At 41.8% G+C, this 72,089-nt stretch overlaps 1 protein-coding gene and 1 long non-coding RNA gene across 2 annotated transcripts; one reads left to right on the forward strand and one right to left on the reverse strand.

The window, feature by feature from the left end:
- The first annotated feature begins 302 nt into the window (after positions 1 to 302).
- Positions 303 to 48,067, forward strand: LOC115294303 (protocadherin alpha-C2). Its single transcript, XM_029942086.1, has 4 exons — positions 303 to 2,902; positions 12,247 to 12,305; positions 15,009 to 15,097; positions 45,369 to 48,067. The coding sequence occupies exons 1-4, from the start codon at positions 353 to 355 to the stop codon at positions 45,677 to 45,679; spliced, it is 3,009 nt and encodes a 1,002-aa protein (XP_029797946.1). The 5' UTR covers positions 303 to 352; the 3' UTR covers positions 45,680 to 48,067.
- Positions 48,068 to 49,082: 1,015 nt separating this feature from the next.
- LOC115293189 lies at positions 49,083 to 60,002 on the reverse strand. Its single transcript, XR_003909410.1, has 5 exons — positions 59,796 to 60,002; positions 59,583 to 59,706; positions 55,687 to 55,834; positions 51,989 to 52,075; positions 49,083 to 49,143 (listed from the first exon to the last, which is right to left on the reverse strand). It is a non-coding gene; the product is annotated as an uncharacterized LOC115293189 (long non-coding RNA).
- Positions 60,003 to 72,089: the final 12,087 nt, after the last annotated feature.

The following is a 72,089-nucleotide window of genomic DNA, read 5'->3' on the forward strand; positions in this document are numbered from 1 at the left end:
TGCTGAGCACTCCTCCCCCTCCCCTTCTGCTTCCTTTTCCCTCCCCCTGGAGCGGCGGCGGCGGCAGGCAGGCAGGCAGGCAGGCAGGCAGGCAGGCAGCGAAGCCAGGCGGAGCGACTCCCAGGCGAGCGGAGGAGCCGGGAAATGGGGAGTCAGCGCGGTTGGCGGGGCCAGGAGCCCTCCGGGGGGCCTGCGAGGGGCGCGGCCCCCGGCGTTTGCTAGCGCGTGAGCCGTGGGGGAGCGGGCGCAGGGCTGCACGAGCGGAGGCGGAGGCGGGGCCCGGGTGTGGAGCGCGGCTGGGAAAGCTGCTGCCTCCGGCCCTGCCCGGCTACCTCCGCCGCGGCCGGCGGCTATGGAGCTGGGGGGCACCAGACTTGGGGCGACAGAGCATCTACGACTCCGGCCGCCCATGTCCTGGCTGCCTCTCTTGCTGCTCCTGCTGCTGCCGGGCCCAGCGGCCTCCCAGCTGCGATACTCGGTGCCGGAGGAACAGGCACCCGGCGCGCTCGTGGGCAACGTGGCTAACGCGCTGGGGCTCGAGCTGCGGCGTTTGGGGCCGGGCTGCCTGCGCATCAACCATCTGGGTGCGCCCAGTCCGCGCTACCTGGAGCTGGACCTGACAAGTGGAGCGCTCTTCGTCAACGAGCGCATTGACCGGGAGGCGCTGTGTGAGCAGCGGCCCCGCTGCCTGCTCAGCTTGGAAGTGCTGGCGCACAGCCCCGTGGCGGTGAGCGCCGTAGAGGTGGAGGTACTGGACATCAACGATAATTCGCCGCGCTTCCCGCGGCCCGACTACCAGCTTCAGGTAAGCGAATCGGTGGCTCCTGGAGCGCGCTTTCACATAGAGAGCGCGCAGGACCCCGACGTGGGCGCCAACTCGGTGCAGACTTACGAGCTCAGCCCCAGCGAGCACTTCGAGCTGGACCTTAAACCCCTGCAGGAGAACAGTAAGGTGCTGGAGCTGGTGCTGCGGAAGGGCCTAGACCGCGAACAGGCAGTCTTGCACCACCTGGTTCTCACAGCTGTGGACGGGGGCAGCCCAGCCCGCTCGGGCACGGCACAGATCTCTGTGCGTGTCCTGGACACTAACGACAATTCTCCCACCTTCGACCAGAACACTTACCGCGTTCAGCTTCGGGAGGACGCTCCTCCAGGCACATTGGTGGTGAAGCTGAATGCCTCAGACCCGGATGAGGGCTCCAATGGCGAGCTCAGGTACTCCTTGAGCAGCTACACGTCGGACCGGGAGAGGCAGCTCTTCAGCATCGACGCCAGCACTGGGGAAGTGCGAGTAAGTGGAGCACTGGATTACGAGGAGGCCTCTTCCTACCAGATCTATGTGCAGGCTACTGACCAGGGTCCCGTGCCCATGGTGGGTCACTGCAAGGTGCTGGTGGACATCGTGGATGTGAATGATAATGCACCAGAGGTGGTACTCACGGACCTGTACAGCCCAGTGTCTGAGGATGCTGCATCCAATACTGTTGTGGCCCTTCTTAGTGTCAATGACCAAGACTCGGGCCCCAACCGGAAAGTGAGCCTTGGCCTGGAGGCCTCACTGCCTTTCCGGCTGAATGGCTTTGGAAACTCCTACACGCTGGTGGTGAGTGGTCCGCTGGACAGGGAGCGGGTGGCTGCCTACAACATCACAGTGACAGCCACTGATGGGGGAGTACCGCAGCTCACATCCCAGCGGACACTGCAGATTGAGATCTCTGACATCAATGACAACCCACCAAGCTTCCTAAAGGACTCCTACAACATCTACATCCAGGAGAACAATTTGCCAGGGGTGTTGCTCTGCACTGTGCAAGCCACAGACCCTGATGAGAAGGAGAATGCAGAGGTGACCTACTCCCTCCTGGAGAGGGAGATTCAAGGGCTGCCAGTCACCTCCTATGTCTCTGTTAACAGTGCCAGTGGCAGCCTTTATGCCGTCAACTCCTTTGACTATGAGAAGTTTCGGGAGTTCTTTGTGACTGTGGAGGCCCAGGACAAGGGGAGTCCACCACTGAGCAGCACTGTGACCGCCAATGTGTATGTGGTGGACATGAATGACCATGCCCCTCACATCCTGTACCCTACCTCAACTAATTCGTCAGCAGCCATTGAGATGGTGCCTCGAACTGCCCCTGCCGGCTATCTGGTCACCAAAGTCATAGCCATGGACTCAGACTCTGGGCAAAATGCTTGGCTCTTTTACCACCTGGCCCAGACTTCTGACCTGGACCTCTTTAAAGTAGAGCTACACACAGGAGAAATTAGGACTACCAGGAAGATGGGAGATGAGAGTGGAACCACTTTCAACCTGACCGTGGTGGTCCGAGACAATGGAGAGCCATCCCTGTCAGCCTCTGTGGCCATTACAGTAGCTGTGGTGGATAGGGTCTCCAGAATCCTCCCTGATACTCAGAGACATGTGAAGGGTCCTCGGACATACTCTGAAATTACACTTTATCTAATAATAGCATTAAGCACAGTGTCTTTTATATTTCTTTTGACAATCATTGTTTTGAGCATCATCAAGTGCTACCGCTATACGGCGTATGGTACCGCGTGCTGTGGGGGCTTCTGTGGAGTGAGGGAGCGGTGCCCTGCTGAACTAAACAAACAGGCCAATAACAATATTGATGCCAGGTTACCGCATGGCCTCAAAGTGCAGCCTCACTTCATTGAAGTGCGAGGGAATGGCTCCCTCACCAAGACCTACTGCTACAAGGCCTGTCTGACAGCAGGCTCAGGGAGTGACACTTTCATGTTTTATAACACAGGGGCGCAGACAGGACTGGGGCCTGGGGGAACCCAGGCAGCAGCGAGTGACAGCAGGCACCTCACAGGCCAAAGTGGGCAGAGTGCTGGGAACCTGATTATTCTCAAAAATGATGCCGTTCCTCAAAACGAGGTGAGCGAGCAGTCACAAGGTTCTTCCACAGTCATGCGTTTTCACACACCCTCTCCCTCCACCAGTATCATGGGCTCTAGGGAGTTATTAACCCTGACAGGGGTTATCTGGTAAACTGAGGATACGTAGTACCTGTGATATGATTATAATCTGCTATGTTTCCGCTCTAGAAAAATAACATCAGAGAATTGTTTACTTTGTTTCCTTTTCGGATATAGGAAGCCCTGACCATAAGGTTGTTAGAGAAATGAGGATTAGTCTTAAATGTTTGATGTTAAAACACAGCTCTGCAGAGGAATGGAACGGGCTTGAGAATAAGATGATGCCATACTGGGTGATATTTTGAGGTTCAGGGACAAATGGCCGGTGCTGTATCATCTGTAGAGAAAGTTCTCTTTTGAAATTTTGAAATGCTATGGTAGTGTTGGTTTATAAAAAAGCTCTGAGACCCTAGGGGTTGTGATGGTCACCTCTGCATGCTGTCCATGTTTATGCCGTGAAAATTACCCAGTTAATACTTCCAGTAAGTACACTGAACTCATGTGGTCGGATCTTCTGGAAATTTGTGTCAGAGGTGATAAAGCCCTAGACTGTGGATCTCACCCTGAAGCCTACATTTGCTTCTTTGGCTGTTTAATGTGGTAATTCTTCTGTAGGTGCTGTTGGAGGAGATGAAGGATGGTAAGGCAAAGAGACCAAGGACCACTTTGGTTGGGCCAGGGAGATATTAGAACAAGTGGCTTAGGGATGTGGGAATGTGGTGAATACCAGGACAAGCTGGGGTTCGGGAGAAAGAGAAGGAGGAAAGGACTCTCCCATCAGTCACCTTTCTTGGCATAGCCGGAGTTCATGATAAGATGATTTCCCTGCGTTAGATTAAAAGTAGTCTATAATCTTCTGACTTCCTGTTGAGAGTCTGTAAAGTTTTAATGAGATGTGAAGTAGCTTCTGAAGCCCTTTCTGTCTTTAAGTTATATGACAATACTTCAAACAATACTCCATCGTGTTCCAAAGCCCATGTTCATTTTCTGGATCTAAAATTTAGTTTGCAATAACTAGAAAAGCCTTGAAAAGTGGCTATCTTGCTGTACATGAGGACAGGTGTTAGTAAATACACTGGTTTTAAGTTTTAAGTAAGTATAAGGCCAGGTTGCTCATTATGAAGACTGTATATAAATTATGGGATAGTGCATGAGTGTGCACGTGTTTGTGTAGTGTGTCACCAAATGCATACTTGAAAATGGTGGTTTGCCTTGTGACACTTTAAAGTTGTATTTCAGGGGCCCCTGGGTAGTTAGTTAAGTGTCCAACTCTTGATCTTAGCCCCGCATTGGACTCCATGCTAGGCGCAGAACCTACTTTTAAAAAAAAGTTGTATTTCAGAAGCCAAACTTTTGTTTCATCAATAGTGATGAACTGTTATCTTCCCAAATAACTACTTTGTAGCTAGGATTTTTAAAGGCATTAATAATTGTCCCTCCTATATTTTTGTGATGTATTTTCATTGACATTTCGCTGTCTTTTTATTAATGTCCCTATTTCACATTCTAAATTCATGCTAACCTTGAGGAAAGTAATGCGTAAATATAGAAAAAAAAAGATGGATTGAGAGAATTTCCCATGTACATTGTAAGTAGATGTATCAGAAAAGCCTGATACATTTTAGTGGATACTGAGTAGCCACAGGAGGCAGAATGCAGATTAAGAAATACAAGGGCCAAAACCAATTTGAAAATAAACTATTAAAAAAAAAAAAGAAATACAAGGGGACAAAATCAAGGCGTTTCCAGAATTCTTGAGATCATAGCTTTTGGAAGCATGTAAAAAGGCTTAGTTTTAAGTAAGGATGCTATAGACATTTGCTTAACAACTTCTTGCGTGGTCCTCTCAGCCTGGGGTGGGCTGCAGGGCGTGAAGAGGCTGAGAGCGCAGGCCAGGCCAGCTTGCCACCTTCACCCTCCTTCTCCTGGCTCAGTGCTTGGGGCAGTTTGACGCATGAACTATTTCTTACACTGACCTGTGTGTTAATGCATTTTTTGATACACAAACCTTTGACTGAGGGAGAAAATTGTGTCAGAAAAGTATTTGCTCTTGTGGGATTTTGCCAGGAGAATGCATGGTTTGAATAAAAGCAAATTTCTGCCAGCCACTTTCAGGAATCCAGCGGAGAGCCCAAAGATCTGTAGCTCCTGACATTATTACAGTTAACAGAGGAGAGACAGAGTCAGGCCATCATGGCAAAATGGGAACAAAAAAGTCAGTCAACTCTGAAAGTCATGACTGCTAGATGAACCTGTTAAATTCCCATGTTAGGCTTTCTCTTTTCCCTACCTTGTTACTGCAGCTGGATGGCGGAAGAGTCCTGGGGTGCACTTCATGCCATGTGCCTGTGCTAAGTTAGATGAAGATGATAAAGGATGTGTAAGAGAATTTGCACTCGTTGACCACTATGCTATATAGAAATGTTCTGCTTTGCAACATATGTGTGGTTTCATTCCCTGTAAATCATACACGAAAGAAACATTTACCAGCATCTAACATATGAGGAAATAAGCTCAGAGAGGTTAAGTAACACACAGACATTCTTCTAGTTTATTTTAAATCCTGTCAGTCTGATTCCAAAGACTGTGCTGTTTGACATAGAGCAAGTAAACAGAAATCCCAATGCGTATACTTCTTTTGATATGTGATAACTTGGGCATTTTGGCCAGCCCTGGTTTACTGGTTCACCTAGTCGTATCAATTAACTGCTTGTGGAAAAAGAGTAATTCCTTGCATAAAAGTAGGTCACAAATGGGAGGATCACTGAGGAAAAAGGTTTCTACCAAGCTGATATATTTTTATGTTTTTCTGTTTTACTTTGGCATGGCCTGTTAAGATCTTTTATCTCTGTTCTTTTTCTGATTTCTCTGTTGTTGCTTATTAAACAGCATTTAACATCAGACTCTCATCTTTTGATAGATTTCACCCCCCCAGTGAGGTTGTTTGATGAGTCACTTGTGCAGTGAGGCTTTTGAAGTGACTCTTTGGCAGTGGGGCAGGGTTTCTCTTAAGGGGTTTCTGAAAACCTGATATTGAATGTGGTTGGCACCCTTTTCAGAATCTCCAAATCTCAAGGTAGATTTTGTGCATCTGTGGTCCTGTGACTGCTCATGAATCACTCTGAGTGCTCTGGGCAGACTTGTCCAACTGCGCTTCCCTGGGACCAGGTGGCGCAAGATGTGGAAATCACAAAAGACTAGCAGAAATAAGATAAGTTTGCGTTCATTTGCTTTCAAACAATTTGCAGTTATCAAATCTTGAGTATTTCTGCCACTGTATGTACACATCCACCCTCATTCCAGATGCAGTGATCTGAAAGAGTTAAAAGACTTCTTTTAGTGGCACCTAATTTATCTCCCCTAGGACTGACTTTTCTATCTGGTGACTGTGTCCTGTTTCAGAATTTATAGTTAGCGCAAAGTGACATGGTGGTATATTTATAAAAAGTGTTTGATGGTCAGAATAGGCAGAGAAATTCTGTTTGTGACCTCCCATTCCGATGTTGCATCCTCTTGTGGTCACTTTTGAGTGGGTGGGCTATTTTGTCTTGCCATTTCCATATTGGTTATTGGACTGTTCTTCTGAGAAAATGTTATTTTCTTTGGTCTGATAGTATAATAATTTTTTCAAATTACCTCCTTCCTCCTTTTTTCTGCAGATCTGCTGAGCCAGATGGAATTATGGCTGAGCTCTTCTCAGTCTCTTTATCTTGCACATATTCTGACTGATGAAGAAATCTATTTATTGTAGCTTGAATGTCATTGGCCTACCCTTTCCTCTGACCCAAGAGTGAGCCATCACATGGGCATCTGGTCTACCTCCAAACACTCTGCAGGGACCCAGCCTGGCGTATTATAAATCGTCTATTGGCATTCTGTCTGCTTGACAGAAGAGCAGAGTCGGTTCTGGATACATGCCTTGGTTTGCCACCGATTTTTGCTCTCAATGAGAGGTTAGAATGATGTCAGTTTTCAAATATTTGAGGAAAACTTGCCATCACTGAGCACAGTGGTTTAGATGGATTTAATGGAGATTTACAGGTGTCTTTGAATATGAGTTTTGTTAGGAATTCACTTAACTCAATGTTCCTGTGCATATTAAGTATAAATGGAAATTTAGTTTATCCGTAGGAATATACTTTGAGCATTATAATCTATAATCATTTCAAAAAATCAGAAAGGGCAAGAGGGTTCCTTAACAGCATTTTAAATCTGCTGCCTAAAAATTAAAATTTGTTTCTTTCAGGAATTTGAACTTGACACATGCAAAGAAATATGACATTGCAAAAGGTGAAGGAAAATGTTAGTTCCTTGGCACATAAGTAGCATCAGTTCCTTTCTGGCCTTGCAGGGTCAGAACTCTGGGCTCCAGGGAAGTGAAACTGTGAGAGAGAGGTTAACTGCTGTGCTGGCAGGCTTTGCGTCCAGAATTAAGCAAACCTAGCATTTTCTGTTGTTCTGGGACCCATTCGGTGTATTTTAATATTGTGTTTATTTTACTTTCCTGCTTCATGGATTAGGGGTTGCAAATGACTTCAGAGGAAAGTATTTCCCTTAGAATCCACACATTTACCATCTTTTCAATTTGATTTACTAGAAGACTAATATATAATACAACAGTGATTATTTTAAATGTTACACTCCTTTTTGCCTTAATGACCAACAGTTTATATATTCATTTGCTATTGCTTTATAAGAAATTACCACAAATTAGTGGTTAAAAACAACTCTTATTATCTCAGAGTCCTGGAGGGTGTGAGTGAATTCTCTGCTCTGGTTTTCACATATTGATTTCACAATCAATATGGCAGCTGGGCTGAGTTTTCTTCTGGGGGCTTTGAAAGAGAATATGCTTTCTAGTTCATTCAGGCTATTGGCAGATTTTAGTTATTTAAAAAAAAATTTTATGCTTATTTATTTTTTGAAAGGGAGAGAGAGAAAGCAAGTCGAGGAGGGGCAGAGAGAGAGGGAGAGAGAAATTCCAAGCCCCAATGCCAGGCTCAAACTCACGAACCATGAGATCATGACCTGAGCTCAAACCAAAAGTTGGACGCTTAACTGACTGAGCCACCCAGGTACCCCATGGTTTCCTTGTCTTAAAGCGAAGTGTGTCATATGACATAACCTAATCAGAGCAAGAGCCAGCATATATATTCTGGAAATTATGCCGGGCATGTACACCACGGTGTGGGGATCTTGGGAGGGCACTTTAGAATTTCTCCTGTCATAGTTTATATCAATGTTCACACAGTATCACTGTGAAAGAAAAGTCCGCAGTGGACACATCCTTAAAAGAATCCTAATAGGAAGGAAAAGGAGGTGCTACATGTAGTTTCATGTCTCAGAGGGTCATTTATGGATGGCTTCAACATGGATTTCCATGACAGAGTGTCATTTCCGGAGTGGTCTCATGATTTCTTTTTTTGAAGGAGATAGGGTGTTTTAAACCTATTTTGTCTTAAATTTGTCTTGAAAAAGGTGATTTATCCTTCTGTAGCTCAAATATCCTATGGTATAAATAATAAATAATACCATTACAGGATAAATTAAATCTTTGGTACAGTTTTGGTAGAAACTTAAACAGATTCTTGTTCTTCATTAATGCTGTGTCACCCATGTGGACTACCTAATTCAGTTTTTCCACATTTGGAATTTTGTGGCTATTAGTCTCCCAAAGGACGAAGCTTTGAAACAGTAGACATACTGGGACTTTTAACCAATAGAAATTAAGCATAGTTCTAGAACGTATCATCCGAGGGTTAGAGAACTAAACAATCGCAGTAGCTCAGATCCTCTCAGTATATATCTCCGGTATGTCAGGGATGTCAGCAGTGAACCTTTAAACTTGAGTTTCTCCAACTTTAATCAAGTTTGGGTGAAACCCATGTGCATTTATTATTTTAAATTTTGCGTCACTTAAAAGTAAATCAATACCTGGGAAACTCAGAAGTAACAGAAAAAATTAAAAAGCACGAGGATTAGGGGTGCCAGACCCACACAGGGTTGAAAATCTGAGTATAATTTTGACTCCCCTAAAACTTAACTACTAATAGCCAAGTGTTGCCCAGAAGACCTCCTAAGAAGGTAAACAGTTAGTTATATATTTGTATGCTATATGTATTATATACTGTATTTTTTAAACAATCTTTTATTATGTTTTATTTAATTTTTTCAAGAGAGAGAGAGCAAACTGGGGAGAGGCAAAGAGAGAGGGAGAGAGAAATCCCAAGCAGGGCCCTGATGTGGGGCTCAAACTCACGAACTGGGAAATCATGACCTGAGCTGAGACTAAGACTCCCATACTTAACTGACTGAGCCACCTGGGCATCCCTATATACTGTATTCCTACAATAAAATAAGAATAGCCTTAGAGGGAAAAAAATGTTACTAAGGAAATCATAAATGGGGCATCTAGGTGGCTCAGTTGGTTGTGTCAGACTTCAGCTCAGGTCATGATCTCGTGGTTCCCGAGTTTGAGCCCCACATCGGGCTCTGTGCTGACAGCTCAGACCCTGGAGCCTGCTTCAGATTCTGTGTCTCCCTCTCTAGAGATCCTCCCCCTTTCCACTCAGATTCTCATCTTTCCTTCAAAATAAATAAGTATACATTAAAAAAAAAGAGAGAAAATCATAGGGAAGAAAACCTGCATTTACAGCACTATATGGTATTTATTGAAAAAAATCCACATATAAGTACCTGTGCAGTTCAAACCTATGTGGTTCAAGGTCAACTATATATATGTCATTCCATGTAAATTAATTTAAAACATGAACTTTGGCTTAGAGAGACCAAATCCATCAATCAGGCAAGTAATTTAATCTCTCTAAGGCTCAGATTTCCCATTTCTATACATGTAAGTACATTAGTATTATCCTTGCATGATCATAAATTTGTTCAAAAAGATTTAAGAAACCTACCAAATACCTGAACGCTGCTCAGCTCTGAGGACATAGCTATGTATTATGAATATCTGAGGATATTCATATGTTTTATGGACAAAACAGATATCCCTTTTATACAATTTATGGTCAAAAAAAGTGTTAGGATAAATGCAATAATATGTTTAAAGTGCTTATCTCATTGTCTACTATTGTGTGGATCCTTAAGACATTCTGTATTCTTCCTTACCTTTTCCCTGCCTGATCATACTACCCTAGGGCATCTCCTAACTATGATTCTGGCAAATGAATCTGAGAGGCACCTTGTTGCTGATGGACTATTATAGAAAATAGCAGCATGACAAATTGTCGTTGAGGAAGTGACTCAGTGAACTGAGTTCCTTGGTCAGTCCCACTAGAATTGTGCCTTTCAGCAAAATGAGATTGGTGCTTTCAATCCAAAGATTAAGTTGCAGCAGTTTTCATCATGAATGTTACCCACTCATAACAAAATTGGCAATATTTACTTAACAGGTGTCCAAGTCTTTACTGAAGGACAGTTCTCACAGCTGATACTAGTCCTGCTGATGGTAAGGGAAGAGATGATGGTGATTTGATTAATAAAAATAGTTTAGTCATATTTCCACATTTACAGAATGATTTGCAAATAGTTTCTCTTTTGGTTTCCTCCAAGAATGGGAACCCGTTCATTTGATCTGTAGAGTTTTTTGCCACTTGACCTAGAGTATCCGTAGTATTCTGTGAACTGAAAAAGCAAGGATGAAACAGCTTGCATATTCACATCTTGACAGCAAAGTGGAAAGGAGAGAGGGCAGTTAGTGTGTGGGGACATTTGAGGAAATGTATCCTAGAGTTGTAGCTTTTCCTGGGCCTTGACTTCAGCTAACTCTCTGAATACCATCTCACCACCCCAAAGTCTGTCTGGAAGTTGAGATGCTGATCACTTCTTTCCTAGGTGTTGTGAAAAAGTGTTTATGAAATACTCTACATCCTTTGAGTAAACTATAAAAATGCTATGGACAAGAATTATTGACATTTTGAAGTAGTTTATTGGTATTTCTGTGGCTTTGTGCCTATGAAATATGATAATTATAATCCAGAGAGAAATACAGAATACAACCTCCATCTCTTCATCTTTCTGCTCAAATAGTCCTCAGCATTCAGTGATAGGGTCATGAAAATATATCAAGAGGTGGATCTAGCACAGGTTTTTTTAATAATAAACTTTTTTGCTAATAAATACAAGATAGTGGGGCACCTGGGTGGCTTAGTTGGTTGAATGTCCAACTTCGGCTCAGGTCATAATCTCACGGTTTGTGGGTTCAAGCCCCATGATGGGCTTAGTGCTGTCAGCTCAGAGCCTAAAGCCTGCTTCTGATTCTGTGTCTCCCGCTCTCTCTCTCTATCCCTCCCCCGCTTGCACTCCTCTCTGTCTCTAAAATAAATAAACAAACAAACCAAAAAAACCCCAACAGGATAATGACAGTGGTCCCCATTTTGTCCCCTGTGATTCTGGAGTGGCTTCTCTTCAGCCCATAACTCCTCAAACAGTCTTCAGGGGTCTACACGTTCCTTTTTGTCCACTCTACTTCGAATTGACAGTTTGTAGATAGAGGGCAACAGATCTTTCTAATACATAGGTGGTGGAGAGTGAGTCAGGTTCTTCTTGGGTTTCAGCTACTCCTGTTAAACAATCAGAGCTTGGTGAACAGTAATTGAGTGAGGAGGCAAAGCACTCAGAAAAGCAGGGAGCGAGTGCAATTTTGTGAACAGGATTATGTAGCAAAACAAGGTCAGTATCCCATGGTGGTTTGTTTTCCTCTCTGTAGTATTCCTCTTCAGTCAGAAGAGGCAGCTATCAGTTGCTGGCATTATGACTGGGCACATCCATCTCGGGTCAGACATGCTGCAGTCTGCAAAGCAGCTGATTGCAGTCCTCTGCAGTCCGGCCAGACCAGCAGAACTTGTCTAGTTGTGTGCCCTGTTTTAGCTAGAGTACCAAATTGGAGATGTTCCCTTAATGAGGCATTTGAGGGCAAAAACAATGAAAGCTTTCCCTGCCTCAAAATAGACTGCCCTCCCCGTGTTGCTGCTTTAGGAACATAGACCTGTTTTGAGCAAGGCGAAGCCACAGCTGGTCCTCACAGCATCATTAAACCTAGTCTTCCATGATATGTAGTCTTTCCAAGGACCCCGATGAGCTAATTTTCTCATAAAGTGCTATATATATATATGAATATCATCATAGAGTTGCACATAAAATGGCGTCTTCAATGTTTTTTTCAGATACATGGAAATATTTAAGAAACAAATCAATCACTGGGAGATCATTGGCATTGTTTTTGTTTCTGTTTGTGTTTGTGTTTTGCCTTATTAACAAAACCTCCCTTTGTGATTTTTGCAGCCACGACAGCCCAACCCGGACTGGCGTTACTCTGCTTCCCTCAGAGCAGGAATGCACAGGTATGTGTTTCCTTCCTTTTTATCGATCAGAAGAACTTTAACTTTGTATGTCTCAGACAAATTATGTGTGTAGGGACTGGAAACTGCTGTTTAGAAGCTTTAGATTCTTTTACATGGGAACACATTTACTTTTGTCTCCATGTCAATTCCTTGAAACATTGAACATACTGCCAAATGCTTCTCAAGTGCTGGCAAGTAAGAGTCTTCCTGCAAAATTACAGAGACGGGCTGTTGTATGCGTTCTCTCATCAAAATTTCTATAAGAAAATAATGACAACTTTCTTCATACCTTCTCCACCTATACTTCCTGTCCCTTCCTTAGAAATTATAATGAACACTAATGCTTTTGGCCTGGAATCTACGTACACGTTGTCTACCTTGGTCTGTTATCACACATTGACTCTTACATCGTATCAACCCCAGTAATTGGCTGTTATTCTTGTTCATGTTTACCCATTTTAGAATCTCTGTATCTTTTCCATCCTGTTACTCTTTTGTTTCTTTCAATGGCGTGGGCTCTTCGGAGGATGGGCCATGTGAAAGGCCTTTATTGAATATCTGGAGACCCAATCTAGCTTGTTTTAAATTAATCTAGAGTAATAGCATTACTCTAAGACTCAGATTAATATAATTTTGCTTTCTCTACTTTGTCTCTGTGACAGTAATTGATTAACTACCATTATTCCCAGAGCTGATTCAATGCCATAGGGCCAAATAAAAGATTCTCTAAATTTGAGTGTCTTTGGAAACCAAGAGACCATAACAATCAACACGCACAAAAGATTTAGTTTTAAAGAAGGAATAAATGCTAAACTTAAGCCCCTCAAAAGACCTTAAGTAGGTCTTTACCCAACCTAGATCAATTTTCTAAAGAGAAAGCTCACAAAGTATGTGTTAAGTTAATGAAACATTAGTTTTAAGCCCCTTTAAAAACATTTTAAAGTAAAATAAATTAACGCATTCTCAAGCATTACAAGTTGAGCAGCAATCATTATAATGGGTGCCGTGTCTGAACAAAAAGCCATCGGTGAAGGGCCTCAGATCAGTCGTTGGCATGACGAGATGTCACTTTGGAACCCGGGTCACAGTTTTAGCCCAGAAACACTTATGCAGACACCAGGATACGAGGTATCAGAGGGATTATTTCTATTTGTTAGTGACCAGCTTATGCTTCGGCCTGCATCCAAGCTGTCATTGCAGGACCATACAAGAGGAGAAAGCATAGTTTAATACCAGTTTATTCGCTCCCAGTTGAATCACTGCTTTACTTGAAAAGTTGCAAAGCCACGAGATGTACCTTAAAAACTACATTTAAAATAAAGCCCTAAGACATTATCACTTCCTTAATTCTGTTTTCCAGTGGGCAAAAAAAGCCAAGTGTCTTCCTATTCAGGTTTCAATTAAGATATTATGAGATATAAGTAGGGTAAGAAATGTAATAAAAATGGAAGCCAAATGGAATTTATTCCCCACAGCATACCGAGCATGTATTCGAGTTGTACACTAGAGAATATTTCTCTTTTTTTCCACATATACTTGGCTTCTTGGCATTCCCAGTCTCAGACATCATGTAACAGTATCTTTGGAAATTCTGCCTTGAGCTGAACTGGTTCCCAGGTAGTTACATTTTCACAGTGAATCTGATTGAATCCATATAATTTGCTGCTGGAATTCAGGAACACATGAAGGATGTTACTATTCGGAAAAAGGGAGTATTCTAGGGTAAATATGGAGGGAAGAATAACAGTAGGGTAGAGCTTAATGTGTGAATTTCGATTAGATATGTTATTCAAAGTCAAAGAGTGAGAAGATATTCAATTTATAGATGGGCTTCCCCCACAGTAGTTCAATTGCCTGCTCTGCTACCTCACAAAACCCCTCAGACAGTAGCATAAACTTTGTCTTAGTAACTTAATTTGCAAGATGAACCAATGTCTGTTTTAAAATAATCCTCTAATTCTGGTGAGGATGTTCTTAGGGTCCCCATTTGTTCTTTCCTTCATCCATCCGACAAATACGTGAGGTTCTCCTCTGTGCTGGCATTAGGCATAGATTACTGAGTATGTATGAGTGCAGAACCTTGAATAGCTTATATTCTATCTCTGCTTGCCTCTAAGGGTGCCCCATACTGTCTCACTCCCTGCAGTATTTCATGCCGCATTGATGTCTTCTGAATGGGGATCTGTGAGTGGCGATGATAGGCTTCCTCAAGTTCCAGGAAACGTAGGATGGGTTGTCTGTGAGTAAAAGATACAGAAAGAGCACAACAGAAAATAAAGTCAAGAAGTAATTGGTTAGCTAAACAGGAATAATGCTACAGATATTGGCAAATATTTTTTGTGTGTTCTCATCTTTGCTATAGAGAACCCAGAAACAAGAGAATCAGCAAGAGAGGCCTGGGGCTTCTGGAAAGAGGCTCTCCTCCTCTGCTTCTGCATGAAGATGTTAAAACGGCATTAGCCCTCTGATGGGCTTCCTGTTAGAGTCAGTGAACGCCGTGTGGCATTGATGATGACCAAAATTGTCATAAAGATAAAACATGAATGGTGTAGCAAGTTTTATGCAAAGTACCCACTCACCAGTAATTGCTGCAGTTCAATATGAGTAGAATGTGTTGGCGATCTATGCACTTTCTGAGGGTGGAAGGCGCTCTGGAGAGGCACTTATGGTCTAACCATGATTTGGGTCTGTGTGTTTACTCAGCTCTGTGCACCTAGAGGAGGCTGGCATTCTACGGGCTGGGCCAGGGGGGCCGGATCAGCAGTGGCCAACAGTATCCAGTGCAACACCAGGTAAAAATCCAAAGTCTCTCTCTTCTTGCTTGGGTTCTAGAAAGCAATCAGATGGTCTGTTTTTTTAAGACCAGGAATATTGATGGTCCTCTTTTTAGTCTTTCTTCTTTTCCTTATATGTATGACATCCTTACATGCATACATGATTATTTTAATTTTCCACATAATGGTCTTTAAGAATTGAAAACAGATAAAGGTGTCTCTGTGTGTATGTGTGTGTGTGTGTTGTGTGTGTTTAGCTCTTTTGTAAAATAACCAGGCATCTTTATTTTTTTAAGTTCATTTATTTATTTTGAGAGGGAGAGAGGGAGAGAGTAGGGGGAGGGGAAGAGAGAGAGGAGGGGGAGAATTCCAAGTAGGCTCCATGCTGCCAGTGCAGAGCCTGACCTGGGGCTTGAACTCATGAAACCATGAGATCAAGACCTGAGCCGAAACCGAGTCAGATGCTTAATTGACTGAGCCACTCAGGTGCCCCAAACCAACATCTTTCAAATACTTAGGCTATCTGAGCCACACAGAGAAGATCTGGTGGCCTTATGCACAGAGATGACACTGTTAAGCAAAGATCTTTTGATTGAAGACAATGGAAACCCATTCAAAGTGGTAAGCAAAAGGGAGATACATAAACACATAAACAGATACATAGATATATGGAATGGAGTTTCTCATGGAAGTGGAAAGTTATAAAAACCAAGGCACCACTCTCTTTGACTTCAAGTTAAAGTCAGATCTGCTTCTTTCTGCACATCTATATCACTCTGCAGACCGACCTTTACTGCCTTGACATGGACATCTCCAGACATGACCACCTCACAGTGTCTTAGTTCAGAGGACCCATGGGGACTAATTCCTAATCTAAACTTTCAGGAAAGAGAATCTGCCAGCTTGGATCAAGAACCAAGTGGCTGGGTGAACACAGACAAATTGCTTAAACCCATATTTCCTTAGTTTCCTTATTCTTGCCCAATCACTAAAGCAATGTCATATAATAAAAATATGGCTTTGGAGGTCCATCCCTGTGGCAGTTTTCAGAAAGGAAGTATTACAGAGACTGCAAATGCTGTCCATCATAATCCTCTATTAATAGAACATCATGATGATGATAATAGTTACTAATTATTGAGCCATAACCAACTCTGACACTGGGCCGAGCACATTAAATATGTGATCTCATTTATTCTCTATGACAATCTTGCAAGGGATTTATTATATCTATATTATATGTGAGAAACAGGAGACATCAAGAAGGTAAGAAACATACCCAGGTTCATGCAGTTTTGTAAGTGACAGAGATAGGATTCCAACCCACGTGTGTCTGTCTAGCTCCAAAGCCAAGTGTATCTAGCACTTATATTCATACCATGGCTGGCTTGTAAGAATCTATCCAAATTCAAATACATACATAGATACATTACAGATGACATAAGTGTGCATGTGAAACATTCTTGCCAAAAATAATCAGGTGCCTTTCAAACGATTAGACTATCCAAATAACATGTGCGACAAATGGCCCATTTTCACTGGCAATTCTAAGGGCTTTCGTTGATTCTAATCAGCCAGCATTTGCTATTTATGAATGTTGCATGATTCAACTAAAAGTCACATTTGTCAAAAAAAAAAAAACAAATGCACAAGTTAAAGCAATTCATTAGAGAGTTAATATTGCCAGATGGCAAGGAGAAGAACATAAAATAGTTCATTGACAAATCCGCAACCCCAATGCCAGCAGTGAAGTGAAGAAGGGGCTTTGGGCTGCCAAGTACAGCAGGATAGGAGGCATCGGCCTTGGTAGAATGCTCCTGTGAAAGCAGCCACGACCTTGCCCTGCTCACCTGTCTGCAGTTCAGGGCTTTTCTTCTTCCCACAGAAGCTGTGCAGGTCAGTCTAGGTCTAAGGTTGAATACATTCTCCCTTTGTTGATGATGCTGATGGGTGTGTATTCCTAGGCAAATATGCATTAGGAACTGTCTGCTGATTATTTCATCTATAGCTGGCCCAGGTCTCTCCTTCAGATTTAAAAGAATGTTAGGAACCCATCTTCTTTACAGAAGGTAGGGAAGGAGTCCCGTTGTTCCCCTTCCTGAGTGTTCCAACCCCTCCTGCCCCATCCCTTCTGCCCAGTACTGTGCTTGGCTCCTGACTTGAGTCCCCGTCCTCATGGACTGAGCTGGACAGACCTTCCATCTTTCCAATATCCCATGGGTGACCTAGCCTTACTTCTCAGTGCACCTCCTCACCAGGGGTATTAAGTTAAAGGGAGGCCCCTCTGCCTTCTGTTCTGTTCTTTTGACCCTTCCACAAAATACATTCTGTACTGTTACTAGAAAATATGGCATAAGGATTAGTGTTATGATTTGAAGAAAGATCTGAATCGAATCGCAATTCCAGACTTGCTGGGTGAGTATAAGCAAATTGCCTAAATTCATGTTTTCCTAAATACTCCGTCTGTAAATTGGGTATAATAATAATAATAATACCTATCTTAGTGAGTTGCCATGATAATTAAAGAACAAAAGAACTGAATAGAGTGCTTGACATATAATATTACTAAATGCCATATTTTCTTACTCCTTTTTCTCCGGGATAGTTTTGTTTTCGGCAATCTATGGTGTGGCCTTGGCTGCTAATCTGATGGCCAGAATTCAGTAGTTCTCAGTTCCGGGTCCCGATACAGACTCTCTAAGGTTGTCTGGATCATCCTGACATCTATATAGTCCACACACTCTCTCCATCCCCCCTTCCCCCAACCCCAGCTGCCCTTTTGGAAATGGAATGAGGAGGCTTTATTAGTTCTGCCCAAAGCAAAGGAAAATGCTTTAAAAAAAAAAAAACAACTTGTTTGTTTCTAGTCCTAAGGAGAGCTTGCCTTTCATTGGTTCTGTTGCCCCGTAATTCTTCATGATGAAGGTGCAGTTGCTTCCAGAAGGCTTCCTCCTGTTACCTGAGTCTCCTTACACTGTGTCTGATACACTCTCATGAACTAGTACCTTCTCACACCTACAATAGCTGCAGCCAGTCACAGAAAGAGAGAGAGAGAGAGAGAGAGACAGACAGACAGACAGAGAGGGACGCCTGCTGTGCACTAATCCTTATTCACACGTCTTCCAGGAAGTTGTTTTTCCTCCATTGATGAATTCCTTTGCTTTGTCACTAAACTGTTCATTTATCCTCACAGTCCACAAAAACCTGGCATAGGACGCCATGTTCTGAAAGGATCAATGGGGAACATCACCAGGTGATGTTTCCTGCAGGATAAACAAATCAGGCATTAAATCAGTTAATCCTGATAAGTGGCGCCTTTCTGCCACCCCACTTCTGTGTGAGCAGACCTGGCCTAAGGGCTTCATTAGCCGCTTCCCATAAGAGCTAGAAGAGAAAGAAAACGGGCTGAGGAGGGAGAGCCTGGCATCCAGTTACAGCTTCTTCAGAGGGAGGATTGTATTGGGGGGGAGGGGCATTAAAGGGCCAGTCATTCACAATTACAACTCTCACTTTCTCAGTGTGAATGTTCAGAGGAGGTTTTAAGGAGTGCCCTAGTGTGATCAGTTCCTAGAGGGAAACCCAAGAGGTTATAAAAAGACTGCCCCTGTCTTTGAGAGGGCTGGTCTGGCTTCAGGGCACCAGGAGGCTTTGCTTTCCTCTACCAGTCTTTCTGGGGCCCCTCTTTCTACAGTTCATTACCTAAGGCAACAGTAAATTGTTTCTGGAGTGAGAGATACTATTTTCAAAAGAGCTCAGGGAATTCCAAAATACAAGGCACTGCCAAATATAACACTATAGTTTGTCAAGGAAGACCCCAGGGGAGCTGGGACTAAGCAGTAAAAGATTACTTAGGCAGATGAGGTGACTAAGGCAGTGAGGCCTAGAGGACCTCAGGTTTGAGGGACCAGACAGTGGTTCTCAAAGTACAATCCCTGGAGCAGCCACACTAGCACCTGCTACTGAACCAGAAATTCTCAGAGTGGGGCCAAGAAATCTGTATTTTAACAAGCGCTCCATGTGATCCTGATGTACCTCAAAGTTTAAGAACTGGTCTAGAATCAAGAGTAAATATTCCTGAGGTTGTCTTATATCTTTGGAGGCTCAGAAATCATGCCAGAAAGGCATATACTTATGATCCTTGGAGGAAGCCAGAAGCCTTTCCCTGTATCAGAGAGAGAATCACTAAGAGCTCAGGCTTTGGGTCAGAGGAACCCTCCTGTGAATCCTCGCCCTGCCATTCAGCAGTTCTGAGTCCCTTATTTAACTTTTTGGTTCCTAGTTTCTTTCTCTGTAAAACGGAGTTAATAGTGGTGCCCACCTAATAAGGTGGTTACAAGAACTAAAATGAGATAATGCAAGCATGTTACACAGCTTAGAGAACAATGTTTAGTATGGTAGCTATTTTAGTGGTTTTTCAAGGTAGGAGTCTTTCACATTCAGAATTTAGGTCTGAGTTGTTCTGAGTAGTCTCTGTGGAAAGGCTCTATTATAGAGATTTTTCTCAAAGTGCCTGTTTTTTTGTGTCCTTGGGGGATTATTTTTGCCCTGGTTTGCCATATCTCTTTACTCTGTGGTAGATGGAGAGTTTATGTGCCCTAGTTTTATGGGGGGTGGGGGGGGGATGCATGCTTTTACTTGTTTTAGGATTCCTACCTCTCTGACAAAATCAACTTTCCATGAAGGGGCTTTATGTAGACCCTATCTCTGATTCTTCCCCCAGAAAGAAGCCATGATCTTTAAGTTTTTTGGAATCCATTTAGGAGCACTGCCAACATGAATTTTTCCACTTCATGAGTGAGGGCAGCCTCAGGCCTTGTTTGAGAATTTAGAAAGCATGCTGTTCCACTAACCTGCTCACCCTCAACTTCTGCTGTTGTCATGGTGATGACAGTCCTGGGAGGTGTGTATAGATCCTTATTAGGAAAAAAAAATGAGGGCAGCCATCTGTGCGTGCGGGGCAGCTCTCTCCTCAGCATCCTGCGTTCTCACCTGCATCTCAGGGCCAGAGTGCCAGCCTGGCTTGGAGGTTTCTAGCTGGGGACTGTGAGTCCTTGTGAGACACACTGGTACTTTCTGGGGGGTTGGAGCTATCACATCTGCTGGAGTTCTCTGTGTAGCTTGTGTGGTGTGTTCTGACCTGACCTGGAGGGAGGGAGCAAGGCAGTGTGGGAAGGTGAATTAGAGTCTTCTATCTAGGAGAAGCCATGGCACTTGTCTTTCCTGGCTTCCTTCATTCACCTTCATCTCTTTCTTAGAAGAACACTCTGTACCTTCTCTTTTTAATGGTCATGTAAATAAAAAACTAGAGTGAAGACTTCCTGGTTTTTCAGAAATTAAACACTTCTGTTTCATAAATAGATTCTGAGATAGTTCTTTCCTTCCACTCTGTGTTTCCTCCACCTCTCTCATTTTTTTCTATACCATTTTTTCCAGGATTGGTTAGCCCTGAACAGAATCCAGTCAGGGTTGGGACCATGATTCAGAATAAATATATTTCTTCTTTAAAAGTGGCCCAAAACAGGGTTCATGTACTTCCTGAAAATCCAATCCCATGTGCACTCCAATGTATGCTCCTGGGTGTACCTCTTAGAGGGTAGAGTGAGGAGAGAGGAGGAGCAGGAACCGGTCCCTTAGGCTGGAGTTTTCTTCAAATCCCACAGATGCAGAGAAGCAGCTAATGCAGGGTCAGAAAATGGATACTCATTATAGTTCCTTAGGTTATCATTGATCCACTTAATGTGTCACTAGAGCATACAGGCTGGCCCCTGAAAACTTCATCATGAGCAACAACTTTTGAATAATGTCTTAGGAAAATAGTGCACTTTTCTCCTTCCTTGTTTAAGGGTGTTGCTTGGGACAAGAGAGTTTCAAATTACCTTCTCTTCTAGTTTTGTCTACACACCATACTTTGTAGCTAAATTTTTAAGCGCCTTCTCAAAAGGGAAATTCAGGTTTCTACTGGGAAGACCCTAGTGTCTCAAAGGACCAAGGAAGCAGGGGGAGGGGGAAGTCACCAAGGCTACCACCTGACTTGGCTCAAGGAATGTAGCCTGAGAGCTCTGTGGCAAAGTACAAGTGGAGGGTGAGATCTATGCTTCATTCTGGGGGAAAGGTGGCTTGGGTTGTTTGGAACTGCAGGGAGCTCCTCCTTGGGAGGTGTTTAGACAAAAATGACCTACTTGTAATTGGAGTTGAGGGCAGAGGAGAAGTAATGGCTTGTAATTACTTTAAGTTTTGCAGTTTCAGCAAGTGTTGCCTTAAGCCTCACTGATTCTAGTAAACTAGAGGTGAGTCCATGCAATAGCAAGGGTCTTTAATGACAAGCATTTTCAGAGAAACTCAGCCCAGATTCCAAGAGGACTTGAAAAGTTCATTTTCACAGAGGCAGTCAACTTTGAATTGAGAAGGTCGTTGCCTAATGTGGAGAAACATATTCAGGTCAAATACTGGCTAGAGCCTTGGGGCATCTAGGAAAGGGTCATAAGAAAGTTCATTGCCAGGACTTGAGCATGTGCACTGGAGAAGAGCCTCTTCTGCCTGTGCAGTTTATTACCCACAGTTGAAAAAAGGAGAGGGAGCAAAGATCAATGTCATTTTAGTCTTATCTCAAAGAGACCAAGACTTTCCTCACCAATAGCCCTGCCTGGAATGGTCTGCTGTCAGGGGAGTAGGCCAGGTGAAGAATGGGAGAAGGCAGTCCTGAGGATGGCAGTAACAAAAGAAATAAAGGGGAAAAAAAGTACACTTGAAACTAATATGACACTGTATGTTAACTATATGGAAGTTAAGCACTTAATAGATTTTTTTTTAAAAGGATGTTTGTACCAGTGTGGAAACAGGTAATTGAGAGCTTTGTAGAATAATTCTTACAGGCGTAACTTTAGAAGATTAGGGTACAAAAAGTAACTTTTAGGAACCAAATTTTTATCCACAAGAAAACAAAGATGATAAGAATCTTATTGTTACTAGAGTTGTGGCTGTTGACTGGTGAGTCCCAAGCAGTATACCCGGGCCTCTAGATTACAGCTGCCAGTGAATGCAATAAACAACAAACAAACTTAAAAAATGAAGAAAGTCTGAACAAACAAGTGTGTTGTTGAATGTCCCAGAAAGTCTGGCAGTTTGTGCTTGCTTCCAACATTGGACATTGGCTCTAGGCAGCATCATGTGCCAGGGTGAGTAGTGAGGTGACATTTCCCAAGTCTTCTCTTTTGTGTTTTTTTTTTTTTTTGACTCTGAGCTATAGATACTATCTTACCTGAAAACACATGTGTCACATCTCTGTTCCCATAATCCTCCAGGGTGACTCAAAGGTCTGTAGCAAGGCTAGAAGCCTCAGGCTATATGTGTGGTGTACATTAGACGCACACCATGCACATCAGAGAGTTTGGGGGCAAAAGGGTATCACCATGTGTGTAGACAGCCTTGAGGTGGACACTTTTGAGCCTGTGAGATTGGTTCTGTGTTTGATGAAGAGCCATGGAATACAGAAACCTATTAGCAAGGAACTATGTCTGTTGAAGAAAGGATCTTTGTTGTTGAAACTTCAAAGTCTTTAAATCCTGTTCTGTTGTCCCCCTGTTGTTGTACAAATAGACTTTTAGAACAAGTGAAAGGAAGACTTAATAGTAGTTATTATTTAGTGAAACTGTGATAAGCATTTTACATTCATTGCATACTTAAGCAAGAAACTCCTATTCCCATGTTTTAGATAATGAAATTGAGACTCAGAGGAATTAAATGACTTCCATACATTCATACACCTTATGTTTTTTGCTTTCTATTATCCCAATGTCAAGCAAGGTGCCTAGCACACAGTGGGGTTTAATATTTGTTGACTCATTAATGAATACAGTGGCAAAGGCAATATTTGAACCCATGTCTGCCTGCTGCTGAGTGCTGTGCACTTAATTAACACACTACTGATACTTTGTCCCACATGCCAGCTGAAAGGAATAGTTTGACTACTTGGAGAGGACTATTCATTCTCTGAGTTCCAGGCTGACTGTGGGGTCTGTATTAGTTTCTGATTACTATTACAACAAGTTACCACAAACTTCATGGACTAAAGCAGTGCAAATTTATTGTCATATAATTATGGAGGTCACAAGTTTTACTAGGCTAAAATCAAAGTGGATTCCTCTTACTATATAACAAGTATCCACTTTCCTTTAGTTTCCAATAACATGCTCCTTGTTTGCATTAGAGCTGTCACTGACAGCACTTTTAATGTCTGTATTTGTACCAACAATCTGTTCATGACAATTTAGATAGTCCCTAAGATGATATATTTTCTCTAACATGCTCCTCACTTCTTTCTGAGTCCTCTCTAGCAGTCTTAGTATTTACTTTTCTGCTAGCAGTCTGTTCAAGGTAAGCTAGACACTTTATCTTCTGCTTCTCAGAATTCTTCCAATCTTTGCCCATTGCCCAATTCCAAAGTCACTTCAAGATTCTTAGTTATTTGTAAGAGAAGAACCCCACTTCCAGGTACCAAAATCTGTATTCATTTCCCAAGGCATCTGTACCAAATTACCACATACTAGCTGGTTTAAGCCAATATGATTCTGTTATCTCATAGTTCTGGAAATCAGAAGTCCAAAATGGTTTTCACTGCACCAAAATCAAATGTCAGCAGGGCTCCATTCCTTCTGAAGGCTCTAGGGCAGGATCTCTTTCCTTGCCTTTTCTAGCTTTTAGAGGCTTCCTGCATTTCTGGGCTCCTGGCTCCTTCATCAAAGCCAAAAGAATAGCATCTGCAAATCTCTCTCAGACTCATGACTTTCCTGCCTCCCTTTTTGCCTTATAAGGACCCTTGTGATTACATAGGGCTTACCTGGATAATCCAGGATAATCTCACTATCTCAACATTCTCAGTTTAATCACATTTGCAAAGGCCCTCTTGTCATGTAAAATATAACATATTCACAGGTTTAAGGAATTAGGATATCAGCATCTTTCAAGGACCATTATTTACAGAGGTGGCTGAGTGTATCTGTGTGTTCTAAACTTCAGTAGAGGCAAAGGTAAAATAAGGTGCATATTAGGACCATGAAGAGGTTGTAGTCAGTGTCGACTAGACTTTAAATGCCTTTGAACGCTATTATTAACTGTCAGAACTTTGGTGGAGACTAATTAATCACTTTCTTTTCCCTCCAAGTCTTAAGTAATTAAGAATAGATGCAAGGAGCCAACTGAGGGACTAAAGTTCAGAATCAGACTTGTAATTGGTAAAGATGGTCTGGAGAATATGACAGTGCCTCCAGCTCCTACATACAAGGGACGAAAATCAAGAATGGCAGACTCCTACCTTGGTGAGGAGGGGGAATTATCCTGGTTTGATTACCAAACAGAGCTAGAGCAGAGAGTGAAAAAAGAAAGAAGAGGTAATATAATGAAAAAACAGTGTCTGTTAGTGCCAACTTACCCCAATCAAAAAGAGTGATCCCTTTGAAATGTGACTTATGATAATCGCCTCAATTAGACAAGCAACTTTTCTTTCCTCAGAAGAGTAAGTATGGAAATGGAGCCAAAGGTGAGAGCCCCCTTCCTAACCCATTCCCTGAGGATGGAAGTCTTTGTTGCTGGGTGTCTCTTTTCTATGGGCAGAGATGGAAATGTGGAGACAGAAGGCACACAGTACATTGTTATAGTAAAGGTTAAGAGATTTTGTTCTATCTCAGGCTTAAGAGTATTTTCCCAAGAATTAGAGAGCATCAGGAGAGGACAGAAGTCCTTGGGTCCCCACAGCCTGATCTGGAAAGAGTCAATTAAATGACATGATAGCTAGTGGAAAAGTCATTATCCCCAGGGTGATGCCAGGAGATAGGGACATTGTATATTACCTACTCTGTGTATGCATCTAGAATCTGTGTCTAAGTGAAAGCAGATGAAAACATGTATATAGGACTGCCTTGAAGAAGCAAGTAGAGCCTGATTGGTGTATATGTGTGTGTTGGGGATTGTGGGCAGTATGGGATTTCAGCCAGTATATTCACTTGCTTTTCCTGAATGTGGCGTCCTATTTCAGAGGCAGGGATCACAGTGGTTGCTGGCCAAGCCGATGGATAACTAGGAATGCAAGATTTGTTTGTTGGCTTTTTTAGGAACATTTTGCATAACAGACCTATTCTCATACTGGCTACCTCCTTGAGATCCTAACAGGCTAGGGACCTCCAAAGCCTACGGCCTCTCAGCATCCTCAGCAGCTCTCATTGGAGACCAGATCACCTCCCATGACTCTGATAGTGATCAGGCATTTGACCCATGGCAGAACCTTCTTGGGGGCCAGCATTCCCTATACGCTCCTTGTGTCACCAAGATGTTAATCCAGCTGTTGTCCCTGCAGTCTGCGCTCAGTGGGGTTGTGTTTTGTCAACCAGCAGTGCCATGTCAGTTTCCCTCTCTTGAACCACGTATAAATTGATTCTAAATATTTGCTTTGGGGAAATTTCTCTGTGAAGAATGAGCTCTCTCTAAATCAAGGGATTTAGAGATATAGATTAGCTTTTTTTGTCTTATTTCATTCCGGGTTGCAACCCTGCACACTAACCCTTTAAATGGTGGTGATTTGAAGAGCACTAGGAAAATCCTCACCAAACCCACCTCACCGGCGGGTTCCTAGGATTCCACCATTAACCAGCAGCAGCAGCAGCATTCTCTTTTAAAATCCTTATTCGTTCAGGGCACTTGGGTGACTCAGTAGATTAAGCGTCTGACACTTGGTTTCAGTTCAGGTCATGATTTTACAGTTCATGAGTTAGAGCCCTGTGTCGGGCTCTGTGCTGGCAGCATGGAGCCTGCTTGGGATTTTGTCTCCCTCTCTTCTCCTCTGCTTACTCTCTCTTTCTCAAAAATAAATAAATTTAAAAAATGAACTATTAAAAAATCTTCTGAAAGAAAGAAAAAGCCTCATTCATTGAATTTCTCTCACACACACAGAAACATGCACATACCAACACACCCACAAGTGACGTATTCGAGTATCTTACGCAAGGGTAGGCTTTAATGTAGAATTTATTTGGAACCTTTTATATAACTATTGCACAAACATTAAGCACCTACTTAAAGTCAGTCTCTAGCCCAGGGGATGCCAAAATAAGATTAGCACAGTCCTCATAATTTAGTGGGGGAAGATAGAAATGTAAGGCAATAAGCTGGAAATGTTACAGTGTGCTGTGGTAAGGACCACAGTAGTGCCAGCACAGGTAGGGCCACTGAGAGGGAGGAAGCTGGGACAAACTACCAGAGCAGGTCGGTCCAGCATGGGATCCAGAGTCTGTCTATATTGCAGTCAATACAAGCTCCATGTAAATGTGGTAATCTGGTTCCCCTTTCCTGCGAGGGCCCAGACTCTCGCTCAGTAACCATGAATACTGAATGTTGTGGGAGCCCAGGACATGGAACTGGGGACTTAGGGGACCATCTCAGAGACTGTGACATTTAATACTGGGTGTTGAAGGCTGGCATGTAGGATGTTGGAAGGAAGAGAATTCTGGACAAAGGGAACCATACATGTAAAAAAACACCAAAAATCGTTAAGTCCATAATCTTGGTGATAGAATAAGTATACGTGATGGATGGAAGGCATAGAGGACTATTGGGAAATGAGATTAGAAAGACAGACAGGAGTTAGATTTTGTAGAGCCTTCAAAATCCTGATAAAGAACTTGAAGTTTCATTTGTTGGCAGTGGAGAGCTACCAGGTTGGTTGGTTGGCTTTTAAGAAAGGTGGCTCTAGGGGTGCCTGGCTGGCTCTGGTGGCTAAGTGTCTAAGTCTTGGTTTTAGGTCAGGTCATAATCTCACAGTTCCTGAGTTTAAGCCCCATGTTGGACTCCACACTGACAGTGAGAAGCCTGCTTGGAATTCTCTCTCTCACTCTTTCTGCCCCTCCTCCACTCGTACACTTGCTTGCTCTCTCTCTCTCTCTCTCTCTCTCTCAAAAATGAATAAATAGAAAAAAAATTTTTTAAACAGAAAAGAGGCTGTATTGAGCCCCCTTACATCTGCTGAATCTTCAAAAATCATCCTATATCAAGACAAGGTAATGATGTATCAACTTCAGTGGTTTTTTCCTACCTAAACCAAGAATTGGAAACGTCTAAAATTCAATATAGTTAACATCGAGTGTTATATTAGTTTAGGTGTATAATACAGTGATTCAGCAATTCTGTACATTATTCACTTTGTGACGAATGTACTCTTCATGTCCATCACCTATTTATGCCATCTGCCTACCCACCTCCCATCTGGTAACCATCAGTTTGTTCTCTATATTTAAGAATCCATTTTTTGGTTTGTTTCTTTTTCTTTCTTTGTTTTGTTTCTTAAATTCCACATGAGTGGAAGCATATGTTATTTCTCGATCCATTCATGTTGTTGCAAATGGCAAAATGTTATTATTTTTATGACTGGGTCATATTCCATTGTAGATATATACCACATATTCTTTTACGTATTTATTTATTTATTTTTATATCTTCTATCCATTCTTCTGTCACTGGATACTTCAGCTGCTTCCATAATTTGGCTACTATAAATAACACTGCAGTAAACATAGGGGCACATGTCTTTTTGAATTAGTGTTTTATATTATTTGGGTAAATACCCAGTAGTAGAATGACTGGATCAAATCGTAATTCTATTTTTAATTTTTTGAGGAACCTCCATACTGTTTTCCACCATGGCCGCACTAGTGTGCATTCCTATCAGCAGTGCATGAAGGTTCCTTTTTCTCCATATCCCTGTCAACACTTGTTATTTGTTGTTTTTTATTTTAGTCATTCTGACAGATATGAAGTGGTATCTCATTGTGGTTCTGATTTGCATTTCCCTGATGATAAGTGATGTTGAGCATCTTTTCATGTATCTGTTGGCCATCTGGATGTCTTCTTTGGAGAAATGTCTGTTCATGTCTTCTGTCCATTTTTAAATTAGATTATTTGTTTTGGAGGGGTGTTGAGTTGTATAAGTTCTTTAAGTATTTTGGATACTAACCCTTTATCAGATATGTCATTTGCAAATATCTTCTCCCATACAGTAGGTTGCCTTTTAGTTTTGTTAGTTGTTTCCTTTGCTGTGCAGAAGCTTTTTATTTTGATGTCATCCCAGTAGTTTATTTTTGCTTTTGTTCCCCTTGTCCCCATAGCTAGAAAAATGTTGCTATTGCTGATGTCTGAGAAATTACTGCCTGTGCTCGCTTCTCAGATGTTTACGGTTTCAGGTCTTACATGTAGGTCCTTAATCCAATTTGAGTTTATTTTTGTATATGGTATAAGAAAGTGGTCCAGTTTCATTCTTTTGCCTGTTGCTGTCCAGTTTTTCCAACATCATTTGTTGAGGAGCTGGTCTTTTTCCCATTGCATATTCTTGCCTCTTTTGTGAAAGATTAATTGACCATATAATCGTGGGTTTATTTCTGGGCTCTCTGTTTTGTTCCATTGATCTGTGTGTCTGTTTTTGTGCCAGTACCATACTGTTTTGATTACTGTATCTTTGTATAGTGTATCTTGAAATCTGGGATTGTGGTACCTCCAGTTTTGTTCTTTATTTTTCCAAGGATGCTTTGGCTATTTAGGTCTTTTGTGGTTCCATACAAATTTAGAATTACTTGTTCTAATTCTGTGAAGAATGCTGCTGATATTTTGATAGAGACTGCATTAAATTTGTAGATTGATTTGGGTATTAAAGACATTGTAACAACATTTGTTCTTCCATTCCATAAGCATGTAATATCTCCCCATTTTTTTTGTGTTGTCTTTGATTTCTTTCACCACTGTTAGTTTTCAGAGTATGGGTCTTTCAACTCCTGGGTTAATAAGTTTATTCCTAGGTTGTTTTGTTTTGTTTTTAATGCAATTGTAAACGGTACTGTTTTCTTAATTTCTCTTTCTGCTACTTCCTTATTAGTGTATAGAAATGCACTGAATATTGCATTGTATGTATCCTGAGACCTTACTAAATTTATTTTTCAGTTCTAGTAGGATTGGAAACTTTGAATGTCTAGAAATGTGGAACCAAAAATGGAGGTGATTGCAGAATTTTTGTAAAAACAAAAAATACTGGCCTTGGAAATGTTCTTAGCTAATTCTAGTGGACTTGATCTGATGTTGTCTGAAAAAATGTGTAAAGGCTGTACTTGTTTAAATTTTGCCTTGGTTTGCTTCTTAAGGGAGGCAGCATAGCATTGCACAGGGCCTCAGGTCCCTGTTGTCCCACTCAGTCATTGTGCCTCAGGTTTATTGTGTGCAAAAGAGGAAAGATCATTGGCTGCTATAAGGATTAAATGAGATAGTGCATGCAGAATGCTTAGTGTAGTGCTTAGCTCATGGTAAGCATTCAAAAATATAATCAGTTACTCAATTTAATATTCCTGGCACTTAGCACAATGCTTGGCACACAGTAAATAGGATTAAAAATGGTTTTGCTAAAGGGCGCCTGGGGGGCTTAGTCAGTTGATTTCACCTCAGGGCTCAGGTCTTTATCTCATTGTCATGGTATTGAGTCGGGCTTTGTTCGGAACTTGAGCCTTATTGGGATGCACTCCTCCTCTCTCTGCCCCTCCCCTGTGCATGCTTTCTCACTTTCTCTTTCAAAATGAATAAATAAACATTTTAAAAAGTGGTTTTGCTAAATTAAATGAAATGGTATAGAAGTGCAAAGTTGGGGGCTAGTGGTGATGGAGCGGGTTTTCCCCAGATGACATTCATTCTCTTGCCTTCCTCCTACTGCAGTGTTCTGACGGCACCTCCATTTTATACCCTCAGTGCAGGGAGATCACTGCTTGTCTAGAAATGGTTGCTCAAGGCTGAGAAGTGACACAGCAACACGGAGCCTGGGATTGCTGCCAAATTTTAAGAAGCACAGATTGCAACAAAGTGAGGGGGAAGGGTAGAGACGAAAACTTTGAAAACCCAACCAAACCCAGAAGCAGCTTTACTGTTGGGTGAAATGATTATGCCTCACAATGTCAGGTGGGACAGGAAGTGTGGAAACTCCAGGAAGAGTCTCTGTCAAGCAATGGTGCTGAAGGGTGCCCAGCACTGGTCTCGGGTCCAGACAAGGCTGCTTCATGGGGCCTTGCGCTTAGAAGGGCCTCTTGGTTTAATATTATGCTATTGCCATCTTGAAGTACTTAATAATTTTTTATGGGCCCTGCAAATCATGTAGCTGATCCTGGGTCCAGACTCTCTGGGACACTGATGTTTTGTCTCAGCTAGTTTTTGAATTTATAGCTGATTAAGTAATGGCTGAGCTAGTCATCTTTTTAATCTTTCTTTCTCTCTCTGTCTCTGACTTAATTATAAAAGGCCAAAGATTCTGACAAATTAAATCTGTATAAAACTAAAATAAAATGATTAGTACCTTACCTCCTGTCTCCAGTCATACTCCCAGGAAGTAACCACTACCAATAGGTTAGTGTGTAACCCCCAGCTTTTTTACAAATACAAAGTTCAAAGTACTGTATTATAAAATAACATGTAATTATATTTTGACATGAATATGAAAACAATACAACATCATTTGCACGAGAATATTCAAGTTTCTCTCAATCCAACTCCCCTTCTTTGAGGGAACCTCTGTTACCAATTTTGTGTATATCCTCCAAATATGTTTTTAGATTAAAAGACTTTACTTTTTGAGCAGTTTTAGGTTCATGGCAAAACTGAGCAGAAGGTACAGAAGAGTCCCCATGTAGCCCTGCCCCCACACGCACACAGCCTACCCACTGTGGAGATCCAGCACCAGAGCGGTCCGTGTCTTACAATCGATGGACCTTCACTGACATGCACTGTTACCCAAAGTCCATGGTTTACCCTAGGATTCATTCTTCCAAATATTTTTCAAATAATTTTTTTTATTTGAGAGAGAAAGACCGTACATGCATGAGCGGACGGGGTAGAGGGGATCTTAAGCAGGATTCCTCGCTCAGTGCCAAGCCCGAAGCAGGGCTCAATCCCAGCACCCCAGGATCATTACCTGAGCCAAAATCTAGAGTTGGACACTCAACTGACTGAGCCACCCAGGCATCCCCAAAATAATTTTTAATCACATAATTGATATATGACTTTTTAAAAGGTTTTATTTTCAAGGAATCTCGATATCCAACGTGGGGCTCAAACTTACAACTCTGAGAGCAAGAGTCACATGCTCTACCAATTAAGCCAGCCAAGCACCCCTGAATGTTTTTGGCTTAATAAAAAAAAGAAGTAGGTTTTCAAAAAGCAAAATGAGATGTATGTGTATTAGTATACAGCTTTGGTTTTTAAACAAACATCTTTTCAAATCAGTACATATAGACCTACCTCATTTTTCTTTAATAAGGACATATTATGTTATATGCCCATATTATTATTTGTTTATCCAGTTTCCTATTGCCATCAATGTTTTTTAAATAATGCAATGTATATTCTTATACATATATCTCATGTATCTTGTGTCTCCAGAAGTGGGATTACTGGGTTATAGGATATGAAAATATCAAATTGGCACAGTCTTAACATAGGATTGGACTGCATTTGTTATACACTTCCCTCCGACCCCACCCTTGGCCAGTACTATATGTCACTGTATCACTTATGTTCGCCATCCTACCATCAAGGGACTTAGCTGTCAGGCTTGAGAATCCTGGAGCAGAGATCTGAGAGAATTTATTTGTGAATAATAATAGTGATAGCTTCCCTGTTTTGAGCACTTAAGCCATGTTTTGTTTACTTAAGCTAAGCCAGGTTCTGTTCTAAGCACTTTACATGTATCATCTCTCTCTTTCACTCTGTGTAACCATCCCCAGGGATGAGTCTTTTTTCAATGTTTATTTTTATTTATTTAGAGGGAGACTGAGTGTGAGTGGGGGAGGGGCAGATAGAGAGGGAGACAAAGAATCTGAAGCAGGTTCTAGGCTCTGAGCGGTCAGCACAGAACCCATGAAATGTGAGATCATGACCTGAGGCAAAGTGGGACCGAGCTACCCAGATGCCCCTGTTATTATCCCCATTTTAATGCTTGGGAAACTGAGGCACCTAGGGCTAGGAAAGGTCACATATCTGCCTAGTTAAGCGGGTGTACAAGATCTGAAGCAGGGCTCAACTTCTGAGCTAGTGCTCTTAACCTCTGTACACACTGTCTCTAGAAAATGTAATGCCATCTTTATGCCAGAGTTCCTCTATCTTGTTTATTCCTTATGTAACTGGGGCACAGAGGGGCAAGAGCACCCGGCTCCGGGGCTTCCCAGACAGACCGTGTTCAGTCACTCGCCACTGACAGAATCCAAAGGCCAAGAGAGCAGTTGCGTGGAAACAAGACAGGAACCTAGTTCAGTGAGGCTGACACCAGGAAGGCAGCGGACCAGCATCTCAAAGACGGTCTCCAAAATGCTGACAAGACTTCCAGGTTTATATAAGGAAAATGTGGGACCAAGGTGGGTGGGTACAGTGCTGGGCAGTAAAGCTTGGGTCGATCACTGTCTTGGGGTCAGTCATGCAGGGTATTGCTGGAGGCAGGGCCATAGTCATTACTGCTTGCCCAGCAGTCTCACTTCCTGTCACAGAAGGCTTTGCCCGCTGGGGAAGATAAGCTAGAATGAAGAACTCAAGCAGTTAGAAAGTACAGACTGAGGTCACAGTGAAAGTAGTTGAAATCCCCTTTCACTTAAAAAATATTGTATTTATTCATTTGTCTTTTTCTTCACTTAAACTCTTTGAGGGCAGAGTATCTGTCCTAATATTATTCATATCTCTGTCCTTCATTCCTAGCACAATGTCTAGATTATTGTATGTAATAAATAAATTTAGTTGCATTGCAGTGCCTCTTGGAGGTAGCTATTATATCCATGCTGCCCATGAAGAAACTACTAGTCTACTTCACCCACGTAGTATAGTAGAAGATAGTGGAACGCAAAATGCCAGAGCTGCGATTTGAATCCAAGTCTTTTTTATTTATTTATTTTTATTTTTTAGGGGTGCCTGGTTTGCTCAGTTGGTTGAGACTCCCGACTTTGGCTCAGGTCATGATCTTACACTTGTGGGTCCCAGCCCTGGGTCTGGCTCTGCACTGACAGCTCAGAGCCTGGAGCCTGCTTTAGATTCTGTTTCCCTCTCTCTCTCTGCCCCTCCCAGTCACACATTGTCTCTCTCCCTCAAAAATAAACATAATAAAAAAAAAACCCTTTTTTAAATGTTTATTTATTTTTGAGGGAAAGAGAGACAGAGCATGAGGGAGGGAGGGGCAGAAAGAGAGAGGGAGACACAGAATCCAAGGCAGTCTCCAGCCATGAGATCCTGACCTGAGCTGCAGTCAGACGCTTAACCAACTGAGCCCCCCAGGCAGCCCCTTAAGCCTTTGCCTCAATGCCTCCTCGGTAGTGCGGTCCCACCGAATCTAAGCTGCCTCCTTCCCACCTGCTTCAGAGGGCTCTGGAGAATGGCTCCCTGCCTAGCAACCAGTTCTAAGGTGGAAAACTTCACAGCGAGACTTCTTTAATGATCCCTGGGAGTGGCAGAACCAGATGGTAGGAGGGCCCCTGGAAAAGAGAGCTCCTGGAAGTACTGCATCCAGGAATAAATTGTTGGGGGGTAGGGTGGGCAGGGAGTCCGTTTCCTCAGGGGAACACTACCTTGTAATAATACCTATCCGCTACTTCGGTTTCGAGGTGCCAGCCATTGTTCAGTGTGATTTACGAGCACTGTGTCCTTTTAATGCTCACAGTCCCATTAGATGGATATTGTTATCTCTGTTTTACATATGAAAGAATGCAGACTGAGAGGCCCAGCGACTTGCTCTAGGTTACACGACAAATTGGTGATAAAGCTGAGATTGCAGCTCAAATCTTTGTTTGGCCCAAATCTTCATTTTCAGTATTCGGCTAGCCCTCGGTTGTAACAGCTGGCTGAGGCTGAGGGCAGTGTGAGAAGGCTCTAAGGGGAAATTGCCCTCCCTGGACCATGGGGGACTCTAGCCACGAGGAATAAGGTACAGAAAACCATGCAGCTTGAGCCCTGCTAGGTTAAGGGGTCATGGAAAGAAATATTGATTTTTTTTTTTTTTTTTAGCTGACTGAGGCGAGCTTGGAAGATTTGAAACCAGCCATTCCAATTTGTGGATCTGTGTTCACAGCACATGATGTCTTTATACTCTTAACCTAGAAATGGTAGAGTTATTTTGGGCACAAAGCAAGAGCTGTGGCTTTAAAAATATGCCACTGTATTTATCTCTTCCGCTCCAAGATTACTGAAAATTAGCCCAGCTGTGGCCTGAGGCAACAAATAGCCACAAAATCTCCTTCCAGATCACGAAGCCACCCCCCACCCCCACCCCTTCCCCACCCCCTAAGCAGGCGGAACACCCAGGAGTGGCAGCCTCCGGGGAGTGGATTCAGATCAGCCTGCCTCCTTTCACACTCACATCATCCCCTCCCTGCTGCTCTGGGCGTCAGATTGCTAGGCCTGTGAGTGAGCTCAACTCTCTCCTCCCTCATCCCCAAGATTCACAGAAATAAAATAATAATAACAAATTGATCACTGAGCTGGGGGAGTCCGAGCAAGAAGATTTTTTCAGCTTTATTACCAGATCCCTGTGTGATTCAGGGCAAAAGACCTTGCTGTAATTTAAGCCTTCAGTTTCCTTACCTATAAAATGGAAAACCTTTTTTTTTTTTTTTTAATTTTTCCAGAGTAGGCTTTGTGCCCAGCACAGAGCCCAGTGTGGGGCTTGAACTCACAACTCAAGACTTGAGTTGAGATCAAGAGTTAGACGCTCTACTGAGCCACCCAGGCACCCCAGAAATCCTTTTTTATAATGATTATTTTTATAACAATTATTTATTACAGGGACTGTGTGTATGTGTGTGTGTAAGCATGTGCAAAATGCTTAATAAAATGCCGGACTTTCAGTAACCAATTTATCAGTATTCCCTAAGTGACTAAATCTGCTGCTGCTCTTATCTTACTAACAAGTAAAATGTAAGGAGTTTTTCTTTGTGCCATTCACTGTGTTTCATGCTCCATAAGGTTAATTACATTTAATCCTGCAACAACCCTATGAAGTGCTATTATCTCCTTTACACATGAAAATTGAAATAGTAAATGATTTGCTAGACATCACAAAATATATATGGTGTAGCCATATTTAAACCAACTATTCTGATTATAGAGCCTAAGGTCCTAACAGAACACGCAGTATATTTTTACATTGTCCTGTTTCCTTGGAAAATTTCTTTCCACTGATATTTGAAGGCCTAAGGAGTAGTGGGGAAACGGTGGAAACGCTGGCCCAGGTGGTTGGAGCTTTCTCCCCCTCGCTCTGATCCTGACCAGGATTCGGGTTGCAGACTGCCGTTCTCTTGCGTTTTGTGGGCTGTAATTACACAGATTAACACTGCCCAATTCATAAAGGCTGAGTGAGCAAGAGGAGGTGGAGCTTGTTCAGGCAGCCCGCAAGCCCCACAGATGGTGGGATGGGGGTGGGGAAGGAGGTAGGGATGCTTTACAGCCAGGTCTTTCAGCAGGTTTGATGGCGGATGGTTATTGCATTTTGGTCAGACTGAGCGTGTATGATTCTACAATCTGCCAAGTTCTGCTACACACACACACACACACACACACACACACACTGTCTCTCACTCACACTCAGAGACAGATGAAACGGTTGCTCACGAGGATGCAAACAAAATCAGAGCTGCTTGAGGCTGTAGTGGCAGCCTCCGGTGGCGAGAGGAGTCTAGGAAGGGCGGGGGGGGGGCGGGGGAAGTGGGGTGGATGTTCACCTGCAAACCCAGAATCTGCAGAACCTTCCATGCACTGACTTTTCCCTGGGCAGCAGCGGCAGCCTCAGCGAGGGAATGAGCAATCCAGGGGAGCTGTCTGGCTGGGCCGGAAATGGCTGTAATCATTTAATAGCCCTTGCTCGCTGCACTGACCTAGCAGAGTCGGCGGTAGGCAGGCTCCAGAGTGCTGTCTGGCAAGATAGCCCGGCTTTAATCAAAATGATGGGTTTTCTGGAAGCTCTTTATTAACCTTAGGACCAAAACCCAAAGATGGCAACAAAGGGATGAATGGGGAGGTAAGGGAGGGCTGCACCCTGCAGAATGGGCTGTGATTTTCCGAGCTTGTCACTCCCGCATCCATGCCCCGCCCCCAGCCTCTGTTCCTTCTTTCAGCGGATTTCAGTTGAGCGGCTCCGGCCTGCATCTCTGTCTCTCAAATGGTGGCAAAACAAATATAATCCAAGTAACTGCTACATTTGTATAATGCTTCGGGGTTTTCAGAGGGCCTTCAGGTACAGCTCAGGATGTGGTGGAGTAAGACTGCCTAGGTTACATCCGGTCCTAGGCTCTTCCAATTAGTAACAGGGAGACCATTGATCCTTAGTTTTTTCATTTATAAAACAGACATATGTATAAAACAGACATGTATATTGGCAATATTTACTTCGTATGGTTCTTGTGAGGAGTAGAAATTATATTGCACACAAGTCTGCTTAGCCCAGTGCCAAATACATAGGAAGCACACAGAAAATGTTAAATACATCCAGAATCCTGCAGTGTAGACAGGAAGGCTATCATCTCCATTTTATGGATGAGGAAACTGTGTTTCAGAAATACTTAATGTAAATTGCCCAGGACTTTGTATTATGAAAGATAGAGTCAGGGGAAGCTCTCAAGTTCAGAAGAGCAGAAGCAAGACGAACAGAGGAAAAGAGAACTTGACACTCCCCAACATACTCCAGCCTGTGCCCCTCCAAGAGCTTTCCTCAAAGTACTATCCTTGGTCAAAATGACTTGGTGTTGTTCCATTGGGGAAAATCAACATAAATCAGAAAAACCTCTACTGGCCTCAGCTGACTGCTCAGAGGGGTTCAGAATAGGGGTTAGGGGTGAGTTCACAAGGCTGCACTTGCTCTGACAGAACCTTCCCCACTATGTGCTTTGGCAAAGCCTCCAGCTCCACTCATTCCCAGTCCCCGAGGCCAAACTCCCGCCAGAGTTCCTTTATAAAAGAGGAAAGTTGGATGTTGCCAAAAAGACCCTGGGCAGTGCCCAAGAGAGGTGTCTAACATGGCTTTATAGGGTTAAATGAAGTGGCTAGCTACCTCCAGAGGACAGGAGTTTTTTTTGCTTTTGTTTGTTTTTGTTTTTTGGTGCATAAAGGTGATTTTGTTACAGTATGGGGATAGGACCCGTGGGCAGACAGAGCTGCCAGCAGGTTTTTTTTAAGTTTATTTATTTATTTTGAGAGAGAGAAAGTGTGAGTGGGGGAGGTACAGAGAGAGAATCCCAAGGAGGTTCTGCACTATCAGTGCAGAGCCCAAAGCCCAACTCAGGGCTCAAACTCACAAAGCATGAGATCATTAACTGAGCCACCCAGGCACCTCAGAGGGCAGCTTTTTAAGTTGCAGATCTTTATGCATTTTTAGAAATATGTATGTTGTTCTGACTTTTAAAAGTGTTTCTGCCTATGGTGGGGAAATCAGCCAATACCAAAAAAAGAAATAAAAAGGCAAAACCATTTACTGTAGTTTGATTATATTCTATTAAAGCTTTTAAATCCCATTGGCTTGTAATCTGAATGTCAGGGAAGGACTCTGCTTGATTCAGTCCCCTACCCGATTGATATATACCTGAAATCCCCTTTCTAGGCTCTAATAAAGTCTTAAAGCTTATTGATTTATTTTTTATTTCTTTCGAGAATGAGAGAGATGCTGGGGGTTGGAGGGTGGGCAGAGAGAGAGATCCCAGACAGGCCTCTCACTGTCAGTGCAGAGCCTGATGTTGTGCCTGAACTGTGAAATCATGACCTGAGCCAAATCGGGAGTCAGAGACTTAACCGACTGAGCCCCCCAGCCCCCCCCCCCCAATAGTCTTGACTTCTTGTCAGTCTTGTCCTTACCAATGAGGTAGGTTCCCTGGGACCAGAGGGGAGGGACTGGTGGAAAAGTCACAGGAGGTGGAAGAGGAAACATTCTCTTGATTGACTATTTGCTGGTACTGGCCCTGGGGTCTCTTCCTTTCTCATCTTCTTTAAAGGGGAGTGTCTCCTTGATTCTGCCCCCAAAGTCACAGCATTTTATAGGTGAATATGGCCAAGGGTCTTTAGTACTCTTAGTCGAGAGGGACTCAAGATTAGGTCAGTAATTGTCAGATTCTGAAGCTCTTATTTCATCTGAATGAGCCCTCAGAGATGTTTGCTTACACATCCACCAGAACAGATTAGTCACAATGGTCTGTGAGGGAGTCAAGAAATCAGATTTCGTTCTGCTCTGCAGAAGCTGGATAGGAGGAAGATGCACTGGAATGGATCTCTGATTGCTTCTTGGAGTTTAGGCTGAGTCGGGCCAACCAAGACTCCCAGTGAAGGCTGAGAAGCTCAGTGACATGTAAAAAAAGCTCATTAACTCTTAATAGTCCTGCTGTGAGGGGCTCCGCTGTCCAACAGACATAGCCTTTAATGTCTTTTAATTCTGCAAAATAAAGACGTCTCTGAGCTCTGCATCTCTAGATGACAGTCCTGAGGCCTCCTGCAGAGTCCTAGCTGTGGTTGGAAAAGATTTCCATCCTGGGCTATGTGAGAGTCTCCAGAGTGGTACTGAAACACCAAATCCTGGGTAATCTCAGACAAAAAGCATCCGTGGCCCCAAGTCCACAGAGCTGCAGAGTCCACTCTGCCAGGGGAAGCATGTTGTAGGGAAGGGGACTGGGGGAGAGCTTGAAGTTCCTTGCTTCGTTTCCCTACTGCCTGCTGGTACTTGAGCTAAATTTGCAATATATTCTTAACCTGCCTTCCTAGCCCCAAGAGCTGTGCCATATATAGTTGCCCATATGTGGTTCAATTTATTGGGCTCTTACATTGTGCTGGCGATCAGACTTAGCACTTTGCACACATCACTTCACTGTCTTTAGGGACAAGCGGCAGTGAGTGCAGTCAGGGGAGGGCTGTGGGGTCTGCTGGAGGGGCTGCTGCTTCTCCTACCCGTCCTCGAATTCGCCTGCCCAGCAAGTATTTATTTAAACACCTGTTATGGGCCAGGAATTGTGCTGGACACTGCTCAGGTAGTGGTGAATGAAACAGTGGATGTTTCTGCCGCTGTGGATGGATGTTAGAGTGACAGACGCGGGTGAAGGAGGTGCTGCTTGGCCGGGAGGGTCAGAGAGCACCTTGGTGAGGGGGTTACATTTGAGCACAGACTTGAAGAAGGAGGAGCCCTGCTAAGAATGGAGGGAAGATTATTCTAGGCAAAAGGAAACTGTGCGTACAGGCCTTGAGGCAAAAACAATCCCAAGAGGTGTCTGAAGACCAGAAAGAAGGCCTGTGTGGCCAGAGGACAGTGGTGAGAGGGAATCTTGGAGATGAGACTGGAAAGTAAAAAATATCAGATTATTGAAGGGCCTTATATACCATATTAGGGAGTTTGATTTTTATTTTCTTTTATTTTTTTGTTAAGGCAGTAGAAAGCCTCAGAATAATTTTAAGCAGCAGAGTGATGTAATCTGGTTCCTATTTTTAAAGGATTTTACTGTGTGTATGCTATACTTCAGTTTTTAAAAAAGGGAGAAATACTTAAGGAATAAAGATGACTGTGGCTCCTGAGTAGAGGGCTAGTGAGAAGCAAAAGTCAAAACAGGCTGGGCAAGGAAGAGCCTATGGCTCTAATTCACATTCGAGGTAATGGTGACCTGAGAAAAAGGTAGTGACAGTTCATACGGGGAGAAGAGGACAAAGTCCAGGTATATTTAGGAGGCAGGAATGACAGGTCTTGATATACGGTAAGTGGAAAACGGAGAATAGAAAAAAAATGGAGAATGGCTCTGAAGTTTCTGGCTTGAGCATTAAGGTGAATGGAATGCCATTTATTGAGACTGGGGAGATTTAGAAAGGAATAGATGAGAGCATTGAAGAGTTCTTTCCGCTTGAGATGCCTCCTGAGACTTTCCAGAATAGACGTAGGATGGGCATTTGGAGACATGAGATTGGAGGGCAGAGGGGTACGGGCTCTAAATATGAATCTGTATCTCATCAGCATATTTGGACAGTATATATACCCACGAATATGGCTGAGACCTTGAAAGGAGTGAAGAGAAAGAAGAGGTCTAGGGCCAAAAGAAAGTTCAGGAGAACGGTTTGACAAGGAACTCATAAAAATAAGTGTCTCCCAAAGGGGTGGACAGATGCCACCAAGAGATTCACAACAGTGCAGACTAAAATGTGACCACTGGCTTTGGCAATAACTTGATTAGTGAGCTTGACATGAGCAGTGTTAGAGCAGTATTGTCTAAGGATGCCAAATAAGAGGAGATAGGGAAGTGACAGGGCAGGAGATGGAAATGGCAGATGTAGAGAAACCGAAACTGCAATCAAACGTAAATGGTTTATCTGGCTGATCTTTCCAGGATTCCACCCAAGGAGCAGTGTCAGATACATGCACACGACTGTGATGTCAAAGGGTTTCAGTGTTGTGACCGCTGGGATTACTCGACACAGACAGACCGTTACTCTTCCTCTCTGGTTCTGACCTCTACTCTTCTAGAAGTCATCAATGTCCTTTATCATGTGTCATCCAGCTAGACTCTTGGGAAAGTATTGCATTGAAAACCCCTGTGGATACATAATAATTTCCCTCATACCCAGTGCAAATTTCATCTCTCCTCTGGAATCTCCTTTGACTTTCTCAAGTATGATTAATAATTTTCTCCTTTGGAATCCCATAACACTTCTCGTATACCTTGGTCATTGCATTTATCCAACTGCCTTATAAAATTGCTTGAGTGTCTGTCCCAACAAGACTCTGAGCACAATGAGGGAGGGGACTGGGTCTGGCAAGTAAGGTTGACTCCCAGGGCTGTACCCAAACAGGACCATATTCACAACAGGATTCCACTCTTCCATACTAGATAGCATCCCTCTCTGCCCAGACATCTTCCCATCTCTCCTCTGCTTCATCCCACCACCCCTCAAAGCTATTGTGATACAATTAGGATCAAATAGTTGATTCCACTAACTCATCTATTGTTTTGGACAGAGTAGGTGTCAAAATACATTTGTAGCCAAAATTTTCTCTAGTTTACACACTAGTTTTCTGTTGCTGCTTCTCCCCCTCCTCCCTTCTCCCCCTGTCTCCCTGCCTCCCCCCAACCTCATCCTTCGTCTTCTGTCCGAAACTGTATTCTGTACCTCTAGTTTAGGTCCCCACCCATTATCTAAAGACAATTAAAGTATTTTGAGTATAATTGCAGACGAGGGTTCTGAAATCCTTTGGCAGTTCTCAGTTGGGGGAGTTGTTGTCCAGGCACCCCAGAATCTACATATGTCAGCTGCCTCTTATGTTACCATCATTACTGAAATCTCCCTTTAAAAAATTCTAAGCAAGAACTCAGCAGACCCCGGACGTCCGTAGAACTGGTTTGAGAAAACAGTAGTGTAGTACCTGACATCAAATGAGATACAAGTAATTCAGTTTGTAATTACAGTAACAAATGCCTAGGATGGTCTTTCATTGTAGAGAGCCTACAAAAAGTTAACAGCACTGTTCCAAGAAATGCCCTGTTTACAATAGCTTTTACAACCTCAGGTCTTTTGTTTTTCGTGTTTTTTTATGAAAAAGATTTCTCTTTAATAGTATTATTTTTCGTTTTACTGAGGAATAGACACATAACATTATGTTAGTTTCAGGTATACAATATAATGATTTGATATTTGTATACCTTATAAAATGATCACATTAAGTCTAATTGACATCTGTCACTATACAGTTACAAAAGAATTTTGTGTGTCTGTATGTGTGATGAGAATTTACGGATCTCTCTTGGCAGCTTGCTTTTTTGTTTTTTTACATGTATTTATTTTTGAGAGACAGAGAGAGACAGAGCATGAACAGGGGAGGGACAGAGAGAGGGAGACATAGAATGCGAAGCAGGCTCCAGGCTCTGAGCTAGAGATCAAACCTACGAACTGTGAGATCATGACCAGAGCCAAAGTTGGATGCTCAACCGACTGAGCCACCCAGGCACCCCTCTTGGCAGCTTTCAATTTTTTAAAAAATGTTTTTTATTTATTTTTGAGAGACAGAAAGAGACAGTGAGAGCAGGGGAGGGTCAGAGAGAGAGAGGGAGACATAGAATCCGAAGCAGGCTTCAGGCTCTGAGCTAGCTGTCAGCACAGAGCCCAACGTGGGACCCGAACCCACGAACCGTGAGATTATGACCTGAGCTGAAGCCAGACACTTAACCAACTAAGCCACCCAGGCCTCCCTCTTGGCAGCTTTCAAATATGCAGTATCATCACCAGAGTGCTTCAGTGGCTCACTTGGTTAAGAGTCCGACTCTTGATCTCAGCTCAGGTCATAGTCTCAGGGTTTGTGAGTTCAAGCCCTGCACTGAGCTCTGCACTGTCAATGCAGAGCCTGCTTGGGATTCTCTCTCCCTCTCTCTCTGTCCCTCCTCTGCTTCCACATGCTCTATTTCTAAACAAACAAACAAACAAACAAATAAATAAGCAAGCTTAAAAACGAAAAACAATTGGGGCACCTGGGTGGCTCAGTCAGTTAAGCGTCTGACTTTGGCGCAGGTCATCATCTCATGGTTTGTGAGTTCGAGCCCCACATCAGGCTCTGCGCTGTCAGCACAAAATGAAAAAAAGAAAAGAAAATTTAAAAAATGGAAAACAGATGCTATTTTAAAAACAAACAAACCCCTCTCCCCAAAACAATCATCACCATGCTGTGTGTTTCATTCCAATGACTTATTTATTTGTAACTGGAAGTTTGTACCTTTTGGCCACCTTCACCCATTTCCTACATACCTGTCCCCTTCCTGCCTCTGGCTCCCACTCATCTGTTCTCTGTATCTGTGAGCTTGGCTTTTTGTTTTTGTTTTTGTTACTGTTGTTTTTTAGATTCCACATATAAGCGAGATCATACATTATTTGTCTTTCTCTTTCTGACTTATTTTGCTTAGAATAATTCCCTCAAAGTTCATCCGTGTTGTTGCAAACAGCAAGATTTCATTCTTTTTATGGCTGCATAATATTCCATTATATATATATTGTCAAACCTAAATAAAATCTTCTGTTATTTTACCAGCAAAATGAGTTTATTAGGGAATAGCAGAAGAATGCAATTTAGACAAGCAAATTATGGTAAACCACAGGCAAGTCCACAGAGACAAAGGAAAGGGGACCTCTTACTAGGCTTTAGAAGGATATTGGGGAGGGTTGTTTTGATCAAAATTCTTTGGAGAAGAACAAGAGTCTGAGATCGTGGAGGTTTCTCTTTGGCTTCAGGTGGTGTTTATTGTGTTGTTGCTGGGCAGGGAGAGATTGTCCTTTTTTGTCTTAAAAGCAGGTGATAAAAGTTCTGTGTGAAAAGTATCTGTGCCAAGAATTCCCTTCCTTCTTGCGGGTAGAGTGGCTGCCAGGAGTGGGATGTGAGAGCGCACCCTTCAGGGCTTCCTGACGCCATTATTTTTTTTTTAAGCTCTACCTGCAAGGGAGAGCTTGAACTCCCCACCTGGAGATGGAGAGTCACATGCTCGTGGACTGAGCCAGTCACGTGTCCATTCTGACTCCATTAAATGAGGTTTTCTTTACTCATTTTTACACTATATGCCACATTTTCCTTATCCATTCTTCTACCTATGGGCACCTAGGTTGTTTCCCTATCTTGGCTACTGTAGGTAACAGTGTAGTGAACATAGGAATGAACTATCTTTTCAAGTCAGTGTTTTCATTTTATTTGCATGAATACCCAGGAGGACAATTACTGGATTGTATGGTATTTCTCTTTGTAATTTTTTGAAGAAGCTCCATACTGTTTTCCATAGCGGCTGCACCAGTGTGCATTCCCACCAACGGTGCACACAGGTTCCTTTTCTCCGTGTCCTCGCTGACACTTGTGATTTCTTGTCTTTTTGATGATAGCCATTCTGACAAGTAAGAAATGATATTTCATTGTGGTTTTGATTTACCTCTCCCTGATGATGAGTGATGTTGGGCAACTTTTCGTGTACCTGTTGGCCATTTGTATGTCTTCTTTCAAAAAAAGCCTCTTCAAATCTTCTGCCTATTTTTAAAATCAGATTGTATATTCTTTAGCTGTTGAGTTGAATGAGTTCTTTATACATTTTGGATATTAACCACTTATCAGATTTATAAGCGTTTGTAATCTTCCACGCGACAGGTTACCTTTTCATTTTGTTGATGGTTTAATTTGTTGGGCAGCAGCTTTTTAGTTTGACGTGCTGTAGTTTGTTTATTTTTGCTTTTTATCACTTTTGCTTTTGGTGCCAGATTAAAAAAGCCTGATGTCAAGGAGCTTACTGCCTATGATTTCTTTTAGGCGTTTTATGCTTTCAGGTCTTAGGTTCAAGTCTTTAATCCATTTTGAGTTTATTTTTGTGTGTGGTGTAAGACAGGGTTCCAGTTTCATTCTTTTGCACATAGCCATCCAGTTTTCCCAAAACCATTTACTCAAGAGAATGTCCCCTCCCCACTCTGTATTCTTGCCACCTTTGTCGTAAATTAATTGACCATATATGCATGGGTTTACCTCTGGGTCCTCTTTTCTTTTTCATTGATATAAATGTTTGTTTTTATGCCATTACTATACTGTGTGATGACTATAGCTTTGTAATATAGCGTGAAATCAGGAAGCATGATGTCTCCAGCTTTGTTCTTCTTTCTCAAGATTGCTTTGGCTATTTAGGGTCTATTTTCTATTTCTGTGAAAAATACCATTGGTATTTTGGTCAGGATTACATTGACTCTATAACAGTATTACTTCTTCCAACCCATGAACATAGAATATCTTCCTGTTTATTTGTGTCATTTCTTCAGTTTTTTTCCATAAGTATCTTAGAGTTTAGAGTACAGGTCTTTCACCTCCTTGATTAAATTTATTCCTAGTCTTTCACCTCCTTGATTAAATTTATTCCTAGTTCTTTTATTGCCTGTTTTTTTTTGTTCTTTTATTCCTAGTTCTTTTATTGCTTTAATCTAGTTCATCTCCCATCCTATTCCAGGCAAAGTAATCACAACCATATCCTTTAGGAAATTCTTCACAAAGAACCAAATATATGTCCCGAGAAAATTAGACTTCCAGACCGTCTGGTGAGAAACTGCCCTCCTGATTGTTTCCAAACACTGACCTTGCTGTCAGGCTCAAAGAAACACCCATGATTTATTGGGGGAGGGCGGGGCGGGGAGGGGAGGCAGGCTTGTCTGTGCAGCTTCCCCTGTATTCTACCCACTAGCGTGGCCTGGAAGGCGTGTGTTGACCCTTACTGACTTGTGATGTTGTGTCTTTCAGAACCAGAGGCAGGAGAAGTGTCCCCTCCAGTCGGCGCTGGTGTCAACAGCAACAGCTGGACCTTTAAATACGGACCAGGCAACCCCAAACAATCTGGTCCCGGTGAGTTGCCAGACAAATTCATTATCCCAGGATCTCCTGCAATCATCTCCATTCGGCAGGAGCCTACTAACAGCCAAATTGACAAAAGTGACTTCATAACCTTCGGCAAAAAGGAGGAGACCAAGAAAAAGAAGAAAAAGAAGAAGGGTAACAAGACCCAGGAAAAAAAAGAGAAAGGGAACAGCACGACTGACAACAGTGACCAGTGAGGTCATCTCATGGAGACAAGCCACTTAGCCAGTTTTTGTAATAATGGCAAATCTCTCCCATGTAGCAACTCCCCATCCTCTCTCTTATCTCCATGAGCCCTCTCTTATAGACCTCAGAAATCTGCAGAAAGTTCCCTGTGTCTGTGTAGATCACATTTAACAGGTTTTGTCTTAAAAGCTTTACTAAGTCTGGTGTTAACTCTTTCTCTCCACTCTGGCTTGTTTTCAGAACCTAAAAAGCAGACCCAAGTTTCCTTTCTCCTCCGCCGCAAAGGAGAGGCTTCCCAGCCCCGCCAGTGAGAGGTTGGACTCTCTGCCCTGTGCTCCGGGGATCCTGTCTTGATGACACTTGCAGGGCAGGCTCAAAGGTTTTGAGATTGAGCAGCTTGGGTGTCTGTGGCCGCTGGGTTTGTGTGGTCACCGGGGGTGAGTGAGTGCCAGATGTTGGCTGGGATGGGCCAGATGAGACTAGATGGTGCAAGGAGGGCTGGGAAACAGAGACCAACAAACAGTGGGAGTTGCCAATCCAGGGGGAATGTGAAACTACAAGGGACCAGACTTTCTAAATCTTACAACTCAAGAGGCAGTGGCCACCCTCTCGTAGACAAAAACCACCCCACTGACAAGGCTTGGGCTGTGGTGTCATTATCCCTAAAACCTGCATTCCACCTACGAGCCAACAGTCCAGTGTTGAACGGGGCCGACCAGGGCACCAGAAGCAGATCTGATGTGTTTGCGTGCGTCCTTGTGCTCACTTTATTAAAAATTCTTTTGCACACAATGTCTGTGGAAAGGCGAGATCCTTTCCCAACACATATGCAAAAGCAGAAGCAAAAGAAAACCCCAACACCTCACTTTATGCTGTTTGTTGTTTGATAGATTTATTTAAAAAAGAGAAACTCTATGACTATAAATCTTTAAAGAGAAATATGATGAGTCCCCCCTCAACTCCTCAAAAGAGAATCCAGTCTACAGCCATTTAAATGATCATTGCTGCTACAGAAGTGCTTTAAGAGAATTGCCTGAAACATCTGTATTATACTGGCCACCTGCCAATCACAGCTTTACTCTTTCAGGTCACTCTGGGGCTGCCTCTTGCATGTATTAATTACTAAATAAAAGGATCTTTCTCTCTCTCTTTTCTAAGAAACAATTATGTGCACTTTGAATACACAACCTTCTCTAGCCAACTATATCAAGACCCCGAAATTGAAGAAAAATAATTGTTTTCTCACACACAGTGAGCCGAGTTTTCAATCCTCGAATTCTGTGATTTGTCTTGGTGTGCCAGCCCACACCTTCTCTTTGGTTTAGTTTTCCTTTTTTAGAACACTCTGAATTGCTGATCTTGCTGACACCTATGATGTTACCTGAAACCAATCTCCCATATGTATGCTGTATGCTATTATAAGACTCCTGAAATATACTTACTCTGTGCTTGTGTATGTGAATGTTAATGCAACTATTACCTAGAGTGAACTTTAAGCTTTATTGTTGAATGTAATTCCATTATATTTCCTTTTGTACACCTGTGAAAAAGTGGAGTAGTGTTTTTTTAACCATTGTTAATCAGCTTTTGTGTATGAAAGACACAGTAAAATTTCTTTCTTAAATCAAGACACTGGTGATTCAAGGAATTTTATTTATGGTCAGCCAGGAGCTGTCTCTTGCCAAGACTGCTGCTGGCAAGGGAATAGATAGAGCTGTTTTTTTCTAGTAACAATTCTGGAATGAATACCGTGGTTACTCCCTGAGGGTATGCAAGCACAAAATTTACCAATCTGACCTCTCTGAAGTCACAGGATGCTTTGGAATTATAATGACATCCGGAATATCAGCTCATAGCAAAGAATAAAATTTACTGTCACCTTAAATAAGAAACTTTAATTTTGTTAAAATGTACAATTTAGAAGTTTAATTACATTATCTTTTAAACGTTACCATAAAAGAGGTAGGAGTCTGTTATTAAAACAAAAACATTAAATCTCAAAAAAAAAAAAAAGCCTGTTTTGTCTGCTTTTAGCTTCGTTCTCCCATATTTTGAAGGGTGTGTAACTTCAGCTCTGCAGGATTGCATGGGGTAAAACTTGTTGCCAACACGTGTGAACCATTGCTACATTGTAGGTTGTGATCATTTTGCCCCACTGAAACCCATGTATCTGACCTTACGTGCCTTTTGAATACTAGGAGAATTGGGCTAATTTATTAATGATGATGATTATGATGTATCTGTACAGCACTTTTTACATTTGCAAAGTGCTTTCCAGTCCATGTTAGTTACTAGTTATTACAGCTGTAAGGATAAAACACGCCATGTGGATTCATTTTTAATTGGTGCTATTGGTATTTATTCTGTTATTGCTAATAAATGGAAATGGTGGTATGAAAGAAATGGTGGTCATTTCTCAGTATAAGAGTAGGAGAAATTAGAGTGCTGACTATCATTAGCTGTTATTATTGAAGAAGGCTGCAGTGGGACTCTAACGGTATCGCTCTCTGGCTGTCCTCCTGGCTTCTGACACTAAGGCAAAACCCCCAATGGAATCAAGACTCAGACTCCACAGTATTACTAGAATGGGCAGCCAGGAGGCTTCGCGGTCACTTCCCAGTACAGTTTCCGTCTTCTCTAGGAAGAATTGCAACAAACCAATTTTTATCCCTGGAGCCCTGCAGTCATCTAATTCATTACTTGTTTAGCCTTTGCTCCTTTCTACAGTGGGGCAGTCAAATAATGCCCCCCGGAAATAAACTTTGATGGCGTACTGGGTATACAGTAGCCACTGTATGACGTAGGTTCAGTTCACAGCCTACGTTCCATAACAGACAGATTATATTTTCCTTCTGTAGTTAAGTTTTGTGAGCAGTTATTCTCAACTGGGAGCAGTTCTGCTTCTTGGGGGGAAGGGGGATATTTGGCCACATGTAGAGACATTTTTGGTTATTGTTACTTGGGTGGAAGTGTTACCGGCATCTAATGGGCAGAGGCCACGAATGCTGCTAACACCCAATAATGATAATGCCCAAGACCCGCCCCCCCCACAGCAGTTTTCCAGCCCCAAATGTCAACAGGACCAATATTGAAAACCTTGAAACAGAATGACCAAATAATTTGTTGTTGAATCCATTTTTGAGGTGGAAAGGGAGCACCATTAATAATTGGGATATGAGATTTAAACTGGGCCACAAACTCGGATGTGTGGTGACTCTACTTATAGAAAGAAAGAGAAACTAATATTACACTAGAAGTTAACTGGAATTTAAATAGAAAGTTGGGGGACAAACAGGAAGAAAGAAGAAGAAAGAAAGAAAGAGGTAGAGGAAGGAAGGAAAGAAAAGAAAGAGAAAGAAAGAAGAAAAGAAAGAACAGAGAGAAAGAAACCAGTAAGTACAGCCTTATAACTCACCAGCAGGGGAACCGTGGGCAAACATGACATCTCTCCATTTTTGAGCCTCTGTTTCATCATCTGTCAAATGGGAATAATTACAGTACCGACCTTATAGATTTGTGGGGAAGATACAGCAAGATAATCTCAAAAAGGTTTTAGCACAATATCTGGCACACTACAGTGCTCAATAGTTATTAATAATCCTTTTCTTGCATCTCGTCACCCTTTTCCACAAGTTTAGCTATTACACTCAGGACACTTTTCCTATTAAGATGTGAGTGACAGATTATAAAACATAAACTGGGGAATAAAAATATTTTTACTCCTTCATATTTTTGTCCACCTCCGAAGGAAAAGAGGTGAAGTGAGTTTCCTAACTCTTTACCTACTTCTATCATGAACAATAATCAGGTGCTAAGTGGTCAAGCGGCCAGTCTGTTGACAGCTGTGCCACATCAGTGATCAGTGACTGAAAGCCAGAGACCAAAGGACCTAGAAGTCACTTTGCATGTTCAAATGAATGAGTTCCACGTGAGCCTACGTGCAACAACTTGAGGAAGGGGGAGGGTCACCTCCACAACTTCTTTTGGCGGATGGGCAAACCAGGAACAAACCAGGTCCCTCTCTTAAGGGCCAGGCCAGGCTTCTTGATGTGGGTCTTATAGAGAGTGCAGAATTCACACTTTCAAGGAATTAAAATCCATCTAATTTTAAAGGATGAGGTTCCCCAGCGAGTGTTCAGAGCCTTTGCTGTTGGCTTTTAGGCTAAAGTAAGATTCGAAGTAAGTTGCAAGATGTCATATTAGTATATTTTATGTTTTAGAAATGCAGAACTCAATCTTAAAGCACAAATGTATTTGACCAAACACTAAAGCAATTCTGATGTTAAATCTATATTTAAAAGAAATTTTTTTAATGTCTTTATTTTATTGTGAGAGGCAGAGCCAGAAAGTGATTGGGGGAGGGGCAGAGAGAGGGAGACACACAATCTGAAGCAGGCTCCAGGCTCTGAGCTGTCAGCACACAGTACGACGAGGGGCTCAAACCCATGGACTGTGAGATCATGACCTGAGCCAAAGTCGGATGCTCAACTGACTGAGCCACCCAGACGCCCCTAAATCTACATTTTAAAACCACCAAAACAACAAGAGGCAAGCTAAAACAAACACACTAAAAACTACAGATAAGCCTCCTTAGGATTTGAAAGCCTCAAGAGCATTCCTAAGAGATGGCAAGGTGGCCTCTCCTTGACCCAGTTTCATCACTTCTGTATGTGTTTCCTCTCCTTGGAGAAGAAGCGAATCGTATTAATTTACTCCAGAATCGCTTGGCTGTTGGCTGGCAGGACATACACTTGCAACTGAGAGATCCCTCTGATTTTATGCAGACACACGTACACACACAGCGACCCTCCTGTTCTAATAAAGCAGGGGGCTTTAGCAAAGGAGCAATGTGCTCTTCTTCCTGGGAAGTTGCACCTAAGAGTGATCAGCAGCAACCCTATTGTCAGAACTCTTAGGTAAAATGCTTGTTCGTTCCCATTTTCTCCTGGGGTTGATCCATGGGGAAATGCCTGCTGAACATGAAATCTTAAAAGTCTTTTGCCTCAAAAAAAGTCTAAGTTTATCTCTGAGTTCAGGTTCCTGTGAGGTAGAGACTGCTCAATTTACTTCCATAGCATGGTGCCTAGTCTGCATAAAGAAATAAGGGAGATTAGCTACTGAAAAACATAAAGCCCAGCCATTTGTCAGGTTATGCAATTATCCTGTGACTGGGGAATCATCAATCCTCAAAGAACCTGAACAATTCAACCACCGAGCCGGCAGCTGGTCTTAGAGCAGGGCTGAAGAAATTGACAACTGAGGCATAAACAGGCAGGAGACTTAATTAAACAGCTCCCATTTTTAAAGCTTGGCTTTCACTAGCTTAACTTGATTTAATTTTATGTGACATTGAATTTTTATTATAAAAGTAATACATGTTCTTCTTTAAAATCAAAGAATATTACAATTCTCCCTCACACAGGTATCCAATGTTAGCATGATCCCTTGTGTTTTTCCACATTTTCTCTATGTGCCTGTATGCGACTGTGTGCATGCGCACTCTCTCTCTCACAGACACACACACACACACACACACACACACACACACACACACTCATAATTAGGAAGGAGACTTTAATCAATAAGCATGGTGCTCTTCTCCCTTTGAAGTTGTACCTAAGAGTTGCATACAGCAACCCTATTGCCATAATCAGGTAAAATGTAGAAAATTAAATTTATGAGGGGGGTGGTGCCTGCCTGGCTCTGCCAGCACAGTGTGTGACTCTTGATCTTGTGGTTGTAATTGGGTGTAGAGATTACCTAAAAATAAACAAGACCTTTAAAAAAATTAAACTTATGTGATATATGTATATCATATATGCATGTTTAATTTTTTTCTTTTTCAAATTAAAAAAAGATAATACCACACTTGTTACTCTGAAGGTTTTTCTTTTTTAACTTACAAGAGCACGGAGATTTCTCCAGGTTAACTCTAAATCACTTCTTTTAATTGTACAAATTTTATATAATGGCCAGATCATAATGTCACAATGCATGCACTTTTTCTTTTATTAATGGACATTTAAACTAAGCCAGATTTTTGCAACTAGAAACAAAAACAGTACTCATGTGCAATGATAAATTCAGTACCTGAGCTTTGTAAAACCTGATGTAGGTGCATCCAAAAGAGGAAATTTAGAAGGACTTTATGAACTTTATGTGACTCCCTCTATAATAACCACAGTCCTCTCTCTGAACACATGCTCAGTTTTGGTGCTCAATACTAAATTATGGCTCTATTTATATAGATGAATGATGAAAACAGAAGAAACATTCATAAAAGAGACAGAAGTGAGAAAAATGTGTTTTCATTTACTCACCCAAAACCATTTCTTGGGAGCTCCATTTCCCCTGAAGGCTTTTCTTCATCCAATCACAGATTCAGACACACATATGAAAGAGGGAGCCTGGAAGACAGTTCAAATACTTGCTTAGGCCCATGCTGTTAAGATCATCTGGTTGAATATTGCATAGAAAGCAGGGTAATTTTCTTCAAGGTTGTTATATCTTATCTGAGAAGTAGACATCTGAACCTAGTACCTCCAGAACAGATTTCAGCTTAAGAAAAATAAATTGTTTATCAATAATGACTCTGAGAGCGCTACAGAATCAGGGTAGCCATTCATGTGTTAATCTCAGTTACAAAATCATCTGGCTCGGAGCTTTGAAAGGTTTTCCTCACTAAATTATTGATATACATCAGCCTTTCAGGAAAGAATTACACTTCCAAGTCCTTAGGTTTCTTCCATTCTCTAAGACTAACAGCATTCATTATCCAGATGATATACACATTTCTTCTCAACTGTGGTAGCTTTCCAGATCACTTTGCTGTCTTCCTCAGGCATATGGCCAATTTTCTGGGAGGCAGGGAGTCTAGAAGCTTCTGTCTTCCTCTCATGCCTTTCACAATGGCACAGTGAGCTTAGAGCCTCGTCAGAGGCCTTTGGTCAGTTCTGGAACACAGGTGGGCGGTGCACATGTTTGGTTTAACAGGCAGAGCTAGATCTAGCCTTGGAAATGCTATAGGACAGGGAGGTGGTTTTCTGCAGGCCGGGCTGACATCAGAAATGTAGGAGCATTCAGTAACTTTCTTTGCATAAATTTGGGATGATAGGGCAGACGGGCCATGGGACAGATCCAGTCTGCTGGCAGTGATGTGCATTGTAGAAGAGATTTTCGATTGCAAGAAACCAACTCCATCTAGGTTAAGTAGGAAGGACAATTTATTATAAAGGCACCGGTTGTCTCATTGAAACTAAGAATGGGGAAGCAGCTGGGCCTTTAGAAGGACCACAGACTAGAAAGCCAGAACTGTCTTTGTTTTTGTTTTAATGTCATCTGTTGGGGACACCTGGGTGCTTCTACTGGTTGAGTGACTCCTGATTTCATCTCAGGTCAAAATCCCAGAGTGTGGGATGGAGCCCAGCGTCTGCCTCCAAGATAAGCATGGAGACTGCTTAATGTTCTCTCTCTCTGTCTCTCTCTGTCTCTCTCTGTCTCTGCCACTCTCCTGTGTGCACACACACTCTCTCAAAATAAAAATTAAAATGAAAAAAATGTCATCTCTAATTATTTTCTTAGTCTGCATCATTCTTCCCTATGTCTACAGTCCAGTTTTCCTCTCCTTCTCCCCGTACCTTCTAAATGTATTTATTCTTGTTTCTAGTGGTCCACAAAAACCTGCCTTCTCTTTCTAAATATCCATTCTAAATTCTTCATGGAGAGAAGAACTGATTGGCTTGTTTTGAGTCAGGTGGCTGACTGTGGTCTCATCAGCTATGGGCCAGTGGGCTGTTTAGAGATTTAGACATTTAGGGAAAACCTTAAAAGCCTGCTGACCACTGACATTCCTCAAGTGTAAACTAGGAAAAGAAATGTCTCATTCAAGGTCACAGCCAGTAAATGATGAAAGAAAATTCATTCTTCTATTACCAGGAACTCCAAAACCAGAGACACCAGGAGTGAATAACATTAACTGTTTCATGATATCCTTAACAGCCATACGCAGGATAATTTAATGAGGCCCTGTTGATTTGACAGAGTCACATGTCACTGCTATTTCTCTTTTTATTCAGAATGGAAATAGCAATATTGATTTCTCTTAAAGAGAAAGTAAAAATAATACAAAACTTTACATGTATATATATATCTTAAAAATAAAATATATAGAAGCCCAGACCTTGGAGAGTAGCAAGTGAAGTATTTTTTTTAAGTTTATTTATTTACTTTGAGAAAGCCCACGTGCTACTTTTGTTAATGATACAGGTGAGTTAGAGCAGATAAATTAGTGTGAGTGCCAGATTTAGGGGCTAACTGAACCCCACATCAGTCAGAGCTCCCAGCCAGCACAGAGGAGCCGGAGAGAGCCAGTGTTCATGGCGGGCAGTTCATTTCCAGGGGGCAAAGGGGCAGAGTCAAGTCAAGTATTAACAGTTTATTCTTTCCCACATGGCCAATCAAATAAGTCACTCCAATCCCATGAGGCAGTGAACAAGGGACCTAGACAGGTAAGAGTGTGACTCTGAGTGCCTTTTGCATGTAAGGGAGCATCAGGAGAGAGAAGATGCATTTTTCTTTAAATACACATATATACTTTAAAGGATCGTACTAGTCTTACGTTCTGTAACTTGCTTTTTCCCATATAAATGTAAACCTTTTAAATCATTTGCACATATTTCCTGCCATGATTATACTATAATTTATTTAGCCAGTCCCTGTTAATCAATATTAAAGGTTTTGTATATTTTTACCACTGCGAACAGTGCTACGGTGAACACTCTTTTACCAAGTTTGGCACATTAGTCCAATATTCCTGCAAGATAGGTTCTGAAAAGTAAAATTACTAAGTAAAACAATATGCACATTACATCTTTTATACATATTACAAAATTAGTCCCTGGAAATACAGTATCTCCCACAGTCAGTTTATGAGAATTTCTACACCTTGTCTAATGGATATTATCAGTCATTTTCACCTTTGAAAATAAGATAAACAAGCACTATGGTTTAATTTGTATGTCTTTGATAACCATAAACTTGCACTTTTTTTTCCTATCACAAGATTGTGATTTAATTGATCTGGCAGGGTTGTAGTGAAAGCTAACTGATAAGTGGCTTTTCTTTTTGTAATGCAGCTGCCTGATGGTAACTTTTGATTGCTGAGACATTCATTTTAACAGGCAGCCACCTCGAAGACGGCACGGCTTCTCCCCACTCCTCATTTGGGCTGACTTCCATCTCTGACCATTCTGGTAGCTTGTGCTTGTTTTTTCTCTCCCCACACTTAATTTTATTTTATTTTTTTTTAACATTTATTTTTGAGAGACAGAGGGAAACACAGCACAAGTGGGGGCGGGACAGAGAGAGAGAGAGAGAGGGAGACACAGAATCTGAAGCAGGCTCCAGGCTCTGAGCTGTCGGCAGAACCCAAAACAGACTCAAACTCACCAGCTGTTGAGATCTTGACCTGAGCTGAAGTCCCATGCTTAGCCACCTGAGCCACTCAGGTGTCCCTCTCCCTACACTTTAAATTCCCACTCTTATGTTTTAAATTCACCAATAAAGAGTGAGGCCACAAGGCCCTCGCCGCCAATAAAAGCACAAGCCCAGACCCGCATGCGCACCTGCATACCACGTGGGCACACTCCCTTGCCCTCTCTATACCGCGCCCCTGCCGTGGGCCCCAGCGCAGCCAGTAACTTCCATGATCTGTAAGTAATAAAGCTTTCTCTTTTCCCCCCCGAGTTTTCTTATGGTTATTGCTGGGAGCGTCTTGCAATCATCAGAAACACATGGGCCCGTCCAGCCACAGGTGTGGATAGGCTGAGCTCAGCACAGAACAGGTGTCAAATATTTACCAGGGTACAAGACGCCTTTAAGTATTCTAGCAGCAAATTTGGCTTTAAAACTGTGTGAAAGATTGATGGAGTTATTTGGCACAGTAGATATGTTAGATAGACTACAGTGTGTGATTTCAGAATCAATATTCAGTCCATATATTTGTGCAACAGAGAATTACCATAATAAATGCAGACTTGACGGTTCACTAGGAGGATGCATTAGGCCTGTGTCCCTGGAGGTTTGTTGAACCCGAGCTTAAGAACAGTGGAGTACAGTGGGCCGATGCCTTCCTTCTAGACTTCTACCCTTCTGTCTTCAGAGCGATCCTAAGACCAAACCAGAACATGCAAGATTTTGTCTTCCATTTTCCTCAAAAGGAGCCCACATGGCATTGTTCCTGGTTCTCTGCCCACACATTGATAGAAGTCTGACTGACTCCCCAAGGTCAGACCTGGAGCCTTTCGGTGTAGGTCTTAGACTTACTAAAAGACTTGGAAATGTGCATTAACAGTACAAAGGAGAGAGTGAATGGGAGGGAAAGAAAATATTAAAAGTAATTTGTGATTTATCAGTTTGGATTCACTTAGGTTAATATTTTTAAAAGACGTGAATATATTTTCAGAATAAAAATGATGGAGGTCATGTCTCTCTCCTAAAAGTCTAGGGATAGAGAGTCCAAGCTGGTAGGGTACCCTTACTGTGACGTCAGGGACCTAGGGCCACATTCTAGTCAGAGATGCCCAGCATGACACTGCTCATTGTCAAGGTCTCCCATAATTCAGTATGGCTATCAGATTGCCAGCCATTTCAGAAAAGGGAAGGGAAGTCTTCTAAAGGTTTCCCACGAGACCCACCTAACATTTCTGTTTTTATCTGACTGGCCAAAAAAAAAATATTACATGGTCAAACCTAGATGCAGGGATGCGTGTGACCAACTAAAACACAGGGTTCTTTGTCTAAAGAGAATATCTATAGCCTCTGCCACAAAATGGATGCATTTTCACTTAAAAGCTTTTTAAATGTCTTATTTACTTTTTTATTTTGAGAGAGAGCAAGCAAAAGAGAGAATAAATGGGTAGGGGCAGAGAGAGAGGGAGACAGAAGATCTGAAGCAGGCTCTGTGCTGACAAGGTGAGAGCAGCAAGCCTGATCTGGGGCTCGAACTGCTGAACCACTGGAGATCATGACCTGAGCTGAAGTCTGACGCTCAACTGACTGAGCCACTAAATGGATGAATTTTTAAAAATAATATCAAAGTGGGGGAAAGATTTTATAAGCATGACGATACTAATGTGATAAAAGATAAAACATTTTATAAATAAACTTTTAAAAATTGCATTGCAAGACCACCATGAACAAAATCGAAAGGTAAAATATCTACTAATGTCACAAATAAAGGCTAATTTCTACACATAGAAGTAACTCCTACAAATTGAAAAAAAGCTCCCAAAACCAACAGAAAAATGTACAAGGGACATTTCCCAGAAATGAAAATGCATACAGGTGTTTCAAACATATGGTTCAAACAAATTAAAAATAAAACCCCTTTGAGATAAACTTTTTGATCCATTGATTGGAAATGGTTACAAAGTTTAACGCCACAATGTGTTAGCAAGGGTGCAATTCACCAGGTGTTCTCATTTGCCATCTTTCAGGTACTTCCTTGTGCCTTCCCTCCTGTGCTCTAAACTTCACCCCTGATCCTGCCTGTTGCTGCCCTAAACAAAATCTTCTGTGGGCTTGGACTCATTTCTGCTGACAGGGTCCTGCCTTAAGCATGCATTTAAGTCTTTTGCTTTATTTTCTAAGGCTTTTCTGATGTCTTATCAAGGGACTCTGGTTCTTGAAGGTACAGCTGGAATTTAACAGCTCTGGGTCATCCTTCCAACAATGAGCAATGAGAAACAAATGTTTTCCCCAGCTGATCCTTGGATGACCAATTACAAGAGGCATCCTACACCTCCTTTAAAGTTCTGGATTGCTGTAACCTCAGTTTCTCACAGAGGCTACCTCAATGCATCCCGGATTGTCTTTTCTCTCTTCCACCTTCCTGGTCCTCTGATCATCTCCCAAACTCCCTGTGCACAAACTCTTGTCTCGGGCTTTGCTTTTGAGAGTAAATCGAGCTCAGACATATTGCTCATGGGATATAAATTGGTAAGAGTAATGTGACAGTTTTTACTATAATTCTTAAAAATACTGACCTAATAATTCCACTTTAGAAATTTGTTTTAGGGACACCTGGGTGGCTCAGTTGGTTAAGTGTCCAACTCTTGGTTTCAGCTCAGGTCACCATCTCACGGTTCATGCGATCTCACACTGTTAGCGGAGACTGCTTGGGAGTCTCTTCCCCCCTGCTTTCACATCTGTGTGTGCTCTCTCTCAAATACATTAAAATTTTTTTAAATAATTTATTTTAAAGGTATATACTAATAGTTTAGCATGTGTGAAGTGATGGTTGTAAAAGAATATGCATTGAAACATTGTATAACAGCCAAGAATTAAAAAAAATCTCACTGAATCCCAAAATAGAATATTGATTAAGTTAATGCCAGTATGATCCATACAATGAATAGCAGGTGGCAAATAATGAGGTAGCTTTATATGGAAGGATCTTTAAAAGCTGAGAACAGTGGCACACCTGAGGGGCTTAGTTGGTTAAGCGTTTAACTCTTAATTTAGGCGCGGGTCCTGATCTCATGGTTTGTGGGTTCAGGCCCCACCTTGGGCTCCATGTTGGCAGTGTGGAGCCTGCTTGGGATTCTCTCTCTCCCTCTCTCTGCCCCTCCTCTGCGTGCACGCGTGCTCTCTCTCTCTCTCAGAACAAATAAACACTTTTTTAAAAATTCTCAGTTTTGGGGCGCTTGGGTCACTCAGTCGGTTAAGCATCCAACTTCAGCTCAGGTCATGATCTCACAGTTCGTGGGTTCAAGCCCAGCATCAGGCTCTGTGCTGACAGCTCGCTTAGAACCTGGAAACTGCTTCAGATTCTGTATCTCCCCCCCGCCCCCGACTCTCCCCTGCTCAAGCTGTCTCTCTCTGTCTCTCAAAAATAAATAAAAAAACATTAAAAAAAAGATGCAAATGTAATCACAAAACATGATATAAACCCAGTCCAATCTGTCTGATCAAAGTAAGTAGAGCCAATCCTGGCTAAGACTAGAGTTACAGGTAGAGTTGCCAGATGTAGCAAATAAAAATATAGAATAGCCAATTATATTTAAATTTTAGGTAAATAATGCATACTTTCTTAGAATAAGTATGTATCATGCAATATGCCCCATGAAATATTTGGGACATATTTATACTAAAATATTAATTTTTGTTTTGTCTGTGTTATCTGATAATACCTGAGTTATATGAAAAAGAATCAATTTCTGGAGTTGTGAACTGGACATTACTTTAAAAAAAATTCCCCAGGTCGGAATTACCTACTTCATATCCAAAATTCAGAACAACTGCTCTAGAAAATGCTAATTTTAGCCAAATTAATTAGGTGAATTGGCATCAGGAGAATTGACTTAGGTAAAATGGTATCAGGTGGACTAAATCCTCATGGCCACCTTAGCATGTGACTTAAGAAACGGTTGTCAGTCCCTCTTGGTGCATTATGTCCTTCTAAGAACCTGGTTCATTTTGTGCACATTACTTACAGGGTCCCACCTTAAATTTGGCATCTGCCTCTGGCTGTCCTCTCTGCATTAGTGAGGTCTCTTTTGGGAGGAGCACATTTCGTGTCTCACTCGTTAGCTAAGGCCTGGAACTGAAAACGTGAACGTTCTTTCCAACTTGGAGGTTGAAATGCCCTGCTCTCAAGTCAGCAACAGCTCAGAAATCCCCTGTGACACTTTTGGGCAGTTTCATTTTTCACTTGCACACGTGGAGAAGCTGTAAGTGGGTAAGCTGGTGACTTGCAAGTATCAGGGACAGAAGCAGAGGTAAACTAAGGTGCCCTACCTCCTAGTTAAGTTGGTGTAAGAAAAGATGACATGGTAAAATTTGCCAGTATTGCTTGGGGTTGCTCAGAAAAACAGACGTTTACATTTCTAGACTTTTCCCAAAACAAAATGTCACCTGAAAGCACTTCTTTCTTCTCTGTAGCTAAGGTGCTATATCTTTCTCCTCATCAGCTCCCAGTGGCCAGGGTGGCAGAGAAGAATGGACTGTTATTTGATGCCAAATTGAATCTGCAGAGATTCTGTGAACTCAGACGAGAGAATTATTACAGTGACTCAGAATGTGTGTGTCGATTGGTGATTTTTAGCATTGATAGCAAGCAAGACTTACTTTTAATTTCCTTTTAAATATTAGGATGTTTCAAAATGTCCTCGGTTACTGATTAGGCCAGTGTTTCTGATCTTGGTGATAGAAAGTAGCCAACTTTTAAACTAAAAAAAAATCCCATGAGAGGTTCTAACTGAACTTCCATATTTCCAGGGTACCCTTCCCAGCCATAGTGAAAACATGAGCATTCTCCTGCTCAGTGATACATTTAAGCCTTCTGGTTGACACAGGCCATTGCCCCATATAGAAGAATTGGCAGCATTGGTGGTACAACCATCAGCCCGATATTCTGATCTTTGGAGAAGCATGGGCTTGAGGAGTAGGTTTGTCTTCAGAGTGGGTAGAGAGCCAGCCCCTTGTGGCCCCTCCTGCTGTGGATAATATCCAAGGCAGTGGAAGGAAATGCTCAGGTTAGATGGCAATTGCCCTGTGTCTCGGCCTCCAAGCCTGCATTGGCAGAGGCCAGAGAGGGTCTCGATGTAGCCCTGTGTTGAAGGGAAAACACCAGTTTCAGTGAAGTGAGAGCCAAGAAGTCTGACTGTTTCTGAGAAAATACCCCCAGCCCCCACCCTGCACCATACTTGACCCCTGTGTCCCGGCCTTACCAACAGTATCTGCCATTGTGACCATCAGATTAACTTTATGTCCGTCTCCAAATGTTCAGAACTCCCCCATCAACTCTTTTCCCCCAGAGAGCAACTCCCATGTTGTTTTGTGGATTTATTTTCTTTCTTTTCACTGTGACCTCTGGTCAGTCAGCAGAATCCCCTATATCCTTAGCCTTTTATCTGAAAATTCACCTTCTAACTAAAGCCTGGCTCTCCCCAAAGACGTTACTTCTATTTATTTTTCTCAAAAGGTAGCTATGGTTTCTCGTTAGCCCTAAGACTACTGGGACTAGAAAGAAGAAATTCTCTTCCTGTTCCTTGGTGCCACTTTCACATCACTCTATCTCCCTTTTGCTTAACAACATTCAGCTTGGAATCTCATGGCATGGAATTTTTCCACCTACTACCTCTCCTGTGGTGCCATCCACTGACCCCATGTCACTCATTCTCATTTCCTGAAGATCTTAACTGCTGATTCTTCATCATCCTCTCCGGTGTTATTCTAGTCATAATTCTGGGTAACATCAATGTCCAGACAGGTGCACCTTCCAACAGCCCCTCCATTCCCTGGCCTCCTCTCCTGTAGTTAGCCAGGACCCTACCCACCTCGGCCACTTAATCCCATCCCACATCAGCTACAGATTCATGTTTTCGATGCCTGCAGCTTCTCTGTTAGCCATTTTGAGCATCCAACGGTCTGGCTACCTCCTCCAATTTTTCCAGCTTACTCCCTCTAGGACCTTAACTTCAAAAATAACTTCACTTAAAATCCATTAGTCCTGCCATTTTTTCATCATCTCTACTACCCCCATGTCCTTACTTCCCTTATCCAGCTAAAAGCCCATGGCCAGTCACTAGTAATCATTCCATTTTATACACCTTTAACTCCATGACTTTCTCACACTTTAATAGATATACATCTAAAAATCCTACTATTCATAAATCCAAAACTTCGCCTAGACCCGCCCTGTAAACACATTGATTAAAGTGATAATAGAGGGGTGCCTGGCTGGCTCAGTCCGTGGTGCATTTGACTCTTGATCTTGGGCTTGTGAGTTTGAGTCCTGTGTTTTGTGCAGAGATTACTTAAAAATAAAATCTTTAAGATCACCTGGGTGGCTCAGTCAGTTAAGCATCCAACTTCAGCTCAGGTCATGATCTCATGGTTCGTGAGTTCGAGCCCCAGGTTCAGCTCTTTGCTGTCAGTGCAGAGCCCACTTCAGATTCCTCCCCCCTCCCCCACTCTGCCTCTACCCTGCTCACATGCATGCACACACACTCTATATATAAAATAAACATTAAATAAGTAAAATCTTAAAGTGATTGGAGAAAATATCACAGTATTTCTTCCTGTTCTCTTTCTATTTGTAATTGCAAATTTCAAATGGCCCTTAATGCTGCCTGCTGATCATACTCTGTTTTCCTAGTCCATTAGTCCTCTTACCCTCACCCATTTGCTGGTGACTACTTCCTACTCTTCGCTCTTTCTTTGCACCTTCAGCACATTCCCATGTGCTGCTTTTCAGTAGAGCATCTTCTTTACTCATTGATAAATGAAGCAATCAGAAGACTGTGTCCGCAGACTTGCACCACCTTGACCTTCTGACCTGTCTTTGTTCCCTTGTACCATACCTCATGTTCTGTGGTTACTAGACAAACTGTCCATGCTCCTTGCTGAGGCCTTGCTGAGTACTCCTATCCCCTCCCATGTCCTATCTTCAAAGAGATTGCTTTCTACCACTTCTGTATTATCAGTTTTCTTCTTTCTACAGGATCTTTCCCATCAGCATACAGGCATATTATTATTTCTTACATCTTAAAATAACCATTTATTGGCCTCATTTTTTCTTCTAGTTACTGCTCATTTCTCTCTTCTTTACCAAAACCAAAACAAACAACAGTAACAACAACAAAACCAAAAAACTTTCTTGAAAGAGTTTCCTCTACTTACCCCACCCAATTCCTTTCCCAACCTTTTTTCCCCTCAAAGTTTTAAATGGTTACATTTAGATATTAGCACTCATAGCTTTTGGCCATAAATTCAACTTATTTCCTTTGAAACCAGAGTTTTTCATATTAGAAATTAGTATCTGGCCTGAAGAGAAAGTCACAATGTCTCAGATTTATTTAATTTTAATTTTTATTCTATTAAAAAATCAAATCTATTCAAGAGTTGACAAATTACTCAAGTTAAAAATAAAATTTGACGTTTATCCATAATAGTGAATAAAAATCAATTTCAAGGTAATTTGAAAGTCACTTAAAAGTATTGAGGCAGGTCATCCTAAAGGAGAGAGAAATAATGATAGTTTATTCCCTTATTCAAAGTTTTTCAAATGCACTATCTTTCTGTTATTTCATTACATCCAAACCTTTTCCCTATTGCTGTTCCCTATTGCTAGTCACTGTTTCCCTTCCTGGATAAGTCGTCACCTTTCAGAGCCCAGTGTTTCCCAACCTTCCACACCACACCTGCAGTTTTGAGTTCTTCTTTTATCCTACAGTCTTCTTATGGTAGTCTGTAGCGTATTTATTGTAACAATTTAATTACCTATCTTACCTGTTAGGATCCAAGTTTTGTGAGGCTGGAATGGGCCTATTTCATTCAACATTGTATTTTCTTGATCCTAGAATAGGCCAAACACATAGAAGGTGCTTAATATATTTAGTAACTGAAGGACTATAGTTCCGATTGAGTGTTACATGAAATGAAACAATCTTTGGAAGAGAAGTCTCTCATTTTAACAGTTCTGTGAAAAAGAGCCAGCACAGATTATTTAGTGATCATGTTCTAAAACTTACTTGCTGGGCCCGTACAAAGGATTTAAGAGCTCTGTGACATGGACACCTTGTGAGATTAGAGGCCTAGTGATCACAGTGGTGGTGGTTGGAAATAGCCTCATCATGGTATAAATATGAGTAATACCAAGAACTAGTTTGCAAACATCAAAGCATCATACGAAGGTCTCGGAAAATGCTTGGAAAGCCATTGGTTTAGATAAAATAGGTAGTTCAGCAAAAAGCTCTCCCTAAGGAAGTATATTTTTCTATTTCAAGGCACAGAGTAAGCATCTATAACTACTTCAGAAGAGGGGAGGAATTTAAAATTATAATTTTCATTATTGCAAATTATGGGCAGAGAATAAAGTCTTCAGAGTTATGAAGAAACTGTCTCAGTATTTTCCCAGCAGCCACCATTACAGTGAATCAATCTCTATACTTTGATCTCATAGCAAGAAATTGTGAATTTAGAAGTTTTACTAACTTATTACATAAATATAGAGACCATCAATCTTGGCAATTCATACAATCTCTGCTTCAAATAGCATTATTTTTTTAAAAAATTTATTTATTTTGAGAGAGGGAGAGTAGGAGAGGGCGACAGAGAGAGACAGAGACAGGGAAGGAGAGAATCCCAAGTAGGCTCTGTGCTGTATACACAGAACCCAATGCAGGGCTTTATCTCACAAACGATGAGATCATGACCTAAGTCAAAATCAAAAGCCCAATTCTTAACCAACTGAGCCATACAGGTGCCCGCAAGTAACATTATTTAAAAGGAATCCAAGCTGAAAAATATTTTCATAATCAGTTGTCACATTAGATAAGGGTTTAAAAAAATTTTTTAATGTTTATTTTTGAGAGAAAGAGCATGAGCAGGGGAGGGACAGAGAGACAGACAGACAGACAGACAGACAGACTCCAAAGCAGGCTCCAGGCTCTGAGTTGTCAGCACAGAACCCAAGATGGGGCTCAAACTCATGAGCTGTGAGATCATGACCTAAGCCAAAGTCAGAGGCTTAACTGACTGAGCTACCCAGGTGCTCCCAGATCAGGTTTTTATTGTATCACTTCATTGAATCTGCTCTACCAATGTCAAAAGGGACCTTCATCTTTCCATCTCAAGTTGTATTTTACTAAGCTTTCAGGAATATTTCCTTCCTCCTTCTTGAAACATTTTCTCCACGTGACTTTCGGGGCACATTCTCTCCTGGATTTTCTCCTACCATACTGGCTACTCCCCCTGAGTCTCCTTTGCTGGCTTCTCCTCACTTTCTGGACCTCTAAATGTTGAAGTGCCCTAGGACTGGCCAATCTTCCCTGCCTTCACTAATTCCCTAGATGATCTCATCCAGTTTCATTGCTTTAATTACAGTTTTCCTAATCTTTACTCTAAAATTCATATTTCTAGATGTGACATCTCCCCTATCTCCTATGGGCCAAATATTCAATTGCCCAATCAAGATGACTTATAACTTTAACATGCCTTTCAAATTTGACATATACAGAATTCTTGATTTTCCATCCCCAAAGTAACCCTGACTTCCCCACATCAATAGATGGCACCAGCAATCACCAAGAGGCCCCAAACACACTGAGGGCCATTCTTTATTATTCAACATTCCACATCCAAATCCAGCATCAAACCATGTCAAAAAATATGGTTCAAATCCAACTCATTTTTACTAACTCCAGCACTGTCATCTTAATTCAAACTACCATCATCTTCTGACTATTTTACTGCAATGGCAGTGAACTGGTCTCCCTTCTTCCACCCACACAACAATCAGACTTCTCTTTTTATCACATAAATCAATTATCCATTCAAAACCCTCTGTTGCTTTCTCACCATACCCTTTCTTCTTTATAACACTTGCCATGTCTCATAATATTATGTATCAATTTGTAGATGCCCTAAACATAGGGACTGAGTATTATTCATGCTATGTACCAGAGCCTAGAAGAGTACTTGACATTTAATAGATCAATAGATATTTGCTGAATAAATAAATGAATCATTAACTATTTAAAAACCTTTGGTATCTGGTAAAAGAGAGATTAAAAATGGTTTTCTGATGATACCTGTCTTTGTAGCTAAATCCTAGGGTCAGACTTAGAGCTCAATGTACCAAATTTTTTCTCACATGTTTATAACAAAGAATTACAACTTTTCATCCTTGATTATCTTTCCTTAAGCAGCATGAGCCCTATGATATACTATTTTCCAGGAGTAGGTAACTTATAAACTATCCTTATAAGTACAATAAAAAGATGAAGATACGTATGCAACATACATGGGTCTCTATCTGTCGGCATCACTTTTTGCAGTGAGTTAGGATGATGGAGAGTTTAAAAAAATCTATCCTGTGATTCCTCCAGAAATTCCCCTCCTGCAATACACAATTTATATTTTTATATGGGAAGGAAAGATAAACAAAACATAAACCTAAATCATGATCATTTATTTATTCTCTCCACTAATACTGTGTGAACTCCTACAGCGCTCCAGGAGTTACACTAAGCACCGGCGAAACAGTAGATAACAAGGTGGATAGATAGGGTCTGCTGTCACAGAAGTTACACTAGAGTGAACAAGGAAACATGTATAAAACAGTTAAAAATTGTGATGAGTGATTTTAAGGAAGTAAACATGCTGTGCTAGAAAAAAGAGGGGGTCCAACAACAAATATTCAAGGACACTCAGAACTAGAATAACATTTACAGTAGTGTATTGCTGAAACATAGTTTTTCTCTCTAAAAAACCTCCATTATCAGAAATAGCCATATCGAGACTAATGCATTGGTGGAACGAGTCCATTCTTAACCACCCTGGCCTAATTATTTACATAAGCTCAGCAAGAATAAAGATTGTTCATGAGGATGATATATAAAACTGGGGATCAGCCCCTATTAAAGTTTTCAGGTATCTCTCTGGAGTTAAGCGGACCGACCCAGAAGAACCCTTAACCTGGTGAGGTGACCCAGATCCAGTCGATCAGCTTAAACTGATCTTGACTCTGCAGATCTCCAGCCCTGCTCCAGCCACACCCCGGAAGCTGGCTGGTCTAGCACGGCAGAAGCCTGAGGAATCACCGGTCCAATAAGATAAACTGTCCTGTCTCTTTGCCATCCGGACTGGCAAATGTTGCCCCAGGAAGCTGGGGAAACAGCAGAAAGTTCCTGATTACGCTAACCTTCCTCTTGTGGATGAGATGTTCTGTTGGTATTAATTGCTTCTAATCTGGACATGGGATTTCAACATGGCAGGAGGTAAGGGGAGCCTACACCTCTACTGCCAGACTCTAATGGGGAGATCTCAAATGGCCGCTAGATGGCCCACCAATTTGGCTAAGGTTAGTAATGTAGTAAGAATTATGAAGGCGTATTGCACTTATACACCCAAGGATCTTGACAAATGAGGAAACAAATTGGCTGTCATTCTTACTTTTGTAAACCAGACAGCACCAGATATTAGAAACCCTAAAAGAGACCCTTACCAAATTAACCATCAAGACAGGCGGAAATTGGGTAAACTCTCCTTCCCTTACACCAAGGAGGGCTATGCCAGGCTTTAGGGGTACAATGGTAACTCAGCTGACCCAGGATTGGGTCAGTTACAAGACAGAGGAGGGAATGTAAGAACACAAGTCTGAACCTAGCAGACGCCATGACAGGCTTTAAGTTTCCCCTCTAAACTAGGTCTAAAAGGTCAGTCTCTCCAGAACTATTAGGTTACACATTGCCCGAGGCAAGAGAGACCACCCTTTGTAATACCCTTAACATTCCTAAGGGCGGGCCTAAGGCTAGTTACACCCTACTGAGGGTCCTGGGTCTACTCTGTGATTGGTTAACACTCTAAATGTTGTAATTGGATAAACCTGCTGTCAATAATAATAATTGGATCACTGTACTTATGTCACAATTTCCTGTAACTCCCCCTTCCCAAACTCATAAAAGTCCTACCCCACCTTTGTTTGGGGCTCGCTCGCTCTCAGCATGGATCTACCACGCCGGTGTAAAGTCTGTGAGCCAGAGTTTAGACCCCGGCGAGCCTAAGCCCGTAATAAAGCCCTTTGCTTTTGCAAAAAAAAAAAAAAAAGAGGGCGACCATGGTAGGCAGAATATGTCCCTCCAAAAGATATCCCCATTCTAGTCCCCAAAATTTTAAATATGTTTTACCTAACAAGTGAGAATTAATATTGTTAATCAGCTGATCTTGATATCAGGAGATGATCCTGGATTATCTAGGTGGACCCAACATTATCACAAGAGTGGAAAAGAGGCAGGACAGAGGATGTCAAAGTCGGATTTTAAGATGCTGCACAGATGACTTTGAGGATGGAAGAAAGGACCACAAGCCCAGACAGACAGGCAGCCTCGAAAATCTGGAAAAAGCAAGGGAATGCGTTCTTCCCTACCATCTCCAGAAGGAAAGCATTCCTGCTAATACCTTGATTTTAGTCCAGTGAGACCCATCTTGAACTTCTGACCCTCAGAAATCTAGGATAATAGATCTGTGTTTAAAGCCATGGCATTTGTGGTAATTTGTTACAGCAGCACATACAGAAAATAACACAGGGACTTTAGGTAGGAGATTCAAAGAAAGCTTCTCTAAAAAGATGTTATTAATCTGAAAGTGGAAGGGTTAAAATTAGCATGTAATGTAAAGAGCTAGCTACAATGCATACCAGGCAGAAAAAACAGCAAGCTGGAAGTCTCCAAGATTGAAAAGAGATTGCTAAATTCTTGACACTGATGAAAGGTCAGAGTAATTCAAGTGTAATAGTGGAGGGAGAAATTGGTTAATAAGAGATTAGAAATTAGGTAAAATTAGTTTATTTAGGGCGTTATAGGCTATATTTAGCAAGTTAGAGTGTGCTCTCAGTGTAATGGTAAGACCTTGAATGGTTTTAAATATAAGTATGAAATGATTTGTCTTGTGGTTTTTTATTGTAGTGTAACATAATTTGTACATAGAAATCATAGTGTATAGCTCAATAGATTTTTATAGAGCGAACACGTCTGTAACCACCACCCAGATCAAGAAATAGAATATTACCAATACCCCTGAAGCCTCCTTAGAGTTCCTGCTAGTCTTTATCTCCACCAAATGGAATTGCTATTTTGACTTTTATCATCTTAGAGTAGTTTTTCCAGTTATTGAGCTTTATATAAGTAGAATCATACAAAATGTTTTGTTTGGCTTCTGATTTTTTTTTTCTGCTGGACATTACATTATGTCTAGGACATTTAGACATACTGTTGCTATAGTAGTAGTTTAAAAAAATGTCAATGGGGATGCCTGGGTGGCTCAGTCGGTTGCGGGTCCGACTTTGGCTCAGATCATGATCTCACGTTTCATGGGTTCGAGCCGTGCCTCAGACTCTGTGCTGACAGCTAACTTAGCCTGGAGCCTGTTTCATATTCTGTGCCTCCCTCTCTCTCTGACTCTCCCGTCCTCTCTCTCTCTCTCAAAAATAAATAAAACATTAAAAAAATTTTTTAAATGTCAGTGCTGTATATATTTTTGTATTTGGTAATAATAATATATTTTCCATTATACTGTTGAGGTACGTTTGGAATGCTTCCAGGTTTGAGCTATGATGAACATTCGTGTACATGTATTTTTGTATGCACAGATAAGGCTTTCTATTGAGTATATACCTAAAGAGTATAATTACTGAGTTGGAGGGTATACATATATGGTATTTTACCAAGTGCTGCCAGTTTTCCAGAGTGATTGTACCAAGTCACACTCTACCAGAATGTGTAATAGTTGAAGTTGTCCCATCTTTTCCAACATTTGAAAATGTCCTGTCTTATTATTATTTAATCAAGTCATTCTCTTGGGTGGGTAAAGGCATTTTACTGTGGTTTAAAATTTAATTTCTTTGATAATTAATGATGTCGAAAACCTTTTTGTATGCTAACTGGCTATTAGGGTTTTTTTCTTTTATTAAGTGCTTGTTTGCTAACTTACTACTTAGGGATTTTTAAAGATAATTCTGTCTTCCACGGGGAGGTTATAGTTACATAGGCATTTTAAAGCATTTGTTTACATCTTGGTACAAGGTGAATCAAATTTGGTATATGCATAGCAAATATATATTTCTCAGGTACAGAGAGCTTGCTACAAAAACACAGGCATTCAATACACCACCAAAGTGCACTGTATCTCTAAGATTAATCATGAAATTATGGGTCAAATCATTCTGAAAAGCATCGATCTATCTTGTTAAGACCTCTTACTCTTGGCCCCTGAAATAACCCCAAATTTAAGAGTTTTATACTCTTTCAGGAGTTGAATTTATTAATGAAACGGTGTCCTTTAAAAATTAGCTTTACAGAAATGTAATGACTGAAGGAGAGAAATTGCAATGCCACATAAAATTTAGTTTAATGGCCTCCAGAAAAAATTAATTTTGCTAGTTTGAAACTGAATTAGATGAATTCTGAGACATAAATATACAAAGGAGAAAGGACATGTCCAATTAATGGGATTTCTGGCTGCCTGCCCAAGGAGATTCTGCAAAATCTTACAATACTAGGTAAAACACCCCTCTGGAGCATGTAGTGTGTTTGTCGAGAATATGGGGGGCTCTGCCCAACTGTAAGTTAACTTTGTGCCGCGTGCTTTATTGATCTGCTCCGCGTTCTGGCAAGCTTTCTCTCATTGTCTCCCCCACCCCACTCCCGGAGTACCTTGCTTTGATTGTTCTGTATTAAAGATGACTCAGCCAGACTCTTAGTGTTCCTTTCATCATCTTTCCCTACCCCCAACCTCCTATTTTCTTTCCTAGAGTAGCAAAGCCACTCTGCTTGAGCCTTTTTGTTTGTTTGTTTGTTTGTTTGTTTGGGGGTTTTTTGGGCTGATGTTCCAGCATACTGAGTTATTGGTCCTGAAAAGTCAACTGCTTCTTTACTCTTTGGAACTTTCACAGGTTACATTCCTCTCTGAACTAGGTTACCCCCTGGCCCTCTTAATTCTCTGAAGCTAGTGACCCCAAATATATAGTTCCTGGGGATGGGGCTGCTTTTCATCCCTGCCCCCTCCTGAGCAACCACTGCAATCCCCTCTGTAGGCTTAAGCAAGGAGACACAAGAGAAACCACAGATCCAAGGGTGACAGGGCGGGCACTCTGCCAAGTTCTGTGTGCTCCTGTCTTTCCACCACACCTCCCTCAGCATATTTGAGGAGCCTAGTAAATTAATGTCTCCAGGGCAAGGGGAGAGGGGTGGGGGTAGGGAAAAGGAAAGAGGGAGTGTCTTAGGGGTGAAAAATGCAGTAAATTCGCCCTCTGCTGGTTAAAGTTCCAAATTACCGCCTCCAAAACAAAGTGGGAAAGAGCAAGAAATCGGTTTAACATGGATAAATTATAACTAAAACTATGCTTAATTTAACTTAGTTGTTAATATAAAATAGGTACTTGTTCCTATTTGGCTGTATCTACTGCCCCGGGACTGGGATTTAAATAGACTCCGATTCTAAGCCCTTGTCCCAGTTAATATGTTATGCTGTTCTGAATCCATTTTCATTTGCCCTTGAGTTTTTGCCATTCTGAGACACAAATTAAAACCCGCAAACATGATCTCTATGTCTAAATTTGTTGCTAAGCAACTGGAAAAATAACCCTAAACCGTTACTTCTTGGGCACACTTGTGCTTCATTCCAACCAGTCTCTTTGCCTAAAACCGTCATTTCATGGGAACAAAGGCCGCTGCTTTTTGTGTTTTCGAGAATAATTAATTGGAAAACAATGGAGAAAAAGTGATCTAGCCTTCTGCTAGTTTCTTAAGAAAACTGACCGGCAGCTTTGTGTAAGACAAGGTATTGGTCGCCATAGCTCAGACCTTTGTACCGCCTTTGCTGTCGTATGCATTTTGTTGGAATAAACCAACATACCAAGGTTGGATAATCTAATGTCTGTCACACACGAACACAACAATTACAAACATGCACTTAGAATCTGGGAGTAGAGAGAGAGAAAAGTCAGCATTTTACAATAGGGGATATTATTTAATATCAGCTGGTTCCTTGCCAGCCTAAATATCCAAAATCAAGGAGTTCTTACCCCTTCATATCTGGCAATAGTAAGTTAGTCAGTCACACGGCCCTTGGAACCAGTGGGGATTGGCCAGTTCCTTTGTCAGGTGAAAACCTCTGCAGCAAGTCATGAGACTAAACTGGGAGGTGTCGCTGTCCGCGTCTAGGGTGCTGAACTCTAGGCGTGGCCAAAGAGGTTTCCTTTTCATGACAACTTCCGGTAGGGCGGGGTTGGGGTCCTCCTCCAAAAAGTGGATCCATCTGCCACCTGGTGGTTGAAAAGGAAATGCTTTTGATAAAGTTCACAGAGGATTGGATTGAGACCCTAAACTCTGAAAAAACAAATTGGAAAAGTTTGGGATCTTAGACCTCAGGAGGAGGATTTTGGGAGATCTGCCTATTCTTAAAAACCTATAAAGATACACAGGAGAATTTAGAATTGAATTTCCAGAATTATCTTTCACTTCTGTTCAAGAAAATATTCTACAAATACATTGGTTTTCCCAAGCATTTCTTTCAACACACCTTTGTTATCATATGGGTATTTGAGAAATATTTTTCTATACAGGAATTTGGAAATATTCATTAGAATGCTAAGAGAAATGCTCTATCTTATGATCCACATACATTCAAGAAATCATAGCTGAGAGTATTGCTTTGATTGCAGCTTCTGGGAGGAAAAAAAGTATAATTATATTTAGATATGATAAGAGGTAATAGGAAATCTATGAGTAGAACTTGGGTTTTTTCCCATTTTCTTCCTGTACTAGTACATAAACTATCAGAGGGCTGAAAATAATAGGATTTTTTGGATATGCTTATTTTTACTCTGCATTTTACACTGTTTGACCGTGTGTACTTTTA

The sequence above is a fragment of the Suricata suricatta genome, chromosome 6 (assembly GCF_006229205.1).
Source record: "Suricata suricatta isolate VVHF042 chromosome 6, meerkat_22Aug2017_6uvM2_HiC, whole genome shotgun sequence".
NCBI classification, from domain to species: domain Eukaryota; kingdom Metazoa; phylum Chordata; class Mammalia; order Carnivora; family Herpestidae; genus Suricata; species Suricata suricatta.

Coding starts and splice junctions, on each gene's coding strand:
- LOC115294303 (XM_029942086.1), top strand. CDS start 353: ATGGAGCTGGGGGGCACCAGACTTGGGGCGACAGAGCATCTACGACTC. Junction 2,903..12,246: donor ATGCCGTTCCTCAAAACGAG/GTGAGCGAGCAG, acceptor TGATTTTTGCAG/CCACGACAGCCCAACCCGGA. Junction 12,306..15,008: donor CTCAGAGCAGGAATGCACAG/GTATGTGTTTCC, acceptor GTGTTTACTCAG/CTCTGTGCACCTAGAGGAGG.